Below are 72,089 nucleotides of genomic sequence, written 5' to 3'. Positions count from 1 at the left end.
CTTTAAGAAGCCCAAGAGTGTCTTAAGCAGAGGAGATGGCAGAAAAGACAGAGAGGAAGGAGAGATATTGTCCATATGTAGGATGACAATGAGACACTAACGCTACGGACTTGATTTAACCTGGTTAAATAAAGATTAAATAAAAATAAAATAAAAATCTATGCAATTATTTTATGTTCATTTACTGTCTTAATGAATTTATAAATGGTCTACGTTCTTGTTATTGTATACACACTATTAATATTATCATTATTTTATTATTAATATTATCAGTATTAATATTGTTATTTTCTGTTATTATTACTTCTATTTTGTCATTTGATTCTTTAATGGACCACAATGGAAATAAGTGTTTTCACTTTTAGTGTCATGCATGTATTTATAACATATTTACAATTATATTATGTACTTACAATGAACTTACTAAATAAACTCACTCATGCACGCATGCTTTTAATATATAGATATTCGGCATGTGAATGATGTACGTTCAAACATTTTCAAGCTGTGAAACAATTAATTTATGTTTGCTGAGTTTCATCATCATAACATTAAGTTATCCTCACGATTACACACATCTTAATACAGTTCAGGTTATATGATCAGTTGATTTTACTGTCCATTCATAACTAGCAGCGCAGAGCTCATTTAATTTTTTTAAATTTCTCCTCCCCTTTCAGTGACGCCAATCACAGCTCTTCAAGGACCTAGCAACAGGGTCAACCCTGCCTCCTCACAAACATAGGAGTTTCTGTCCCCTCCTTGCTCAGACTTGCTCTCAAACACCTGCTGGTTCACTCTTAGGCTACGATTCCTTGCCAGGAATTTTAGGCTAAGTTAGGAGCTCGTTGAGAGGGCTTTGAGTTGCTTTACGGATACGGGCCCTGGTCCTCATGTCATCTACAATGTAAAGTGGGAAAAACTGCATCAAAGCATTGTTTTAAATCATCACATTGAAAAAATATTTACAGGTAGGTCCGTAAGTAGATGAACAGTGGCACAATTTAAGTAATCTTCACAATAGAGTTGAAACAAAACAATCAAGATGCTCTTTCAGTATCAACCTTTGAAAGGCATTTAAAAATACATATTGTGTTTGAAATGTATTTCTATATTTTGAAATTAAGACCATTTACTATATATTCCGGAATATAAATTTGGTAGGGAGGGTGGGGGTCATAGTTTGGAATGTACTGAGACTTATACTCTGGGTGTGACTTATATACCGAAAAATCCTATGTTAATTAATAATAACAGTAATAATAAATATAACGCCATGCTAAAATGCCCTCAGCCATATGAGCATGTAATCAATTAAAGAGTGTGTAGAAAGAATGTGACTTTTTGACCCCTTAGAATAGGTCAAAGTTAGCTATCTTTGAACTTGTCCAAGCCCTGTGTCCCAAGAATGCTCCCTGTGAATTTGAAGACCCCGGCAGTAATAGAAACGGAGTTATGCTGAGGACAGACAGATGGAGACACAGATGGATGGATGCAAAGTCATTGCAATACCCAAAGGCAATATTTTGGCCTCAGGTAATAATAACTATTTATACAGGAGTTTCCCAGGAATCAAAGCATTAAACAAAATAATGTCCAACAAGAGCAAACATAGATTTCCGAAGTCTGCCAAACTGGATCCGAATCACCTCCAAAATTCAGTGGAGTCTTCCATGCCCTAATATGTATCTGTGGTGCTAATTTGGTGAGAATCCGTGAAGTAGTTTTGACGTAATCCTTAAAAACCTATAAAGAGAAACTTGATCAGAATCCAGATCCGAATCACATGTAAAATTGAATGGAGTCTTCCATGGTCTAATATGTATCTGTGACTAAAACTTCACTACAACAATGCACAAAAATCTCAAATTAAAGAGCTGATGATACAGGAAAAAGGTGTGACTTATACTCTGGTGTGACTTATATGTTGGTTTTTTTCTGGCTTTAAGAGGCATTTTTTGGCAGGTGCTACTATACCCCTGAAAATACAGTATACACACAGTCCCTCCTTTTTCAGACACCATAACTACGTAACTGAACAAAGTAAATATACTAATTATTGATAATACAGATCAACAGTCAAACAGCCACTTTTGTTTTAGACACATTGGGGGATGGATACATGAACATTTCAAAGTCACTCCATATGTCTTGGACCGATCATTAAGAAACACAAACAGTGAGGTAATATATGGCACATATGCCTGGAGTAGACAGTTATCTAAAAATGAGAGACTGTGCAAGAAGGAGACTAGCGAGGGAAGCCACCAAGAAACGCTGGAGTTGTACTAGATTGCTACTGTGATTGCAGAAACTGTGCATACTGCAACTTTTGGTGGTTGTACCACAGTAACAGCTCCATGCTGTAATGGGACAGAGAAGGCTTTTCCTGCCAGAAATTGCATTAAATCTAGGCTTAATTCTCCCAATGTACAGTAGTGTTCAGAATAATAGTAGTGCTATGTGACTAAAAAGATTAATCCAGGTTTTGAGTATATTTCTTATTGTTACATGGGAAACAAGGTACCAGTAGATTCGGTAGATTCTCACAAATCCAACAAGATCAAGCATTCATGATATGCACACTCTTAAGGCTATGAAATTGGGCTTTTAGTAAAAAAAAAAGTAGAAAAGGGGGTGTTCACAATAATAGTAGCACCTGCTGTTGATGCTACAAACTCAAAACTTTTATGTTCAAACTGCTTTTTTAGCAATCCTGTGAATCACTAAACTAGTATTTAGTTGTATAATCACAGTTTTTCATGATTTCGTCACATCTGCGAGGCATTAATTTTGTTGGTTTGGAACCAAGATTTTGCTTGTTTTCTAGTGTGCTTGGGGTCATTGTCTTGTTGAAACACCCATTTCAAGGGCATGACCTCTTCAGCATAAGGCAACATGAGCTCTTCAAGTATTTTGACATATCCAAACTGATCCATGATACCTGGTATGCGATATATAGGCCCAACACCATAGTAGGAGAAACATGCCCATATCATGATGCTTGCACCACCATGCTTCACTGTCTTCAGTGTCAACTGTGAGTTGGGGGTCGTCTCACAAACTGTCTGCGGCCCTTGGACCCAAAAAGAACAATTTTACTCTAATCAGTCCACAAAATATTCCTCCATTTCTCTTTAGGCCAGTTGATGTGTTCTTTGGCAAATTGTAACCTCTTCTGCACATGTCTTTTATTTAACAGAGGGACTTTGCGGGGGATTCTTGCAAATAAATTAGCTTCACACAGGCGTCTTCTAACTGTCACAGCATTTACAGGCAACTCCAGACTGTCTTTGATCATCCTGGAGCTGATCAATGGGTGAGCCTTTGCCATTCTGGTTATTCTTCTATCCATTTTGATGGTTGTTTTCCATTTTCTTCCACACGTCTCTGTTTTTTTTTGTTTTTTTTTTGTCCATTTTAAAGCATTGGAGATCATTGTAGATGAACAGCCTGTAATTTTTTGCACTTGCGTATAAGTTTTCCCCTCTCCAATCAACTTTTTAATCAAACTACGCTGTTCTTCTGAACAATGTCTTGAACGTCCCATTTTCCTCAGGCTTTCAAAGAGTAAAGCATGTTCAACAGGTGCTGGCTTCATCCTTAAATAGGGGACACCTTTTACACACCTGTTTGTTCCACAAAATTGATGAACTCACTGACTAAATGCTACACTACTATTATTGTGAACACCCCCTTTTCTACTTTTTTTTTACTAATAGCCCAATTTCATAGCCTTAAGAGTGTGCATATCATGAATGCTTGGTCTTGTTGGATTTGTGAGAATCTACTGAATCTACTGGTACCTTGTTTCCCATGTAACAATAAGAAATATACTCAAAACCTGGATTAATCTTTTTAGTCACATAGCACTACTATTATTCTGAACACTACTGTACCTTTGGTGAAACTGCAGTTGATGTTTCATGTCTGTTTTTCTGATACTACTAATTCTGATTGATCTAATCAAATGAAAGTGAATAGAATTAAATCCACATCATTCACAATTTTAATGAGCATTTCACCAACCATAATGTCTTATTCTTAATAGTACAGAAAAAGAAAGAGAATAATCAGCCTTAACATAATTATCAAAGCTCTTATCTCCCTCTTTGTTGTTGTTGTAATTCAGGATGGCATTCCACTTCTTGTCGTCGCTAGTACTCACAGCAATTTCGCAGTGCAGAGTCGCTATCAGGAGCTCATTCTTCTTTTTCTGCAGGCAGTCGAACACAAGAAGAAAATGTGTGTTTCAGTGAAGGCAGATTTGGAGGAAAAATGATCCCTCTCATTGGTCGTGAGTAAGGGAGGAGGCAATTCAGGGTCTTTCTTTCACGCTATTTGCACCAAGGCCATTTTGTCTTTTGGTCTTGAAGCATTTCTTATCTGAGAGAATACTGCAGTCATTTCTGGGACCAGCCGCTTCCCCGGTTCCTTTCAAGCACTCTGTCAACAGGTTTCCCGGCACTAACCTGCATGTTCAGGGCATAACTTATCCAGGTTTCAAGTGCTGCCCAGACGGTTTACTTGGAATATACTATTTAAATAGAGTGATTTACAACCCCAATTCCAATGAAGTTGGGACGTTGTGTAAAATGTAAATAGAAACAGAATACAATGATTTGAAAATCCTCTTCAACCTACATTCAATTGAATACACCACAAGATATTTAATGTTCACACTGATAGACTTTATTGTTTTTGTGCAAATATTTGCACCTCCCTTGGGAGGCTCCCAGGAAGCATCCTTACCAGATGCCTGAACCAACAAAAAATAAAAACCGGCTGGAACACGTGGAACCACATCATGCGCTGCTGTGGACAAACAAAAAATAAAAACTACACACCATAAAAAACACTGCAATGTCCAATATTTAATCCCTCTTATTAAGCGGACAATACAAGTATGATCCCTCTGTGCCTCTGTATATGACCCATGGTCACAGACGTACAGTACAGTCATGAAATGGCATGAATGAAGCAGTGCGCTCTCATTATGTCTTATTATGTCCAGCCATTTATATAAATAATTAGTACAATTACCAGACACTGATACACTAGATATTGGTGTATAATTAGTGAAAATCATTGGGTTGATATAAATAATAAATAAAAGGGGACCCAATACAGAACCCTGCAGTTAAATAACCCTGGTTAAATAAAAAATACATGCCACTTGTGGGATTCGAACCTGCAATTTACAAAAGCTCTGATTAACAGACAAAAACTTTAGCACTGCACTATAATCATTGTTTTAGGAGTGTAAAATGCTTAAAATCAACAAGAAGATAAACATTTTTTAAAAGGGAAATTAGACGATATAGACGAAGAGGAAGTTTTCATCGTCTTTAATTACAGTGAAAAAAGCGCCATAATAACTGACAAAATGGTATGTGTTACATGTTTTTGGTGATATGTGACTGAAAGTGGCATATTTGTTGCACTGTTGGCCGCTCACAGGACACACGTGTCCTGTCAGACAGACCTGACATTCAGATCACCTGCTGCGTGATCACATGATCTGATGGCCCATTTGAAATGGGGCAGCCTGTCAATGTGCATGCTGTGCGCTTGCTCGCTGCAGCCCATTGCAAAAGCGATATGTGTTTTTATGTATGTCCACATGAGGACAGCAAGCAGACACGCACATGTCACAGTGGACAGCTGTAAGGCCATGTCCATCAAAACACGGCACATGTTCCCCAGCCATGACGTCCAAAACCAGAGATCTCAACAGCTGCTGCTGTCAGTGGCCATGCCCCCAGTCTGTTCAGCGCAAAGACCAAGGTGTCACTCTCTGTTTCTGTGTTATGTGATCATTTTTTTTTTTAGTTATTTTGTTATGTAATTATGTGTAGTTATTGTCGTACTTATTTATATACCTGTCCTGACGGTGGTCTCTGTTTTTAATGTGACACATCGTGTGCACTGAGCCGTCATTTGCAGCTGTCAATGAATCTCTGGCTGGCGATCAGCTGGGAGGTAGCTCGTGTGCTGTATGCGCTCAGATGTGGCTGGCCAGTCTCCATCTGTACATACATATCAGCATTCCATGCAAGTGTACTCCCCCCCAACACGCCACATGTGTTGTGGAGGGGGGGAGGGGTGTGCGAAACACACGCATGCCACATGGGACACTTAGACATATTTCACATCCAGCTCAAAAGTGGTCATCTGCTCACTATTTTTGTGCTAACAGAGCGAATGGCCACACATTTTCTAAGTGTACATCAAGCGGTGTTGGATGTTTGTGTGTGTCACCTGGAATTTGGCCGATACCTGCCGCGATAGGGATCGAAGGGGCTCTCACAGAGCACTCTGTCTTTCGGCCGCTGGTGTGTGTGAATACTTGTAGCAACAGGTGTACGAGGCCTTAGAGGCAGCTCTGATTTTTCACGAATGGCATGCAATTCCTCCTTCGTGCACTAGTTGGCTACAATCTTGTTATGTGTGAAGGGGCCCTTAGAAACCTATTCAGATGCATTAAGTCACGAAATTGCATCACTGTTCCTATGTGGATTTTATTAAATATTAATTTTTAAAATATGGAACTGCACACAATGTTGAAAGAAATAGCATCACATTTGCATTGTGGGTTTTAGTGCGCATTCATATATATGAAGCCCTGACAGTATTCACTCATGCTGTTATGGTCGTGACCCAAAAATCAGAATTGGACTCCAAAGCAGGGAGGCTGAACGGATGAAGGAAACCAGATTTATTGTACAGGAGTGAGTACAAGGTAAAATACTGCAGAAATAGTGTATACTGATAAGGAGGTCTGGAGAGTGGCGACCCAGTCCGCATTGTGGTGGAAACAGGAGGCTGCAGCACGATGATACCAGGTGTGCAGGTGAAGATCCAAGGAGAGATGAGGTGGTGGTAGACCGAGGTCCAGGTGGCTCCCTGTGGAGCTGACGGAGGGTGGTGTCACTGCGGAGGATGAGAGACAGTATGAGTGAAGGCATATGAACCCCTGAGCATGACAGCTCACAGTCACTCAGTAACCAAACTGAAGAAATCGCTGGAAAAATGCAAGGCATCAGAACACAGCAAAAATGCAGTTTGCAAACAGTGAGTCAAAAAACACTGCGACGGAATGCATACAGAAAGGCTCTATGCAGAAATAGAGAGGCCAGGTTACCAGGTTGTGAACACTGAGTTTCTGGCGCTGATGAGCTGTTAAACAAGGGTTTATATGGAGACAGGTTGACTGCAGGCAGGTGTGCTCATCAGCTCCACAAGGAACGCCACCTGGAAAGAGAGAGAGAGAGAGCACAGAGGAGCAGGTACCAGGATGACACACAACACATGCATTTGAGGAGAACTCTTGGAGTGAGGATGACATTGATGGTTGACCTTTCAGACACAAAGCCAGACGGCTGTTATCACTGAGCAGCAGCAGCTGCCACTGAATGCCATTACACAGGTATTACTAATATTGCTGTAGTTGTTGCAATACAAATGCAATACAAAACCCTTTCTTATTCAAGAAAGAAAAATCAGCCCTTTCTTCCACTCTGATGGGATGATACCTGTCTTATAAATGGAAGCATAGATTTCTTTCAGTGCAGGAACAGCATCTTAATCCAACTGAGGAAGTTCAGCCCTGATATCACAGACTCACACAGAAATGCTACAGGGATTTATTTCTGTTTAAATTTATTTTAATTAGTTTGTTGAAAATGTAACCTCTTTCAGTTGTGACAAGCCAGGGAGTATAAAGTATTGAAGTAGTAAATATGATGTCCACATGACTGCCAAATCAGGAAATATGCAGGAATGAGAGCCAAAGCACGGGGGTTGAGTAGAGATGCTGCCAATTTGGATGGCGGTCAGATTGATGCTTTTGTGCCAGTGTTTAAAAAAATCAGAACACGAGCAAAGAATGTAAAGTATTAGACTCTCCACTAGTGAAAACATTAACTCCATGAAAGAGAACAATATCTCAGTCAGTAATTTCACCTTTAGTGTTATGATTACATTATATTATGTGGATTCAGTAATACAGTCAAAATGTTCACTTCTTAAATCAAAATTACGAAACATTAAGTCAGAGTTTTGAATGGCATTTAAGAAATAGCCCAAAATTTTACAACATTGCCATGTTCAACTTGGGACTCCGGCGAGGGCGGTCACATCTCCTCCTCTCTCCTCTCCCTCTGTGGTTTTCTATCTCTGCTTCAACCTTCAAATGTCCCAACTTCACCAGACTGTGAATTCTTCGAACTATATTTGGATTAACCATGGAATTGATCAGCTGGTCTCTGAACGCTATTGACACCATTTTTCAACAAGGAAATCAGGCTGGGGGACTCTGTGTACCCAGATGGAACCTACCCTGCGGGCTATGTTCTCGATGCCTGGGAGAAGTGGCGTGTTGCGTGCTTGGTACCACTCTCTGTGGAGGATGTCGAAGACTTATTTATATTTGGTTTTATTGTGGGAGGGCTGGTACTTATTGGTTTATGTGCTGCCCTGACCTACCAGAGAATTGGGAAGATGGCTGCTACCAGAACCACGATGCCTCACCTGTCCGTCATGATTAATGAGTTGGGCAAGGTGACACAGTCCCAGACTGCATTAACCCTTGAACTCAGACATAAGTTGGATAATATCTCGGAGCAAATGTATGCCTTGCAAAGGAAGCTGTCGGAGACCAGGGAATACTCATAAATTGGATTTGGTCGGTCAGAGGAGCTGCAAATGTGTTTCTCTGCTTAACCCTAAACATGGCAGGCTTATCAGCCTCCGAAGATCAAAACACCCCGCTGTTTTCTTTTAGAAGAATTTCTACGGCCTTGGTGAACCATTCAGCTGCCGTCTTATCTTCTGCCCTCCCCTACGGTCTGATGATGTCAAGACAACTCCAGACATTATGCACACACTGACAGAAACTAATACAAACTCATCTGACTGATACAAACTCATCTCATCTGCACACAAGATTATTTGTATTTTTGTCTGAGGTGATTGGGTGTGAAGAAATTTCGTTGCACTTGTAATGACAATAACTCTATCTATTTATCTAAATTAAAAATTTCAACTTTCCCTAGTTTTGATTTAGTATTCAAACATACGAGGTCTATTAGAAAAGTATCCGACCTTATTATTTAAAAAAAAAAACATATGGATTTGAATCACGTGTGATTGCGTCAGACAAGCTTGAACCCTCATGCGCATGCATGAGTTTTTCATGCATGTTGGTTGCGTCATTCACCTGTGAGCAGGCTTTGAGTGAAGTGTGGTCCACCCCTCTCGGCGGATTTTTATTGCGAATAAATGTCTGAACGATTTGGAGCTTTGCTGCATCAATTTTTTTCCAGAAACTGTGAGAGACCTCCAGGTGGACACCGTTCGAAAAATTAATATGGCTTTCAGGGGCGATTTGATGGGGATTAAACAGATTAAGGAGTGTTACTGCCACTTTAAGGATGGCCCACAACTCCTGAGAGAGCGGCGTGCGCCCAGCCCCCATCGACAGGCTGACACCCCGCTGAAACAACCAGATCATTTCCAACGTGAAGGCTTTGTTGATCCGGGACCTCGTCTGACTTTCACAAAAAGGCAGAAGATGTGGACATCAGCACTTTTTCCGGCACATTCCACCGTTACAGGAGTTTTTTTCATGGAAAGAAAAGCGGAGGGACGCGCCACGGAGCCGTTCATTACGCGGGACAAAACCACCTCGGTGTTGGTCTCACAGGACGGCTTTCAGGTGGATTTCAGACGGATTCCGGTTGCTTTCCAGTCGTGTGAATATCCGATTGTGATTGTGCATGAGCTGGACATGCCCCAACATGTCCTGTAAGCTTCATCACGGCATTTCTTTGCGCCATGCAGCTCCGCCATGACGCGCGGTGGAGCCGCTTCTCTTTCCATGACAAAAACTCCTGTAACAGTGAAATGTGCCGTTCATTTTTAAACTGGATGCTGTCTTGATCCGGTATGTCATCTGACTAGCACAGGAATTGTGTAAAGACGTGGACATCAGCACTTTTTCAGCAGATTAAGACAGACGTGTGGAGGAGTTCCGCACATCGCGATGCAGCCGCTTGGCGCAAAGAAACGCCGTGATGAAGCCTCACAGGACGTGTTCTGGCATGTCCAGCTCATGCACAATCACAATCGGATATTCACACGACTGGAAAGCAACCGGAATCCGTCTGAAATCCACCTGAAAGCTGTCCTGAGAGACCAACACCGAGGTGGTTTTGTCCCGCATAATGAACGGCTCCGTGGCGCGTCCCTCCGCTTTTCTTTCCATGAAAAAAACTCCTGTAACGGTGGAATGTGCTGGAAAAAGTGCTGATGTCCACATCTTCTGCCTTTTTGTGAAAGTCAGATAAGGTCCCGGATCAAGAAAGCCTTCACGTTGGAAAAGATCTGGTTGTTTCAGCAGGGTGTCAGCCTGTCGATGGGGGCTGGGAGCGCGCCGCGCTCTCAGGAGTTGTGGGCAGTCCTTAAAGCAGCAGTAATACTCCGTAATCTGTTTAATCCCCATAAAATCGTCCTTGAAAGCCATATTAATTTTTCGAAAGGTGTCCACCTGGAGGTCTCTCACAGTTTCTGGAAAAAAATTGATGCAGCAAAGCTCCAAATCGTTCAGACATTTATTCGCAATAAAAATCTGCCGAGAGAGTGGACCAGTGCTCACACAAAGCCTGCTCACAGGCGAATGACGCAACCGACAGGCGTGAAAAAACTCACGCATGCGCACAATGGTTCAAGCTTGTCTGACGCAATCACACGTATAACTGATTATGACCACAACAGTCATGCAAACATAGCTAAAGCAAAACCAGAATTAAAGAATAGATAGGACATGTGGCTGGGGACATGGGGACAGCATCAAAACCTTTTATCTGTATTAAAAATTAAGGATTGCTAACTCAGGGGTGGGACTGTGGCTTAGTGATTAGCACTGTTGTCTCACAGCAAGAAGGTCGTGGGATTGCTTCCTACCTGTGACCTTTCTGTGTGGAGTTTGCATGTTCTCCCTATGTCTATGTGGGTTCTCTCTGGGTGCTCCGGCTTCCTCCCACATCCAAAGACATGCAGGTTAGGTGGACTGGTGGCTCTAAATTGACCGTAGGTGTGCGTGCGGATGTGAATGTATTTGTTTGTCTATATGTGGCTCTGCAAACAACTTGTGTCCTCCAGGGTGTACCCTGCCTCATGCCCTATGACTGCTCGGATAGGCTCCAGCTCCCCACCCCCACCACCTGGGTACGTGGGTACAGAAATTAATGAATGAACGATTGCTAACTTCACATGCTGTTTCAATCTTCAAACCCTTTGAAATACCTATGTTTGAACATTGCTCTGGAGTGCACATGAAAAGGAACACAAGCGCTTTGCTGCCACCTAGTGAACAATGACATCTGAAGGACAGTTCAGGAATGTGCATACATATCAAATTATGGATTTTGCATTCATGATGTACACTCAGTATGTACTAGCATGTATGTTGCTTCTTTGCTGAGCCAAAATTTCAGTTTGGGTTTACAAATACTGAGAGGTTTTGTTGTTCTTATGATTATTATTAAATAATTTCTTGGCTGTCATTTCTAATTTCTTGGTAGAAATAGAATGCCATACGTCAGTGTGGAGTAACACTTTCCATAAACATTCTTAGGACAGACTCTGTACTGTGTTCAGGGTTTGAATATGAGGACTACAACCCCATAGTGTTGTGTGGGCCGCTGAAGAGGAGGTACTGCTGGCCCACCACCACCAGAGGGCGCCCTGCCTGGAGTGCGGGCTCCAGGCACTAGAGGGCGCTGCCACCTTATGGGAGCAGCCTGGGTGACAGCTGTCACCCATCACTGGACACAGCTGTGCCACTCAGCACGGAGGTATATCAGTAGGACGGCGTCTCCACCTCAGTGCCGAGATATCGCCTTAAGATAGAGGTACAATTCTCTGCTATATTATATTGCCTTTCTTGTTGAGCATTGCAGGACAGCTGTCTACTCAAAGATAAGTACTCACCTTCCTGCAGTATTGTGACGTGAGGTGGAGACGGCTTCTCCCCTCTCTGTGTTACTGGGTGCAGCCGCATCCACACCTGTGTGTTTGTTCTCTTGCCAGCAGTACCGGATCCGACGAGCGGAGGCAGTGGCCACCTGGGAATTCGGGACTTGGCGGTTCCAGTACTTCCAGGTTCGGTGGCAGAGTAAATCTGGGTGGTTCCGGTTCGACTTGGACGGACGTCTCCTACCTTCGAGCCTGCCCACACGACACCAGTGGAATTCGGCTTAACCCCAAATTGTCAATTGTTGTATTGGTTGTGCACGTTCCACAACAGTAAAACCTTGTTATTTACCTTCTCCATTGTCCGTTCATTTGCGCCCCCTGTTGTGGGTCCGTGTTCCTACACTTTCACAACAGGATATCTCGGCCATTAAATCCATCCGAGTGGTGAAAGCGGTGAGGATCCGCTGCAACTCACCGATTACCCCTCCCGAAGACGCCGACGCGCCCTGGAGACCGCGGACCTCTTGGTCCACCACGTCGTCCGTCTGCATGGGATACCATCAGACATCGTCTCCGATCGCGGTCCCCAGTTCACCTCGCATGTCTGGAGGAGCCTTCTGCCGGGAACTGGGGGCCACGGTCAGCCCTCTCGTCCGGGTACCACCCCCAGACCAACGGGCAGCAGAGCGGGCCAATCAGGAACTGGAGCAGACACTACGCTGTGTGACAGCCGCGCACCCGACGGCCTGGAGTACCCACCTGGCCTGGATCGAGTACGCCCACAACAGTCAAGTGTCGTCAGCCACCGGCCTCTCCCCTTTTGAGGTGTGCTTGGGGTATCAGCCCCCCCTGTTTCCGGTGGTTGAGGGAGAGGTCGGTGTGCCCTCGGTCCAGGCCCACCTACAGAAGTGCCGTCGGGTGTGGCGTGCCGCCCGCTCTGCTTTATTGAAGGCCCGGACGAGGGCGAAGAAACATGCAGACCGGCGGCGGGCCCCGGCCCCCAAGTATCGTCCTGGGCAGGAGGTATGGTTGTCCACCAAGGACATTCCTCTGCAGGTGGACTCCCCTAAACTCCAGGAGCGATACATCGGACCTTTCAAAATCCTCAAAGTCATCAACCCCGCCGCAGTGAGGCTCCAGCTTCCGGCCTCGCTGCGGATCCATCCAGTATTTCATGTTTCCTGGATAAAACCCATCACACCTCACCCCTCTGCACCCCGGGTCCGGCACCACCTCCTGCCCGGATCATCGACGGGGAACCGGCTTGGACTGTGCGCCGGCTCCTCGACGTCCGTCGGATGGGCCGGGGTTTTTAGTACCTGGTGGACTGGGAGGGGTACGGTCCCGAGGAGCGCTCCTGGGTGAAGAAGGGCTTCATCCTGGACCCGGCCCTCCTGGCCGACTTCTATCGTCGCCATCCGGACAAGCCCGGTCGTGCGCCAGGAGGCGCCCGTTGAGGTGGGGGTCCTGTTGTGTGGGCCGCTGAAGAGGAGGTACTGCTGGCCCCACCACCACCAGAGGGCGCCCGCCTGGATTGCGGGCTCCAGGCACTAGAGGGCGCTGCCACCTTATGGGAGCAGCCTGGGTGACAGCTGTCACCCATCACTGGACACAGCTGTTCCACTCAGCACGGAGGTATATCAGTAGGACGGCGTCTCCACCTCAGTGCCGAGATATCGCCTTAAGATAGAGGTACAATTCTCTGCTATATTATATTGCCTTTCTTGTTGAGCATTGCAGGACAGCTGTCTACTCAAAGATAAGTACTCACCTTCCTGCAGTATTGTGACGTGAGGTGGAGACGGCTTCTCCCCTCCTGTGTTACTGGGTGCAGCCGCCATCCACACCTGTGTGTTTGTTCTCTTGCCAGCAGTACCGGATCCGACGAGCGGAGGCAGTGGCCACCTGGGAATTCGGGGACTTGGCGGTTCCAGTACTTCCAGGGTTCGGTGGCAGAGTAAATCTGGGTGGTTCCGGTTCGACTTGGACGACGTCTCCTACCTTCGAGCCTGCCCACACGACACCAGTGGAATTTGGCTTAACCCCAAATTGGTCAATTGTTGTATTGGTTGTGCACGTTCCACAACAGTAAAACCTTGTTATTTACCTTCTCCATTGTCCGTTTATTTGCGCCCCCTGTTGTGGGTCTGTGTTCCTACACTTTCACAACACTAGTGTCACTTTACGGTGCATCCGGAAAGTATTCACAGCACTTCACTTTTTTCACATTTTGCTATGTTACACCCTTATCCCAAAATGGATGAAATTGCTTTTTTTTTTCCCCTCAAAATTCTACACACAGTACCCCATAATGACAATGTGAAAAAGATTTTTTTTTTTTTTGAAAATGTATTTTAAAAAACAAAACTAAGAAATCACATGTATGTATGTATTCACAGCCTTTGCCATGAAGCTCATAATTGAGCTCAGGTGTATCCTCTTTCCACTGCTCATCCTGGAGATGTTTCTACCGCTTAATTTGAGTCCACCTGGGGTAAATTCAATTGATTTGAAAAGGCACACACCTGTCTACATATAAGGTCCCACAGTTGACAGTCAGAGCACAAACCAAGCATGAAGTCAAACGAATTGTCTGTAGACCTCTGAGACAGAATAGTCTCACAGCACAAATCTGATTTCAAGCTCCCAATGTTCTCAGTGGCATCCATCACTGACAAATGGAAGAAGTTCAAATCCATCAGGATTCTTCCTAGAGCTGGCCACCTGTCTAAACTGAGCAATCAGGTGAGAAGGACCACTCTGTCAGAGCTCCAGCATTCCTCTGTGGAGAGAAGAGAACCTTCCAGAATGACAGCCATCAGCAATCCACCAATCAAGCCTGTATGATAGAGTGGCCAGACGGAAGCCACACCATAGGAAAAGGCACATGGCAGCCCACTTGGAGTTGCCAAAAGGCCCTGAAGGACTCTCAGACCATGAGAAACAAAATTCTGATGAGGGAAAGATTGAACTCTTTGGCGTGAATACCAGGCATCATGTTTGGAGGAAACCAGACACCATCCCTACAGTGAAGCACGGTGGTGGCAGCATCATGCTGTGGGGATATTTTTCAGCAGCAGGAACTGGGAGACTAGTCAGGATTGAGGGAAAGATTAACGCAGCAATGTACAGAGACATCCTGTCCATCCAGAGTCTTGACCTCAGACTGGGGTGACAGTTCATCTTTCAGCAGGACAGTGACCCTAAGCACACAAGATATCACAGGAGTGGCTTCAGGACAACTCTGTGAATGTCCTTGAGTGGCCCAGCCAGAGCCTAGACCTGAATCTGATTGAACATCTCTGGAGAGATCTGAAAATGGCTGTGCACCAACGCTCCCCATCCAACCTGATGGCGCTTGAGAGGTGCTGCAAAGACAAATGGGCAAAATTGCCCAAAGATCGGTGCACCAAACTTGTGGCATCATATTCAAGAAGACATGAGGCTGTATTTGCTGCCAAAGGTGCATCAACAAAGTATTGAGCAAAGGGAGTGAATGTGATTTCTTAGATTTTTATTTTTTATAAATTTGCAAAAAAAAAAAAAAATCATGTCATTATGGGGTGTTGTGAGTAGAATTTTGAGGGGAAAAAAATAATTTACTCAATTTTGGAATAAGGCTGTAACATAACAAAATGTGGAAAAAGTGAAACGCTGTGAATACTTTCCAGATGCACAGTATTTCTGAGGCAACATTAAACAAATAATTAACAAAAAACCCAACTTCATCTATTTATCCTGTACGTCATTGTCTTGTCTTTGACTACAGAAGCCCATTTGGGAGAGAAAGCCCTGGGGAAATGGATAAAATGTCAAATAATCTGGGTGAGATCAGCCCAGTCATAAACTATAATGCAGCATGAAGAACATCTCTTGCCTGGAGCTAAAAGCTATGAAAACTTTCTGGATGCACTTCAAATTCAAATAGAAATGGTTCTTGATGAATGCTCATCCTGCAACTTTTCCGCGGTCCCACTGAATAATGAAGGATGAAGAAGGAGCCACGCACCCTGTTTCTTTTTGTTTCGTGAGCTATCGCGGCATTATAGTGGCTCAGAGTGGCTCTTAGAGGCATTATCTTCAGTTAACGAGGCTCCTCTCTGAGCGTGGCACTAATTTCAAGATGTTCAAAATTTAGCAACAACAGCGTGGTGCAGTTTGTGTTTGAGTTACTGTGACGGCTTAGAGGCATTTGCGTGGTGCTTACGAGTCTGCAAAAAGTCCATTATCCGTGCGCCTGGCACCTTTGCAGGACCTGAGAGGCTATTTTTGGAACGGCTCTCCTCTTGCACACAATTCCACCTGCTCTGTGCGCGGACTCTATATAAAATAATTATTTTGTAGCGATTAGTCATTTTCTGCCAAACCTTGGATGCTCAAAACACCTCTAATCACTTCTGGCATCACAGAGGACTGTTTCATCTGGACACTTTTTTTCCTCTCTTTCCTTCTCCATGTGGAATGTATTTTGAACAGCTTAAGGTAATTATTTTTAATGTTTTTTATAGCTTAATAAAACAGTTCCTAGCTGTAAAAGTATGTCTGCATGTTGATGTCTGTTGTACGTAAAAGTATGTTGATTTAATCTTGTTAATGGATCACATGACCTCCGCTGTGTGTGCGCACTGAGGCAGGACCTGAGAGGCTATTTTTAGAGCGGCTCTCTTCTTGCCCACACAATTACACCTGCTCTGTGCGCTGGACTCTATATAAAATAATTGTTTTGTAGCGGATTAGTCATTTTCTGTCAAAGCTTGGATGCTGAAAACACCTCTAATCACTTCTGGAATGAATAGATCACATGAGCTCCAGTGTGTGTGCGCACTGAGGCAGTGACTCATCATCACACTTCAAACGAGCATTTAGGCAGAATTCCAGCTCACAAAAGAGTGATATTTCAGTCAATATTGGACGAACAAGTTAAAATTTGGGTGACTGTGTGAAAGTGGATGTGTGTTTAAAGCCATGGAAGATAATAACTCCAGTGGAGCAGCTAAGAGCAGGAGCTGTGCGGCAACACAGGTGGAGAGCGCGCAAAAGACCGATTTTGAAGACATAACACAAAGTTAAAAGTTGTATCATGGTGACTTGTAAGCTGCGGAAGAAATAAAGAAATAAAGATATATATATATATATATATATATATATATATATTATATATATATATATATATAAAATGATCCACAGGTGTATATAATAAAACGGCCACCTCATTCTGTATGCAGAACGGCACCGTGCGCAAAAGAGCGCTTTTGCAGAAATAAATGGACAAACACAAAGTTGAAAGTGGATTCACGTTGTAAAACGTTGTGATTGTGTTTAAAGCCAGGGAAAAAAAAAGCAAGCCACGGATGGAAAGGAAGCCACTTAGAAAGAGCACAGAGCCAGGCGGCTGTCCATGAAAGGACAACAGCAGTGCACGCAAAAGAGCGATTTTGCAGAAATAAACGGACAGACATAAAGTTTTGTGTGTTTAAAGCCGCAGAAGAAAAGCCAGAGAGCCGCGGAGCCAGCGAGGGGCACAGAGGCAGCTCTCCAGGAACCCGTGGTTTGGGTCTAGCTGGTCTGGTGCATTACAGCAGCCTGGCCCACAGCGCACAACTGCGGAACTGTGCTGGAGTGTCTATTTTTGGACTGCGTTTAAAAAAAAAAAGAAGGGACATCTTTAAATGCTGCTGTGAATCTGTGAAATGAAAACCCACACTTTGAAGGGACCAGGTGTGGGAGGGCTGGATGTTTGGACCAAACTCATGCCTAAACGTGCGCCAACATGGCGTTATCATGGCGCTATCATTGCGCTATCATGGCACTACGTGGCTTAGTGTGGCTGATGCGAGCCATTCGAGGCTGTAATGACAGGTTGGTTGTGGCTCACTAGAGGCTGCTATGCGGCACATGCGGGGTACAGAGAGGCACATAGTGGCACCTTCATAGTGGATATGTGATAGATGAAAACGTGGGTCATTCTTCCAATAATCACCCCACACCCATACGTGGCTCCTTCTTCAGCCTTCATTATTCGGTGGGACCGTGGGCTGGCATAGAGAAGGATTGCTACAGTTTGCCAGAAAGCACGTGGGAGATGCAAGCCGAGAGTCTATCGGTTTTGTTGAATGAAAACTCTTCCCTGTGCCGCTGTGAGTGGTGATGCAACAGATGAAAGTTGCATGACGGCTATACTAAAATACGAAATGGACGAAATGGAGCGAAATGGGGCAAAATGGAGCAGATTGACCCATTAATTGAAGTTTCATCTCTCGAACGCCAGATGGCGCACATGCTCCTACTACATGTACTGAGCGCATCTCACATAAAACAAAAGCTAAACAATTAAATAAAAGTAAATATTTGGAGTCAGTCTGGTTCACTTTGCTCCATTTCGTTACATTTTATCCCCATTTCGTGATTATCAGTCCCCATTTCGCCCATTTCGTATTTTAGTATGGCCCGTTGCACGATGCCCAATTTTTCCAGTCACAACCTCAGAAGCCTATAACTCCTCCAAAGTAGGCATCTTGGTGGCTTTCTTCACTTGTCTCCTTCTTCCAGGGTCACTCAGATGGTGAGATCTGTTTGTCTTAATGACTGCTGTAAATGAAGTCCAGAACATATCCGGGCCATCATTTTTAGAAAGTTTGAAATAAAGATGCCTATCTGTGTTTCTTAATGTTGTCATGAAAAAAATCAGACATGTCATAGTTCAAAGGGTTCACATTTTTGAGCACCATTGTTTGTTTTGTGTGTGTGTGTGTGTGTGTCAGTATTGTTCGTAAGTAAAGTTAAAAAAAGTCAGATTTTTAAGGTGACACTGTTTAATTGCGTTGTGCTCTATCGTTTAGAGTCTATGATTAAATCCAGTGCCACCTTCACAGTCCGAGAACCTCCCTACCTCCCTGTTCTGTACTTTGGTCAAACGTTATCGGGAAACAGACCAAAGTTTGTCGCAGTTATTCGCCGTTCAAGATGAGAAAGCGAGTGTTTGAGCAACCTGAATCTGCAGAAGCAGCTCCAGTCCAGAGGAAGAAGGAGACGCCGTGAGTCAAGCCAACATATGGTTTTTGAATAACGACGTAAATTGTAGCTCACAACAGTCAGCGTTTCTCCAACTGATTTTTTTTATATATAGAATTTTACAACTCAACATTTACACAAACATTTGACATTGGAATCTGTTAATAATTACACGTTCACCAGCACTGAAGTGCCTGCACAAACATAAATCAGTCTGTTACTACATATGCAAAAATTCTTCTGCAGCTGCAGGGGCGTAGCCAGTTTTTTTTGGGGGGGGGGGGGGCTGCCTGACTTTATTCGCTGTTGTTTAAGGCCATGTCACACCATGAGGGATAGTGCAAAAAGGTTAGTTATGTATTTAAATATTTTGTCCGTTGGCAAATTCGTCTGTCTCCTGTGGATTTGTGGCTCTGATGGACAGGTGATGTCACATTTCCACAAACAACACAAAGATCTGCATTTAGCAGAAGCATTTTCCTGGTGAAAGACACATACTCAATGGGTGGAGCTGGATTTGAATAGAGTTTGCCATGGTCTGAAATAGGGATGGGTATCGAAACAGGTTCCTATTAAGAATCGATAAGAAATAATTTGATCTACTGACAGGGGCGTAGTGCCAAAATCTGGGCCCTAGGTACTAGCCATACTGAAGACACCCCCTCCCCACTGTGTTATGTTCTTTTTTATTAATGCAAACACCAAATTTCTAATGTGTAGTCAAACCAGGTCTACATCATGTATACCTTAGATCACACCTGGGAGTCAGAGCCCTTTTTAAAGTTGGGGGAGCAATATTGAGATGGGGGGTCTGGGGGAACAAATTGCACCATTTTTTCTACAAAATTGTGCAATTTGGTGCATTCCCGTCTGTTAAAATGCACAGGAATGCACAGGTCCCCCAGACCCCCCAACTCAATATAGCTAGCTTTCAAACTCACCTCTCTTTTCAAAGAATTTGGTTAGCAGCTGCTTTCCCTCATTTAGTTTTCTTTCCCTGTCCTTTTTTTTTCTCTTCTTTTTTGAAATCCAGACTTTGATTTTTTAGGAAAGACATATTTATTTCAGCCTAAACACCGGGGCTGCAACTAACGATTATTTTACTAATCAGTTCATCGGTCGATTATTTTTTTTGATTAATTGTTTTTTTTTAACTTACAAGTGAGTTTTGCCATTATTTCTTTAAGTGAGTTATTATTAAAAGACCTTTATCACACAACATCAGCTTTTGAGCTTGTAACAAAGTTATGTTATATTCTCGTCAAAAACATACCTAGAGTGTGTTTGTTTTATTTTGCACATACATACATCACCGACACACCACAAAGAGATTTCTATCAGGTTTAGATGCCTACAGCAACTATCTCACCACTGACAACATATTACACCCAGAGTCCACAAAAGTATTTTAAAGGCCTGACGAAAGTGTAATATGTTATATTTAATAAGATATTTTCATGAAAAAAGACACAAATGCGCAGTTTACTGCATTTTAGTTTTTTTCTTGTGTAATAACACAGCTTAGATGTTTGACCAAAACAAATTGTCATTAAACTTAATAAAACAGGGATGAAGTGGACGTTTAAGAGTCACTAGGTGTTCACAGGAAACAGTTATTTCTATTTATTTATGTTCACTGTTAGTTGGTTTAGTCTTTTCTGTTTTGTTTTATCAGATTCTTTTTGTCCGTTTCTCTAAAACTGTATTGTGGTATTTGTTGGGAAAGTGTAGGTACACGGACCCACAACAGGGGGCGCAAATGAACGGACAATGGAGTAGGTCAAATAACAACACTTTACTGTTGTGAATGTGCACAACAAATACAACAGATTACAACAATAGACAAGAGTCAATTCACAAAGGTGTCGTGTGGGCAGGCTCGAAGATAGGAGACGCCTGTCCAAAGCAGAACCGGAACCACACGATTTCCTCCGCCACCAGACCCCGGGAATACTGGAGCCGCCAAGTCCCGAACTCCCAGGTGGCCACTGCCTCCGCGTGTCAGACCTGGTACTGCTGGCGAGGAACAAAAAAGCAATTAACTGAGGATGTGTTTGCACCCAGGAATCAGTACAGCAGGAAAGCTACCTCCACCTCTCGTTGGAAAAGCAGTCCACAATATAATGCACAAGGTCACAAAGGATACTGTCAAAACAGTCAGCTGAGGTACGTTACCTTCCAGGTAGAACGATATCTCGGCAAAGAGGTGGAGACGTCGTCCTGCTGATGTACCCCTGCTGATCAGGTGATTGGTAACAGCTGTTGCAGGTGATGTGTGACAGCTGTCACCCTGGCTGCTCCTGTGAGGCGGCTGCGCCCTCTGGTGCCTGGAGCCCGCACTCCAGACAGGGCGCCCTCTGGTGTGGGCCAGCAGTACCTCCTCTTCTGGCGGCCCACACAACAGGATTATAAGTTATTATTACTATTATTGTTGTTTCTATATTATTATTAATATATAATACAAATAAATGAATAAAATATTACAATTTGTAATACATTTGACTCACAGACATATGCTCTTTGGGGTTTTAGTGGGGAAAAATTAAGATTAAGCGAAATAAAATACTGAATCAACAAAGCACCAGATCGAAGCACTGCTCGATCTGTGAATCACTGCTTCGATTGGTTCAAGGTTCAAAGCAAAGCCACGCTGCAGAAACAGTTGATTTATATGGAAGAAACAAAACATTTGCGGTAAAACAAAGTTATTTAGCAACTAATTGATGACTTGATTAGTTGACAACTATTTTAATAATCGATTAAATAGATTAGTTGTTTCAGCAGTAGTAAACACCTCCTTTTTCTGTCAGATCCCGTTTGGGATGTGGGGGGGGGGGGGGGGGGGGGGGTGTGAGTGTCCCCTGTGTGCCTGGACTAAACCATTGTACAACTGTGCAGGGGTGGAAGGGTCCTCAGAGATCTTTCAATATTATTGTTAGAGCAGAATTATGTTTTGCAACATTTATGAATTCATTCTAATTATATTCTTTTACAACATGAATTGTATGAACATTAATAACATGCAACACAAAAATGTATTTAATGCCAGTTTTTTGTGGGCCCCCCGCCATGCTCTGGGCCTTGGGTACATAGTACCCTTTACCCCCCCAGTCCGACGCCCCTGTCTACCGACATCAGTAGCCTTTTTCCTTAACGATGACCTTATCGGTTCTTCAGTTCACATTACACCGGATCTGCTGTTGTTTTTGAGGGTGTATATCAGGAAAATGATTATTTCTCTACGTTGATTGAAGTAGCGGGTCGCAGCGCTGCTTTGCTGCTTAAGCTTCAAGCAGCCACCCGCTTCTTCGCTGCTTTTCAGAAGTAGCAGGTCTGTAATTTCTACATTAACCCTCCTCAAAGCCATTTAAAGATGTCAGTCGTGACTCACCTTTAGGGATGGGTACTGATAAGATTTTATCAATCGATTACGCTTATCGATCTGATTCCTTATCGATTCCCTTATCAATACCTCCTGTGAATTTTCTGTGTACTAAAAGTAGGCTTTACAGGTTTTCTATGTAAACAACATTTTATTGACTCTTAAAGTAAATTAATATGAAATTGGTCACTGGATCCTAGATCTCTGGGACAGGTTTATCCAGGAGTCTGCAAGACCTTATTTAGGACATTGTTTTGGTGATTTTTGGATGTTGTCATGTATTGTAATAAATATTCTAGAGAAAAGCAAGAGCTTCTCTTAGAATTTAGAAGAATAGGCCTGAAAGACATTTCTGTTAGAGGTATGTGCTGTTCTCACAGCGAGGACATCAAACAACTCCTCGTCAAGAGGTGAGAGAGAATTAAAAACCACACCATGCTGTCTTTTTTTCATTCTAACCTGGAACAGCTGTGCCCAGTCCTCTCTCCGCTCATGCAGAATTCACACCCTCTGAGCTTTGTTCAGTCAGAAGCCCAGAATGAGCCATTGGACATAAACTCATGAGTATCGTCAAAGTAAAAAACAAGGAGAGGACAGAATGATGAACTTGTAGGCAGTAGGAAGCTATCCGCTTGATGTGTGTTTAAATTTTTTTTTATTTATATAGCGCCAAATCACAACAAAGTTGCTTCAAGGTGCTTCACACAAATAAGGTCTACCCTTACCAACCCCCAGAGCAAACACACAGGTGACAGTGGTAAGGAAAAAACTCCCTCTGATGATTTGAGGAAGAAACTTCAAGCAGACCAGACTCAAAGGGGTGACCCTCTGCTTGGGCCATTCTACCGACACAATAGACAATACAGGAAATTATATAGGAAATTTTGGGAGTCCAGGCTGGTGCACAAGATGGGAGGCCTGCAGAGAAAAATACCACTCCCATCTCTGGATGGAGCTGCACCTTAAAACAAAGAGAAAAACAGAATCAGGTGGCAGAAAGACAACAAATACAGTGTAATTTTTCATTTAGCAACAAGAAAAAATAATAGGTGATTGCGGCCTCTAGCCCTAAGCTTCACTACAAGACCCAGACATTAGATAAAGTTGAGGCCGCGGCCCACTCTCTTTACTAATAAAATCAATTTAAAAGGGTAGAAAGCATATTACCATACTATGGCAGTATGTTAGCCATACGAAAGGGAAAATAAGTGCTTAAGTCTGGACTTGAAAGTCTCTACAGAATCTGACTGTTTTATTGATGCAGGGAGATCATTCCACAGAACAGGTGCACGATAAGAGACCCGCATACTTTTTATTCACCCTAGGGACACAAAGTAGTCCTGCACCCTGAGAATGCAGAGCCCAGGCCAGTACATAGGGTTTAAGTAGGTCAGCTAAGTAGGAAGGGGCCAGTCCGCGAATAATTTTATAGGTTAGTAACAGAACCTTAAAATCTGATCTCACAGGGACAGGAAGCCAGTGAAGAGGCGCCAAAATGGGTGTAATGTGGTCAAACTTTCTGCTTCCTGTCAGAAGTCTGGCAGCAGCATTTTGAACCAATTGGAGACCCCTAATGCTGGACTGCGGTAAACCAGAAAATATAATATTACAGCAGTCCAATCTAGAAGAAACAAATGCATGAATCAGGGTCTCAGCATCAGCCATAGACAGGATGGGACGAATCTTTGCTATATTTCGCAGGTGGAAGATAGCAGTCCTCGAAATATCTCTGATGTGGAGGTCAAAGTTCAACGTAGGATCAAAAATTACCCCAAGGTTCCTCACTTTGTCAGTGTGATGGGTGATGAACCGTTAGCTGGTCAAATTGATGCCAATGTCTCAATGGACCAAGAACCATCATTTCTTGTCATGGTTTAAAAGTAGGAAATTGATAGACATCCAGCTTTTCATTGATGCAAGGCAATTTTCTAAGGAGTTTATGTGGATGAGATCATCACATAGCAATGAAAGGTAATCCCAAAACACCACATATGTGCCCAAGGGGGTGCTATATAAAGGGAGAAGGCAGGTGGCCTAAGGCAGACCCCTGTGGAACCCCAAATTTCATGTCACTAAGGTTAGAGGTAGTGTTACTGTACAACACACAGTGAGACTGACTGGCCAGGTATGATGTCAACCATGCAAGGGCATTCTCAGGTACAGTGGTCCCTCTGTTTATCACGGTAGTTACGTTCTAAAAATAACCCGCGAAGTAGTCAGCGCTATTTTTTGCAATTGTTATAGATGTTTTAAGGCTGTAAAACCCCTCACTACACACTTTATACACTTTTCTCAACAGGCATTAACATTTTCTCACTTTTCTTCCCCTGTGTAAACACTCTCTTTTTTCTTCTGGCGAGAAGATTATAAACAGACACACGCAGAACTCTCCCTTCGCTCACTGCCTCCGGAGGTACGGATGCAGGACCTGCAAAGAATCCAAGTCCTCTCTCGGTGGCCACGGAGCTCTGCGGCTGCGGTCAACATCCACATCAAAACAGCGAGTGTAGTCTCTGGACCTGTTGCCACATTTGGCGCCGCTCTGCAGAGCAGACGGGGGCGGTGTGAGTGGCCCGCTGCTGCGTTTACCGAGCCCGCAGACTCAGTAAGCGCATCGGAGGCAGACCGCAGAACACAATGCGCTGTTAAAAAAAAAAAAGCATGCAAAATTGCACTAAAAAAAAATCAGCGAGGTCGCGAAAGGTGAACCGCATTATAGTGAGGGACCACTGTAATCCTAAAATGATTCTCCAGCCTATCGAGTAGAATATGATGGTCCACAGTATCAAACGCAGCACTAAGATCTAACAGCACGAGAACCGTAGTGGTGTCCGAATCCATTGCAAGCAGAATATCATTCACCACTTTAGTGAGAGCTGTCTCTATGGAATGATATTTTCTAAAAGCAGACTTAAAATTTTGAGCAAGCACAAAACTTTCTGATGTCCTCAGTGAATAACAGCTGACAAGGAACTCATTTTGCAGATGGGAAAAGGACTTTTGTCCGATAAAAACGAGCTCAGACTAATAGTATCGGCTCCTCATACGTTTCCTATGGTGTGATACGGGCTTAAACACCAGTCTGTCATCTAACAGAAATACTTGCATTTCTGCAAATATGGGGCTTCATCACAACCAGCTATTCATATACACTTAAAACTAACAGTTTGCTGCTGCCAAACAAAGACAGCAAACCATGCAGCTCGGACATGGTTGAGTCTCTGCTCAATCCATAAACCACCATACTCACCTGTGAGTGGCTGTGATGACGATAACAAGCATAAGCATAAAGAATTCAATATATCAGTAGTGCAAAATTTAAACATAAGTAGTGAGCTGCTGTATTCATGAAATAAATACTCTAATCTTGCCAACAGTGTAGATAACACTGATAATTAGCAATCTTATCGACACTAGGTGGGTTTCAGTAGCCTCCAAATTGCACCTATTTGAAAAAGTGAATTGAAAATACATTTAATGGAAACGTGTATTTCAAAAAGAAGAAAAAAATGAAGTATTGCAAAAAGTTTTTATGCTTGCATGAGGTGGTTTTTCAGGCAGTTTGAAAAAGCCATATTTCACAAAACTGCAGTGGAAACACAATGAAATGTGGCAATATTACTCTTCTGTCACCACACAGTTGAAATGCTGTCATTTTCTTCCTGTGTTTTGTCAGCATTGTGAAAATATCACTTAACTTTTGCACAAATCTGTAATGAAAACCAGCTTGCGAGTGTTAGTAACAAAAATAACAAAATGTATTACAGTTTTAATCATGAAAGAGCTGTCTTTCCTGCTGCAAGAAAATTGTTTCTGTTCAATGTGCAGCGGTGAAGTTTGAAAAAATATATCAAAAAGCATAGAGGGTTTTTCTGCAGGTTTACGTGGTTTAACAAATATGTGATTTTAATGATCTTTCAGTATTCAGTGAGGTTCAGTGAGCTTTACCTAGAGAGGTGTTTGCTGTTTCAGAGCAAAAGCTCTGTGGTTCAGACAGAATCACTTTTTAGACGTTATTTCAATCAGACGTAACTCTTGTTTCCATATGAAAATAACTTTAAACTGATATGATTCCAAACAACTTGGAGCTACAGTGGCTTGCAAAAGTATTCAGCCCTTTGGTATTTCACGCATTTTAAATTGTTTATGGCATTTCAAATACAAAAAGTAAATCAGGCTTCTCAATATAAAAATTTCTAAAATGATCTTCCTTAAGCACAGGTTACACATAGACGGTTTTGTCGGCGGGTAGTACATAGACCGAAGTTCACGGTAGTTCCGGCTGTTTTCGCGGTGGAAAGGGGCGGAGCATTTCGCCGGCGTTTTGAGCGCCGTACTAGCTGCAAATACGCGGATAAAACGCCGCTAAATCCGCCGAATAAAGCGGCATTTTGACGCTGTAGCATCCAGCACACATCAGGCAACAGGGGTTAATACCCAGTTCTATCCTTTACAATCGCAGGTTAAGATGCACGTGAGAATGGCGGTGTTCTGCTGCCACCGATAATGCCCTGTGTACCGCTGGATTTATCCAGGCAAATCCTGCTTTACTCCAGGAACTTTTGCATATAGGCACCGCCCCCAGAGTATAATAAGCTGAAGCAGCTGTCACTGCAGGGGGAGGGAGCTCATCTCTCAGCCTTTTCTTCTCCTTTCCTTTTCCCCTCTCAACGTGTTGCTCGTCTCCACTACAGGGCTCTCCTCTGCTTCTGAACCAGACCTCTTGTAAGTCCTTGCCGCTGCCAATTTCTTTTAGGAGGTATACTGGAGCTTATCTGCAAAAATATCTGGAGTTGGCCGCGAGTGAGAGGCCTGCAAGCAGCGCGCTAGCATTTTTATATTGACCGCCGCCTATCGGGCGTTTGGAACGCCGTTAACTGGGAGGTGGCGTTTAGAACGGCGTACTGTCCAACTAGCGCCGCCGTTTTGTCTGCCTCTGTCGCCGGTTAAAACGCCTTTGAGGACGCCGATGTGAGCTCTATCGCCGTTTTACACACCGTTGGTTAGGGATACAACGCCGACCACCAATTACGGTGGTGTAAACTGCGGCACTACAGGAAGGGGCAGGATGAAACGGCAATTAAAAAGTATCAAACGCAGTTGTTTGCGTTGTCTCCGTCGTCACACGAATTCTCCGGGAGCGCTCCCGGAATTATTTGACATGTTGAATAATTTTTTCAACGATTCCCGGTAAAGCCGGAAACTAAGCCATGCCCCTAGTGCCGGCGTTGACTACGGCGGTTTGATCCTTAAGACGGCCAAAAACTCTTTCCGGACGCTTCCGGCAGCTCTTACCGTCTATGTGTAAATGGGGCTTTAGACTCAAACTGAATATAAATATCTACAACTTGATATAAATTAATTAAAAATATAAAGCCAAGAAGATGGGCTGCATAAGTAATCAGCTCCTTTGGTATAATACCTGTACATAATCTGTTTAATTGCCAGTTTTCTTCAGATAAGTCAGGGGATGGATACATGAACATTTCCAAGTCACTGAATATTTCTTGAACTTTAATTACATCAGTTATGAAGAAATACAAAAACTATAGCACTCTATGCTAAATCTGTGTGGAGTAGACAGTTCTGAAAAACTGAGTGACTGTGCAAGAAGAAGGGTGAGGAAAGCCACCAAGACACCCAGACAACCTCAGAAGAAGTTCCAGGCTTCTGTGGCTGTGATTGGAGAAATGTGCACAGTGCATGTTTGCATTTTGTATCCCCAGTTATACAGCTTTGTGATGAAGTGGCACAGAGGAGGGTTTTATTAAAAAGAAGACCTGAAAGTTCAGCTACAATTTGCCAGAAGGTACATCTGAGATGTAAGCCTAGATTTGATGTTTCAGTGAAAGAAGACCCTCCTCTGTCCCATTTCATCATGAAGCTGTATAACTGGGGATACAAAATGCAAAACATACACTATGCACAATTTCTCCAATCACAGCCACAGAAGCCTATAACCGCTTCTGGGTTGTCTGGGTGTTTTGGTGGCTTTCCTCACCGTTCTCCTTCTTGCACAGTCACTCAGTTTTTTGAGAACTGTCTATTCCACACAGATTTACCATAGAGTGCCATACTGTTTGTATTTCTCATAACTGATGGAAATAAAGTTCAAGACATATTCAGTGACTTGGAAATGTTCATGTATCCATCCCCTGACTTGTCTGAAGAAAACTGGCAATACAACTGATTATTTACAGGTATTATACCAAGGGGGCTGATTACTTATGCAACCCATCGTCTTGGCTTTTATATTTGTAATTAATTTATATCGCGTTGTAGAGATTTATTTTCAGTTTGAGTGTTAAGGAAGATAATTTAAAAATTATTTATATTGAGAAGCCTGATTTAACTTTTGTATTTGAAATGCCATAAACAATTAAAATGAGTGAAATGCCAAGGAGCTGAATACTTTTGCAAGCCACCGTATGAGCCTTCCTTGTTCACATTTTAAAAAAAGGTAGTAATCTCAGTGAGTGGCAGGTTTGAGGCCAAGTGTGAAGACACTAGGATGAGAATCAGCACCTTCAAATCTGAGACCATGGTACTCTGTCGGAAAAGGGTGGATTGTCCCCTTTGGGTCTCAGAAAAATTATTGCCCCATGTGGAGAAGTTTAAGTGTCTCAGGTCTTGTTTACAAGTGGGCTTAAGTTGGATTGGGATGGCGTCTGATGTTTTACAGATGCTGTACCAGGACTGTGGTGGTGAAGAAAGAGCTTAGCCAGAAGGAGGCTATCCTCCGCTATGTTTATGAACTTTGGGTCATGTCCGAAAGAATAAGGTTGCAGATATCTTCTGTCGGGTATCTGGGCTTGCACTCCTGGACGGGGTGAGAAGCGTGACTATCCAGGAGGGACTCGGCCTAGAGCCGCTGCTGCTTCACATCGAAGAAGGCAGCTGAGGCGGTTTCAGGCATCTGGTGAGGATGCAGACATGTCCAACTGGGAGGAAGCCCCTGGGAAGACATGCTGGAAGGATTATATTTCCAGCTATGATGGGGACACATCAAGATCCCCCAGGAACAGTTAGAAGACTTGGCCGAGGATATGATGTGTGGGATGAACTGATTGGTCTGCTCCCACTGCAACCTGGACAGTAAGTGGCAGCAAATGAATGAATGAATGACCAATAAACTCTGCACTGATACATTCATCATTCTTCACTAAATGTATAAAATTGCACAGCATCCATTTAATATTGCTAAAATGAATCCCTTCTTTGGCTACATTAAACAGCCTTCGATTTTTTGATAATGATCTGACTCCTCATTGCTGTGTTTGCTGTTTCCTGCAGTTGAAATGCTGCCAGGAGGGGGGCCCGTTTGCCAACCAAACACACCTGTCATGACACATTACATGTCTCTTGGAGACTTTCTGCTTTTTTAATGTTTCATTTCAGAAAATAAATGTCCCAATAGCTAAAGCACTGTTCCCAGCAATGCTTTGGCAATACTATTTGCAATAAATGCAATGCATAATGTTGGCTGTTTTAAATCAGCCACAGAAACTGGACAAGCCATTCTTTGTGGAAGGCACATAATTTGGCCTGTTTATATGTGGTAGGTTCTTGCTCTGGTTGAGAAGGCTTAAGATGTTGAATCAGGATTTGAAGTGGGTCAGGGAAGCCAAGATATGGAGTGTTTATAATTGATGTTGAGTCTGGGCCTTTCAGGGCTGTGGATAGGTTTCACGGTATCATAGTGTATTTCTGCACACAAAAAGCAATCAGTACTTACCTGCATTTTGAATGATTAGTATTTTAAAAGTTTTGGTGTTGACTGAGGAAGGGTACAGGGTCTGCTTCCACACATACACGCACAAAGACCTCATCTTTCAATTTAATTAATTTATATAGCACCAAATCACGAGAACGTCACCCAAAGGCGGTCTGACCTTACTAACTCTTTCAGCTTTTCTCACTCTCATCTTCCTCTATCACACCAACAACTCACATGTCTTTCCTCACCACATCCATAATCTTTCTCTTTGGCCTTCATCTTCTCCTCTTGGCTGCCAGCCTCTCCCGATATACCGTGCATTTTCCTCTACACGCCCAACCCATGTCAACAGCCTTCTCTCATTTGTAACCTGCACTCTCTCTGCTTGTTCCTAATTCTGTCCATCCTTTCCGAGGAAAACTGCAGCTTCTTCAGCACTCCACCTCCTGTCTTTTTGCTAATCCTCTAAGACTTGGTCTTAGACTTTCACTTTCTTTCTTGCGGATAACTTTCATAACAAATTACTCCTACCACTCTTCTTCACCAACTCCATCTTACCTGCACTCTTTTTTTTTTTTTACTTCTGTCACACTCTTTGTTACTTTGAATAATTGACTCTAAATATTTTAACTCATCCATTTTGACCATCTCTATTATTTGTAAAATCACCGTTCCAGTATCCTCCCTCTCATGCACCCATATGTACTTCACATTGCTTCATTTGATTTTCATTCCCTTTCTTTCCAGTGTGTACCTTCACTCCTCCAGGCTGGCATCCATACTATCACTATACAGTTGCATATCTAAAAATTAGAATATGATGAAAAAGTTCAATAGTTTTGTCTGACATTACAGAATGTGAACATACATTTTATATATTTTAAACTCATTACATATAAAATAAATATTTCATGCTTTTTTATTTTAATTTTAACAATTGCACACAGCAATGGACGCAGCCGTAAAGGACACAGTTATAACGCAGGCATGGAGTCAGGGGCCCATTCTCTTTCAAGGCAAGCAAATCTACTTTGATCAGGACTACTCCCTCGATCTACAACAGAAACAGATGAGGGTCCACGAAGTTATCAGACAGCTTTAAAAGAAAGATATGCAGGCAAGGTGTCTGCATCCAGCGCGACTGAGAATTAAGCTGAACACCGGAGAGAAGACCTTTGCATCATTAAAGAGCGCCGCAACCTTGCTGAAGGAGCTCGGGATCAATGTGAGATGTGGGGAGAGGGAGCGCATTGAAGAGGAGCTTAAGGATAGATGGAGGAACCAAGAGAGGGGAAGAAGGGAGCATGTCTGTCACCAACTGATCTTGGGGTTATTTTGCAGGGGGAGAACTAAACTAAACCAGTGGTAAGGTTGATAATCCCACACTATTTATTGGACTTGTAGAAATACCATAGGTGTCACTAAATGTTATTATTCAAATAGACATTGTTGTCAAAGGTTATGTGTTAGAGAGTCCAAAGGAGGCTACACCACAGTAAATGAGTGGAACTCACTCACTGGGACCTTTTCTGCACGTTATGCTGTGTTCACACCGGGCGCAACGTGAGCGACAGTGGTGACAGGTTGCCATGTAATCCCTATGGAATGATGCGTTGTGGCGCCAAGCCACGCTACGTGACGCGATGGAATGAAGTGACGTGAATGAAGCGATTTTGAGCGATTGGCGCAATATCGCGTCGCGTTGCCCTCCTCCCCAAGTTGAAAAAACGGAACTTTTTCGTCTTGTCGCACTGCGATGACCAATCAGGGACTGGATGTGTAGTGACATGGAGATGTCTGTAGTTTGATTGAGTTGGATGTGAACATGTCCTGTCTCTGGTAGCCAGCCTGTGAGCAGGACTTATGTCCCTTTTGTCCTTTATTTCACAATTATGACAGAGTTTTTGGGGGAAGAGCAAGCAGCAGCGGACAGTTTTTGTTTTTTATCCACATGCGCGCGCGAGCGAATCGTCAGTGAAGAATATTTTATTATTAACTACACAGATGTATAATAAAACAAATGGTGACTGGTTTATAAACAGTTATGATATAGTTTGGGGGAAGAGCGAGCAGCAGCCCTGCAGCAGCAGCAGCTGACAGTTTTTTTTTTTTATCCTTTACACATGCGCGCGAGCGAATCGTCCTTGAAGATTATTTTATTTATTAACTACATAGATGTATAATAAAACAAATGGTGACTGGTTTATAAACACAATTATGACAGAGAGCGAGCAGCAGCACCGCAGGAGCGGCAGTGGAGGTTTTTTTTTTTTTTTTTTTTTTTTTTTAATTGTTTACATGTGCGCGTGTGAACGGGACAGGAGGTCCTCAAACTGGGTCCTGGAGAGGCAGAAGGACCGCTGAAAGCGGCCGTCATCCAGACGCAGCTCCTGCAGCAAATAATGATACCCCCCCCGAATTGGGAACGTCTCATGAGGATGCTGTGAACCCAGGGACGGTGCCGCTGGCGATGTTTGTCAGCTTTCCACAGCAATTAAGAGCACAGCAACTCGCTCCGTGTGATCAAGGTCTGCATGTTAACTTGACTGACACAGGAGCCGGCGAGCAGAATGGAAGCTCCTCCTATTTGATGACGCACTGGGGCGAATCCGTCGTGTGGCGACAGACGCGCCACCATAGCCTGGTGTGAACGCGGCTTAGTGTAATAGGGGTCGAACTTGCACTGTGTGCTTTTTTTTCCACAGAGAGGGCGGGTCACACCTCTCTGCCCCAGCATCATCGTGGACCTGACGCAGTTGGAGTTCAGCTACTGTGTCAATTGATGATGTGGAAGTTCGGGTTCTGTGTTATGTTTCTTTATGTTCTTTGTGTTTTGATTCTCCTGACATATTTATCAGAAATCACTTTGTTAGTGATTAGATACCTCTAAACATTCGAGTATAACAGGTAGAGGATTATATTGTAAAACCTTAAGGGACCATGGCTAAGTTAAATTTTATAAATTGTAATATAAGAGGAATTAATAATCCAATCAAAAGGAAAAAAATTCTGGACAGTTAACGAAATTGCATTGTTCTGTTGCTTTGATTCAGGAAACACACCTGTCAGAAACTGAGCATATAAAACTGAAGAGGGAATGGGTTGATCAGGTTTACAGTTCATCCCATGGGAGGATAAAGAAGAGAGGCATTGCTATTCTATTTAATAAATCTGTGTATTATAATAACGAAGAAATCTTTCAAGATGATGAAGGTCGATATGTTATGGTAATAGGAACAATTGGAGGAATAAAAATAACCATAGTTTAATGTGTATGCCCCAAATGAGATTGTCCACAGTTTATCAAAAAGGTTGCAACTTTATTAGCAGATAAAGCGAGGGGATCCTACTTACGGGGGTGATTCAACTGCACTCTGGACTCAAAGCTGGATAGGTTTACCTACAATAAGACAATCCCATCTAAAATGTCTAAGGGGCTGTCACATATGATGAAGGAACTGGGCCTAGTAGATATCTGGCAACAACTCCACCCTAAAGAGAGAGACTTCACTTTTATGTCTCAAGTACATGGAAGCTATTCGAGGATAGACCTTTCTGTTTATCAAAAACTGAATTGTATAGAGTAAAAGAAAGTACAGTTGAGCCAATCACAATCTCAGATCATGGCCCTGTGCCCATGAAAATTAATTTGAGAGTAGACAATCATTTTAGACACTGGAGACTTAATGTCTCATTACTACAGATACAAACATTAGGCGTGAAATTCAAGAGGCCTTGACTGAAGACTTCACTATAAATGACAATGGTAGTGTATCCCCCTCAGTTGTATGGATGCCAGTAAAGCCACAATGAGAGGGAAGTTTATTTCTATAGGATCTAAAATAAAGAAACAAAGGATCATAAAACAACAGGAATTGGAAGCTGAAATAAAAAGATTAACAAGGGAACACAAGCAATTAGAAAAGAAGACACTTTTAAAAAGTTAAGGGAAGTTAGACAACAACGAGATGAAGCTCTGACATATAGACAGAGGGGGCTCTTAGACATACTAATAGAAATCTTATGAAATGGGTAATAGAGCTAGCCGGTTATTAGCTTTTCAAAAGCCCAATCAAACCGTGCAATCCCAAAATCAGGAAACCCAGAAACCAGCCAGATTGAGACCCATCCATCTAAAATATCAGACTCATTTGCAACATATTAAACATTTGTATAGGGCTGAGGAACTAGAACTCAAGGAAGAAAAAAATTACAGAGTTTCTGAGTCCCCTTAAACTGAATAACTATCTGGTGAGGAAGCAGGATTATTAATCAGACCCATTACAGAAGTGAAATCAAAAAAAATCATTACCAAATTAAAAAATAATAAATCACCAGGACCAGACGTTTTTCTGGAGAATCTACAAAATATTTATGAATGAACTTTGTTGGGAAGGTGTCGTAGCACGGACCCACAACAGGGGGCGCAAATGAACGGACAATGAGTAAGCCAAAGGTAACAATTTAATGTGTGACAACACACAACTAAACACACAAAAATTTGTAAAGTCAATTAACACCAGGTGACGTGTGGGCAGGCTCGAAGATAGGAGACCCCACGAGAGAGAGGCTGCGTCCCACACGGCTTCCACCACCAACGGTCTGAAGAACACCGGAGCCGCCAAGTCCCGTATCCCCAGGTGACCTCTGTCTTCGGCTGTCGACCTCGGTACTGCTGGCAAAAAGCAGAGACAAGATGAATGAGTGTAAGTCCGTACACTCAGTGGTCCACGGTCTGTACACAGTCAGGAGGGGGAACCTCCACCTCCGAATCACACACTCGTGCAGCTCTTGATTAACCACTTATCTGTTCAGAGAGTGAGGCGCAGTCGTCGTCACGCCAAACGCCGAAGTCCCAGATAAGGCAACGTCCACAAGAATATGGCTGCAAATGAGATCTGGATTAGTACACAACGTGTCAGTTAGCAGAAAAAGTACCTCTCGGTAGTCGATTTCTCGGCGGGGAGGTGGAGTTGCAGTCCGGCTTAAGTAGTGGTGTAGATGAGTGACAGCTGGTGTGATGAGTGACAGCTGTCACTTCCTCTGGGTCTGGCGCCCTCTCGTGCTTGGAGCCCGCACTCCAAGCAGGGCGCCCTCTGGTGGTAGTGGGCCAGCAGTACCTCCTCTTCAGCGGCCCACACAACAGAACTTGCTTCCATATTGTGCAAATTATATAACTATGTACTAAAATCAGGAGATCCCCAAATTCAATGGTTGGAACCCATATTAACAGTCATACATAAGGAGGGAAAGGACCCCCGTCAATGTACCAGTTATCGCCCAATAAGTTTACTCTATGTGGATTATAAAATGCTGACTTCTGTAATAGCTACCAGAATTCAAAACAATATTACGAAATGAATACAACCAGATCAAACTGGATTCATACTTGGATGCCAAGGAACAAACAACATGAGAGCCATGAACCTGCAGACGATAGCAGTAAGAGACAAACAACCATCAATGTTTCTCAGCTTAGATGCTGAGAAGGCATTTGATTGAGTCGACTGGGTATTTCTGAGGCAGACTCTGATGGAAATGGGTTTTGGGATAGAATTTGTGACCTGGATCAATCTACTGCACAAGGAACCTACTCCAAAGTTAGAGTTAATGGTCACTGCTCTAGTTGTTTCAGGATTGAGCGAGGTGTGAGACAGGGGGACTCGCTGTCTCCCATATTATTTACCCTAAGCATTGACTTCTGGCAGAGGTAATATGCCAAAATCTACAAATTCAAGGGATAGCAGATGAAGGGGGGGTCAGTTAATAAGATAGCTCTATTTGCAGACGATGTTTTACTATTGTAAAAAACAAACAAAAAAAACACTTAGTTCCAATTCCTGCACTTATGAAATGCCTACATGAATAAGGGGTCAGTGTCTCGATACAAAATTAATGAGACTAAATCAGAAGCCATGATGAATTTCGGGTACCTGACCCACACAATTAAATACAGTGTCTCTTTTTGCTGGTCCAACAAGGATTTAGGTATTTGGGAATTATTATTACACCTGATCCCACTCAATTCTTTGAAGTCAATGACAGCAAATTAATTAGACAAATAAAAAATGATGTGGCACATTGGTAGTTCCTTCCTCTTTCTTAATTGGTAAGACTGTAAAAATGAACCTATTGCCTAGACTACTTTTCTTGTTTCAGTCCCTTCCAGTAAGAGTACCTGTTTCCGCTTTAACATGCTAGACAAACTAATCTTAACATTTATCTGGCAAAAGAAGAGGCCGAGGGTAAGGTTGAAATGCCTCCATCTACCTAAGGACAAGAGAAGATTGAGTCTGCCGAACCTTAAAAATTATTATTGGGCGGCACAAATAAATGCAATAGTGGCATGGATCGGAAATGACCAGGAGACAGTATGGACTCAGATATAACAGGATTCAGTTAAAGGTGTCCCTTTATCAGTACTGCCCTTTTTTGATACAAAGACAATAAAATTAAAGAAGAATGGATAAAACACACACTAAAAGTCTGGACAACAGTTAGAAAAAGGCTAGGGGGACCACAGTCGAGCTCAAGGGCCATGCTGATAGTAGGAAATATAGAATTCTCCCCTCGGTGTGGGATAGGGGGTTTAGAAGGTGGGTGGACAAGGGTCTCCGCACAGTTAATCAACTTTTTAAAGGAACAGTATTCAAATCATTCTCTCAGCTTCAAGAAATTCGACCTCCCATCAAAAGATTTGTATAGATACCTTCAGATTAGACATTGTATCAAAAGCCATAAAGAAAGGGAGATGGTCAACAAAATCCCAAATAAAATGGAACAGTATTTGATCTGTGTTATAGAGAAAAACTTCCCAACGAAAAAACACATATCTAATATATACAAAAGGTTGATGTCTGACACTTTACAAAACATGAACCACATCAAGGAAAAATGGGAATTAGAATTAAATGTTAGAATTGAAGATTCTACATGGACAGACATACTATGTATAGGTTGTCATAAGGGAATTAGCAGCCAAATGTGGAAGGAATTTTATTGGAAAGTGAAGATTAGTTACTTTTAATACTCCCCTGATCATCTCTTCATTTGTGAAAAACCCTAATGGGTGCATTATGCTGGTGAAATTGTGGAAATATTGGAGATACCACACCTTTTTTGGGATTGTCCAGTAATACAAGGGTTTTGGGACAGTGTTAAGAGGAAATAGGTATTATCTTAGGAGTAGAGGTCACTCCAGAGTCTGTGTTGTTTTTCTTGGGAGCCATACCTAAAGACCTATATAATGCAGATCAGTGATATATATATTGAGGTCCTATTACTAGTAGCATAAACAGTGATTACGATGAACTGGAGAGATGTAAAACCACCTACTATAGGTCAATGGGCCAGAGACTGGAAAATGTCTATATGATGGAATGAATGACTGCAGGTTTGCAGCTAACTATGGATATTTTTGTGCAAAGAATGGACTTGTATTTCACGATACCTGGGTGTTTGATGGGATGGGATTGATGTGGTAGAACACTGTTGAAAAGAGATACCTACTTGAATTCCTCTTTGAAAATCTTGCTTAGCCACCATCTATAGATAGCATGTCCTCTACCTGGCATTGTTACCAGTGTTACTGTTATTTTGCCATTGTTGCTGATATTGTGATTGTGTTGCTGTTGTTTTTATGTTTATTATGATGTACTTCCAAGTCCTGTGTCAGAAAATGTTTTGTAAAACGATTAAAATGCTAAAATAAAAGTTTGTAAAACAAGAGGTATTGATAAGGGAATGCTAAAGAATCATATCAATAGCAGAATCGATATCGATAAAATCTTATCAATACCCATCTATAATCATATCTCACCAAATCGCATTGTGAGGAATTGAATCGCCATCAAATACATATCAGATCGCATGAATTGGGAACAGGAGCAGGGGTGGTGGCCAAGTGGTTAATGCGCTTGGTTTCAGTTCAGAAGGCTCCGGGTTCAAATCCCACCCTGCCACATTTCTCCATGTAATGTGGAGTTGCGTCAGGAAGGGCATCCGGCGTAAAACCTGTGCCATATTCAACATGCAGATCCAACTTGGATTGCTGTGGCGACCCCGAGTGCAAACAAGGGAGCAGCCGAAGGGACTTACTATTGAATTGGGAACAGGGGTGAATCGTATCGCTACTAGTATCATTATGTCGGTACTATATCGGGTGCATACCAAATGTCAGTGATGAGATTCACACTGCCTAGTCGACAGCTGTCTGCCTTCCAAATCATCTCCAGTCAATGGGATTACCCCATGGAGACTCCAGTTAAGCTGTAGAAACATCTCAAGGATGATCAGTGGAAACAGGATACACTTGAGCTCAATTTTGAGCTTCATGGCAAAGACTGGAAATACTTATGTATATGTGATTTCTTAGTGGGTTTTTTTTTGTTTTTTTTTTATAAATTTTTTTTTTTAAAGAATTTCATCCATTGTGGAATAAGGCTGTAACATAACGATGTGGAAAAAGTGAAGCACTGTGAATACTTTCTGGATGCACTGTACATGAAAATACCGTGCTTTAATTGAGAACGCACCAGTAAGTGGGTAATGCATGTCATGTCGGGCGGCAGTCCGACCCCAGGAGCGGGTGGACCCACAATACAAGCTCCTGAACCAGGCTTTGAGGTACAAGTCATCATGTTTATTTCGGGCAGAGGTTCGGTACACAGGTTGTCAGAAAACGGAGCAGAGGCACAAGCAGGTGAGGCAAAAACGCAGTCATCTCCAGGCAGGGGTCTGATGCACGGGCAAACACTGGCATATAGGCTGAGGCAAAAAGGCGACCAAAAAACACAAAGCAAGGAACTGGTACACGGCAAGACTAATCAGGACAGAGAACAAAAGGCTGGAGAGTGTGCTGGAAGTGACAACAATCTGGCGAGGGACTGTGAGACTGTGAGGGTTTATATGCATGTGGACAAATTAGGAACAGGTGGTGTTAACAAGATGCACGTGAGAGGAAGGATCCAGAAAGGGGGCGTGGCTAATGGAGAAAGATACTATGTTGTGCAAGACAGTGAGGGAAGAGAACACAAGGTGGAGAGAAGCAAAGACAAAGATGTGTGAACAGGTGTCAAGAATGTGACTAAATGAAAACACAAAGCAGACTGGGAGAAAGTGTGAGAGGAGGGCACAGAACTAGTGGAGTGACATGACGTGACAACACAGACAGAGATGCCAGAGGGATGAAAACAAAAAGCAGGTGCAGCTTGTAGTGAAACACAAAACTAAGAACAGCGCTACTATGGAATATAATATTACTATGAACAAAAGTAACAATGAAAACTTAGGGCCGAAAAACATAGCTAGGAACCAGGCATGACATAACTGATCAGGAGACATGAAACAGAATACTAAAGCAAAACTAAACAAGTGATAACATAATGAAAACACAACTGACTGAAGAATACCAAATGAAAACCAGATGACAAAATCAACAAGCCATGACAAAAATACCAATACTAAAGATAAGCAGGAAATAATAGATGACACTGAATGATAAACAATGAAAACACAATCTGGCAGAACAAGAAAAGAACTAGACAATAGCTAAAGAATGCAAAGTAAAAGAGAACCAAAGTAAAATAGAACAGGGAATAAATACATGATAAATAGCTAATAAACAGAACAGAGCAGAAAGTGGGTCAAGAAAGGGGAAGCAAGTAGACAAAACCTGATCCGGGCCAAGCATGACGAACCCCCCTCCAAGGCAGGCCGACCCCCCGAAGGCTGCCAAAACAACTCCCCCCCCCCCCCCCACAACCCCGCACACACCCCGAAAATTGGGCGGGCAGGTGGGGGAACGGAGGTGGGCCACAAGGCCATGAAAACCAGGCAGAACACCACAAAAACTGTCCATGAGCCGGACGGTGGTACGCGGAAGCCCAACAACAATAATTCGGAAACTCGAAGGCATGGGCCCGAACGGGTGACAACTAGGGCGGAAAACAGGACAGGCAACACGAGCAGGAGCGCAGCCATGAGGTCTATCAAAGCACCTGACCGGCTTGGGGTGACCGGACATCGCGGTGGAGTCAGCGGAGCCCTGCAGAGCTGGGTCAAGGTCGGTGCCCCTGGGAACACATACAGGAAGACCAAGCCACCCAAAGGGGAGGAGGAACAAACGGGGAGTCCACAGAACCAGACAAAGCAGCAGAGCCCCGAACATCGCGGACAGTCCACAAGTGGAAAAATTCCAATCAGCGTTCAAAAACCAATGCCAGAAATTCGACCAATCCAACGAGTTTGGGAACCAGAGATTCAGCATACACAGTAGGGGCTTAACAGAGTCAATAAGAGCATCAAGGCGTGTCAAAAAAAAAGTTCCCATGTGGCATATAGGTGCCCTATCTAAAACCTGAAATTGGTCCACGACACCGTTCCCAACCAAAGAGGAGGAACCTCACCAGAGATCGAGCTTGCCATGAAAATTTTTCATTCAAAAAAGAACTAATGTCATGAGAAAAATCCAAAACACAATCAGAACAGAAAAAACAATTCGGGAACCAAGGAATGGAGGCTGCAGTGGTATTGGTGGAATTAAATTTTACAACATGACAATCAATGTTTGAAGAGGGCCTGAAGGATAGACGAACGTATGTCAACAATAAGCACAAGATCATCATATTTTAAGAATAATTTTACATGAAGCCCTTAGATGCTTAAGTGAAAAACATAGCAAGTCTCCTCCCAAGTACATGATTGTTACTTGGCCATGGAAAGGAAATCCTATTGACCAACGAAGCTAAACCTGAGAGCTACATTTCCCAAAAGAAGTGAAGAATAGCGGACGTGCCCAGGAAAATTCAAACAACGTCCGGAAAGAGAAACCAAAACAGGGACTTAGTTGCTGCATATATAGAGTCAACACTCACAAGACTACAACTCCTTTCTGGGGAGGACCCGTAACAGGAATACAATTGCAGCTCCTCATAACACAAATAGCACAGTTTAGCTTCGTAAAGAGCATACATGAAATTGTCTCAGATTCTGATATAGAGCTTTTAAGAAACATTCCACAGCATCACAAGCAAGAACACAGATTGCATAACCCAGAAAAAACTGGTGAAGTTACTACCTGACCCACAGTCACAGTTTTCTGTGGTTGCATGCACAACGGACACTGGAGCAGGCTGCTGAAGCACTGAGACAGCTGCACTGTGCATGCAAGGACCCCCCTCTGGAGCCGCCGCTGTTGTATCTACTGCAGAGCGTGCAGAGGTGGAACTGGCAGATGTCAATAAAGGAGCTGATCCAGGTGATTTGCTCTTCATTGATTGTGAGGCAGGCGTCATGGACGTGGCTTGAGGGAAAAGCTTCAGGGAGGGCTGAGGAAGTGGTTCTGATGACATCATCATTGTTGTACGCCGTGGAGCGTTCTCACCCAATGCCTCCACCGGCGTGTGCGCTGGGGCAGAAACGGCGGCTGTGCTCGTCGTCATGGTACTACTGATACCTGGTCGGTGGAACGGAATGGAACTGTGCCGTCTGACTGAGTGATGACAGCCTAACTGCTGGCTCCACAGGTGCCATTGCTGGGTCTCCGAGCTCGCGCACTGCTATTTGCGGCAACGACATGGACCTTCCTGATGGCTCGGCGATGTGGTACAGGAACTGGACATGGAGTCGACGGTCCCAAAGAACTTTTCACCACCAAGGTTTTCCAGCAAATTGGAGCTTCGGTCTTTCGGGGCGCAGAGCTGATCGGAGCCGGCAGCAGCTGGCGGAGGAAGACGGTGCGCTGATTTCTGCGTGGAACTCTGCTGGGAAATCGGTTCTGGTACTGTGGAACGCCGAGGAGCAGAACTGGAGGTACCTGGGGCTGGATCGGTCTCAGAGGCTGCACATCTGGAATTGCAGGTAGGAGAGCTGAGGCTGGTTTCTGTGTTACTGCATGCCCATTGAAAGTGATGGCGGCGTCAGAGAGCGTGATTATGCGCGGTTCCTCCCTGCAGGCAGTAGTTATCTCGGACTCAAACAGAAAATCCATTGGGTCTTCTATACAAGGAGGGACCCAACCCTGCTTAAAATGCGTCTTTATGTCTCTTAACTCTGGAAATGTGGATAATAGTTCAGGCTCAGCAAAAAAGATCTGATCCAACTCTGAGAAAATAAGCTATCTGCTCCGCTGACTGGGGCAGTCCTGATATTCAAAATATAAGTCTTGAATTTTGAACAGGAGAGTAGGCGTGTCCTGAAGCGCCTGACCTTCAGCCTCAGAAGACACATCGTCATCAATGTCCTCCCACTCAGATTCACTGTCAGTGTGTGGGAGGCTTGACGCCAGGTGGTCTTCAGGCTGTCCTATCCAGGCTGGTAGTTTCTCGACAGCAAAAAACTCATCCAGATTTTCCAGGTCAGGGAAAAAGTCATACAGCCAAGCGTTGGTCTTGACCAGGTCAAGGGCTTGGTTGAGATAATCGAATTTCTTCTTATTTACCATCTACCTAAAGGCAAAAACACACACAAAACATTTTTTTATATACAGCTATATAAATTCAGGCGTTAAGGGGTTTTAAGGGAGAGATATTTTTCCCTGCCATCTGTGAGCAATGTATCTTAATGTCATTTGTTTGATGTGTGCTTTTTCCACTTTGTTTTGCATAAGCATAGCTTTGACACTCATGCTGGGGTCTGTAACTTTTCTGAAAGGGTATCTGAATTTAATTTTGTCTATTTTCTGTCACCGTAGTCTGATTACAGAGGTCACTGAGGTCAGGTTTATCTGACCAGAAGCAGGAGACTGTAACATATGCATTCAAGTTTGACACATACTCAGACATACAAGCAGTGTTTGAAAACAAAGGATAATCCTCACATACTGAATGAGTCATATCAATTGCAGGAAAATGGGCAGGAAGATATCTGCTGTGGAAAACACACCAAGGAGGAAGAATGGCAAATAGAACAGTAGGGAAAGGCATTTACATTGGAGGAGGGATCTTAAGAACTGGAACAGGGAGAGGGAAAGAATTTGAGGGTAGTGAAGGTTAGAGATCAGGCAAGGAAGGATTTGAGTCAGATTAGGCAGATGAAAGATGAGCAAGGTGTTAATAGTAATTCTGATAAGATCAAAAGTAGATGGAATGAGTACTCTGAAAAGTTGTTGAATGAAGAAACTCCAAAGGTAGTACTTGAGGATAGAGTCTCAAATGGATTGACAAGAGAAATAACATGAAGTGAAGTATAAAGTACGATATGTGCGTGACTTCCAGGGGAGACAAGCTGACAGTCTTATTACAGTGGGAAGAAATGACCTCTTGTACGTTATCTGTGATCAAGTCGAAATCAGCTTTGACTAAAAGCACTCTTCTGGCTGATTAGAGCCTTAATGGAGGGGGCGGGATTCATTATCCATAACTGCTAATAGTGTGAATGATCTCTTTTCTGCTATTGTCTCTAGGGAGTCAACAGTGACTCAAGTAATGACAGAACCTGTTTTCTTGACGAGATTATTCATCCTGCTCTCCTCTCTCATATCTGTGCTTCCATGGTAATGCTGCAGCTGTGCATGCCAATGGCGCAGTATCTGAAAAACACACTCTGATCTGGCCTGCAGTGTGTGTTCAAGTTGCTGCCACATCAGTACTTTAGTGGCAGAAACTGCCACACATGCACCTGTTTGTTTGTTTTTTAAGCTGACAGGCACCTTATCACTTTTCCTTAAATTGACATGGAAATAGGCTTCCTTTTCTTTTTTCTTTTTTTTTTAAACCACTTGTTTTGTGTTTCATGTAACTTGTAGTTGGCCTGGAAATATTTTGGGCAAAATTTTCTTGTATGAAAAAACTGCACAGAGGAATTTCCGAGGAGCAGCTGAATGGTTTCTGCCTCCAATGCAATGGGGCAGCACCAGTGTCGTTTGAACCTCTGCGTGATATTGCGGGATTTGACCACATCCTGCCATTGTGCAAGACAAACACAGCATCACTTCACATGGAAAGATGGTGTACTGTTTTGTTCTTAGCTGCAGTCACTGAAGCAGTGTGAAAAGTGCAGGTTTTTTTTTTTTTTTTGGTTCCCAGTGGAGAATGGAAGACGAGGCAAATGGGAGAGGTTGTGTCGGTAAGTTTTAGCGAGGTTTAATGTGAATAATGATTATGGGGCTGTCAGTGGAGGTACAATTTTTGTGTCATATGCCCTTTCATTTAACCACTTTATCGCCGACCCTTAAACGAGACTACAGTGCCCAATTACGAGGTCTGTTAGAAAAGTATCCGACCTTATTATTTTTTAAAAAACCATATGGATTTGAATCACGTGTGATTGCGTCAGACAAGCTTGAACCCTTGTGCGCATGCGTGAGTTTTTTCATGCCTGTCGGTTGCGTCATTCGCCTGTGAGCAGGCTTTGAGTGAGGTGTGGTCCACCCTCTCGTCTATTTTTTATTGCGAAAAAATGTCTGAATGATTTGGAGCTTTGCTGCATCAATTTTTTTCCAGAAACTGTGAGAGACCTCCAGGTGGACACCGTTTGAAAAATTAATATGGCTTTCAGGGACGATTTTATTGGGGATTAAACAGATTACGGGGTGTTACTGCCGCTTTAAGGATGGCCCACAACTGCTGAGAGCGCGGCGCCGCTCCCAGCCCCCATCGACAGGCTGACACCCCGCTGGAACAACCAGATCATTTCCAACGTGAAAGCTGTGGTGATCCGGGACCTCGTCTGACTTTCACAAAAAGGCAGAAGATGTGGACATCAGCACTTTTTCCGGCACATTCCACCGTTACAGGAGTTTTTTTCATGGAAGAAAAGCGGAGGGACGTGCCACGGAGCCGTTCATTACGCGGGACAAAACCACCTCGGTGTTGGTCCTCTCAGGACGGCTTTCAGGTGGATTTCAGACGGATTCCGGTTGCTTTCCAGTCGTGTGAATATTCGATTGTGATTGTGCATGAGCTGGACATGCCAGAACATGTCCCGTGAGGCTTCATCACAGCGTTGCTTTGCGCCGAGCGGCCTGCACCGCGACGCGCGGAACTCCTCCGCGCGTCTGTCTTAATGTGCCGGAAAAGTGCTGATGTCCACGTCTTTTCACAATTCCTGTGCTAGTCAGATGACATACCGGATCAAGACAGCGTCCAGTTTAAAAATGAACGGCACATTCACTGTTACAAGAGTTTTTGTCATGGAAAAAGAAGCCGCTCGGCGCAAAGCAATGCCGTGATGAGCCTCACGGGACATGTTCTGGCATGTCCAGCTCATGCACAATCACAATCGGATATTCACACGACTGGAAAGCAACCGGAATCCGTCTGAAATCCACCTGAAAGCCGTCCTGAGAGACCAACACGAAGGTGGTTTTGTCCCGCGTAATGAACGGAGCCATGGCGCATCCCTCCGCTTTTCTTTCCATGAAAAAAACTCCTGTAACAGTGGAATGTGCCGGAAAAAGTGCTGATGTCCACATCTTCTGCCTTTTTGTGAAAGTCAGATGAGGGTCCCAGATCAACAAAGCTTTCACGTTGGAAATGATCTGGTTGTTCCAGCGGGGTGTCAGCCTGTCCATGGGGGCTGGGAGCGTGCCGCGCTCTCAGCAGTTGTGGGTCGTCCTTAAAGCGACAGTAACACCCCGTAATCTGTTTAATTCCCATAAAATCGTCCCTGAAAGCCATATTAATTTTTCGAACGGTGTCCACCTGGAGGTCTCTCACAGTTTCTGGAAAAAAATTGATGCAGCAAAGCTCCAAATCGTTCAGACATTTATTCGCAATAAAAAATAGACGAGAGGGGTGGACCACACCTCACTCAAAGCCTGCTCACAGGCGAATGACGCAACCGACAGGCATGAAAAAAACTCACGCATGCACACAAGGGTTCAAGCTTGTCTGACGCAATCACACGTGATTCAAATCCATATGGTTTTTTTTAAAAAATAATAAGGTCAGATACTTTTTCTAACAGACCTCATATTTCAATAAAAAAAGATATGAAAGTGAAATAGATAAACAACAAAGGTTTTTGCCTGCGATTTCAGGCATGCATAGAATTGCCTTCGATGTAACGTGCACAGTTAATGGTGATGTACAAAAAAACGTCAATGTACATGAAATTGCATTTGAAACAATTTGTCGTTATTGAATTCACCATGGTGGAGAGTTGTGCACCTGTGGACATTCATCGATGAATGAGTGTTGTCTGTGGAGACACCTGTGTACAGTAGTGTTCAGAATAATAGTAGTGTTATGTGACTAAAAAGATTAATCCAGGTTTTGAATATTTTTCTTATTGTTACATGGGAAACAAGGTACCAGTAGATTCTCACAAATCCAACAAGACCAAGCATTCATGATATGCACACTCTTAAGGCTATGAAACTGGGCTATAGTAAAAAAAAAGTTGAAAAGGGGGTGTTCACAATAATAGTAGTGTGGCATTCAGTCAGTGAGTTCGTCAATTTTGTGGAACAAACAGGTGTGAATCAGGTGTCCCCTATTTAAGGATGAAGCCAGCACCTGTTGAACATGCTTTTCTCTTTGAAAGCCTGAGGAAAATGGGACGTTCAAGACATTGTTCAGAAGAACAGTGTAGTTTGATTAAAAAAGTTGACTGGAGAGGGGAAAACCTATACGCAGGTGCAAAAAATTATAGGCTGTTCATCTACAATGATCTCCAATGCTTTAAAATGGACAAAAAAACCAGACATGCGTGGAAGAAAATGGAAAACAACCATCAAACTGGATAGAAGAATAACCAGAATGGCAAAGGCTCACCCATTGATCATCTCCAGGATGATCAAAGACAGTCTGGAGTTACCTGGAAGTGCTGTAACAGAAGATGCCTGTGTGAAGCTAATTTATTTGCAAGAATCCCCCGCAAAGTCCCTCTGTTAAATAAAAGATATGTGCAGAAGAGGTTACAATTTGCCAAAGAACACATCAACTGGACTAAAGAGAAATGGAGGACTATTTTGTGGACTCATGAGAGTAAAATTGTTCTTTTTGTGTCCAAGGGCTGCAGACAGTTTGTGAGACGACCCCCAAACTCTGAATTCAAGCCACAGTTCACAGTGAAGACAGTGAAGCATGGTGGTGCAAGCTGTGAACGAGGTTGGCAACGGGGAGGGTTGGTTTGCGGCTACCGGACCTGTGGTGGTGGAGGCTACTGGTGAGAATTGTTTTTGTAATCAATAGTGGCCATACTGAGCCACGATAGTCGGCATGGCACCACCCAGGAAAACAGATAAACTCGAGGAAGATATAGAGGAGATGAAGACCTCATTAAACCGTATATCAAAAGACATGTCTAATTTAGACAAACTGATGGTGGAGATTAAAGAACTCCAAAATCTGGTTAAAGAGAAGGACAAGATCATTAAGAAACTTGAGCAACGTGTAGATGAACTTGAACAATTCACTAGAAAAGATGATGTTATAATATCTGGACTAGAAACAAAACATTGGACATATGCAAGGGTGGTGGATTCTGGTGGGGCTAGTGGGGAGGACGCACCACCTGAAGAACGACAATCATTGGAACAACAAGTTACAAACTTTTTATATCAAAAAGGTGTTGTCATCCATCAAGACACGATATCAGACTGTTATACTATTCCAACTAAAGATAGAAAAAATAAACTATCTAACATTGTTATACGATTTACAAGCAGAAAATATAAAAATGAGTTATTAAGACAGGCAAAGAATTTGAAAGGAACGAGTGTCTATATAAATGAGCATCTAACGAAAAAAAATGCAGATATTGCTAGGGAAGCAAGACTACTAAGGAAAACAGAAACATATTGTTGCTACATGGGTCTGGAATTGTAGGGTGTGGATTAGAGTAAAAGAAGGAACAAACGGTATACAAATCAAAAACATGGAGGACCTTACGAAATACAGACCTGAATAGACAATCAAATATGACGTCTGTTGGTAATTGGACCAACGAAAAATCAGATCAGACATGGAAACAGATGATAAAATATATGACATAGACACTAATATTGATGAAAGTATATTTGAGTTAAAAACAATTGGTTGTGAGTATTATACAGTAGAACAGCTGAATAGTGAAAAAATTGCAGAAGATACCCTGTCACTCATACATATAAACAGCCGAAGCTTGTATTGTAAAATGTCACAAATAAAAGATTATTTAAATCAGTTTAAAAATAGATTTAGTATTGTTGCAATCACTGAATCTTGGCTTAAAGATGATCTCATGGATGAAGTTCAAATGGAGGGATATGAGCTGTATTTTGTAAACAGAAGATATACAAAAGGCGGTGGTATTGCTCTGCATACAAAAACAGATCTGATGTGTACAATTGTTGAAGAAATGACAAGTATGAGTGATGTCATAGAAATTGTAACAGTGGAACTTGTACATGAAACATCTAAGAATATTCTAATCAGTTGTGTATACAGAGCACCAGATTCTTGTGTTGTGAAATTTACAGATAAAATAATCAAATTATTCCATCAAATTAAAAACAAAACGCTTTTTATGTGTGGGGACTTTAACATTAACATAGAAAGCTCAAGTTGCCAAAGATTAAGTGATTTTGTGAATTCAATGTATAGTTTGGGGTTATTCCCCTTGATAACAAAACCAACCAGAATTACACGGTAATCGATAATATATTTACAAACAGAGCAGATGAAATGATCAAGAATGGGATCTTCATGACAGATATTAGTGATCATTTACCAATTTTTTCAATATTTAAATATAAAAATAGGTACAACAAAAAAACTGTTATAAACTTTAAAAGAGATAAGTCAGTAAAAGCCTTAGAGGCATTAAAATATGACCTTAAAAATCAAAATTGGGAAGAAGTTTGTCAGTGATGTTAATGTAGTATATAACTCATTTATGAAAATATTGATGAAATCATACAATAAAAATTGTAAATTAATTGAAATTAGTAAGAGAGGAGTAAATAAACCATGGCTGACAAAGGGAATAAAAATGCTTGTGCAAAGAAAAACTATTTATACAGGTGCTTTTTAAAATTGCAAACAAAGGAATCAGAACATAAATACAAAAAATATAAAAATAAACTATTAACAATAATTAGGAAACAAAAAAAGATTATTACAGTGAACAACTAAATAAGAGTAAAGATAATATGAGGGTAACATGGGGAATTATAAAAAGTGTGATTGATAGTGATGGAGCGAAAGCAACTATTCCAAATTACTTTAAGGAAAATAAAGAGATATATGATATAAAAGAAGTTGCAAATGGGTTTAATGATTATTTTTCAAATGTAGGATCAAGTCTGGTGGGAAATAAACTAATAATAGAAGATAAAATACGTACATTGGTAAATACGGTCAATAGTATTTTCCTGGACAATGTAGAAATAAGAAATATTGTAAAAAACTGTAAGCAAAAGATCAACTGACCATGAAGATTTAGACATGACTGTAAAAAGCATAATAGAAATTGTTATTGAACCATTTACTTATATTTGTAATCTGTCTCTGTCAACTGGGATTTTTCCATATGAAATGAAAATTGCTAAGGTAGTCCCATTATATAAAAATGGAGACAAACATAATTTTTCTAATTACAGTGTTGTGTGGGCCGCTGAAGAGGAGGTACTGCTGGCCCACCACCACCAGAGGGCACCCTGCCTGGAGTGCGGGCTCCAGGCACCAGAGGGCGCTGCCGCCTCACAGGAGCAGCCGGGGTGACAGCTGTCACTTATCACCTACGACAGCTGTCACCAATCATCTGATCTTCAGTGGTATATCAGCAAGACGACATCTCCACCTCTTTGCCGAGATATCGCTCTACCAAGGAGGTAACGTTCTCAGCTGACTGTGAATATCTGTTGCTTGTGTGTGTTGGACAGCAGATATTCTGTTTCTTTTTTCGACGAGAGGTGGAGGTGGTTTTCCCCACCATACGTGTTGCTGGGTGCACACGCACCCACATCTAACTGTTTTTGTTCCTCGCCAGCAGTACCAGATCTGACAAGCGGAGGCAGTGGCCACCTGGGTGTTCGGGACTTGGCGGCTCCAGTATTCCCGGGGTTCGGTGGCGGAGGAAATCGTGTGGTTCCGGTTCTGCTTTGGACGGACGTCTCTTATCTTCGAGCCTGCCCACGTGACACATTTTTTGTGAATTGACTACTTGTCTACAATTGTAATTCGCCGTGTTGGTTGTGCTTCTTCACAACAGTAAAGTGTTGTTATTTGACTTCCTCCATTGTCCGTTCATTTGCGCCCCCTGTTGTGGGTCCGTGTTCCTACACTTTCACAACAGGATATCTCGGCCAACGTCATGGACCCCGAGGGGCGTCAACCGGCTGTTGAACGGCCAATGGAAGAACAGGGCGCACAGGCGTCTGCAGGAGGAATGATCGGTGAGTTGCAGCGAATCCTCACTGCCTTTACGGCTCGGTTGGATCTAATGACCGAGCAGAATGTCCTCCTTAACCGCAGGGTGGAGGCTCTCGCCGCTCAGGTGGAAGCGCGCCCTCAGGGCGCTGCTGCGGCTCTCCCTCCTGTCGATCCTGTGCGCAACGTTGACATTCCACAGGTCGTTCAACGACCCCTCCCACCTTCCCCTGAAGCATACATAAGCCCTCCAGAGCCGTACGGGGGTTGTGTGGAGATGTGCGCGGACTTTCTTATGCAGTGTTCACTCGTCTTCGCACAATGTCCCGTCATGTACGCGACTGATGCTAGCAAGATAGCTTATGTTATAACACTGCTTCGCGGTGAGGCACGCGCTTGGGCTACAGCGCTCTGGGAGCAAAATTCACGGCTCCTTCAGACATATGATGGGTTTGTGAGGGAGTTCAGAACAGTGTTCGATCACCCAAATAGAGGAGAGACCGCTTCAGCCGTGCTGCTGTCAATGAGACAGGGGCGCCGGAGCGCAGCTGCTTATGCAGTCGACTTCCGCATCGCGGCGGCGAGGTCCGGTTGGAATAGCACTGCCCTCCGTGCCGCCTTCGTAAACGGACTGTTGTTGGTCCTGAAGGAGCACCTGGTGGCTAAGGACGAACCGCGGGATTTATACGGGCTTATTGATCTGGTTATACGATTAGACAATCGGTTAGAAGAACGCCGTCGGGAACGAGACGAAGGTCGTGGCCGGGCACGCGCCGTCCCTCTCCCTTCCGGTTCCAACCGAGCTCCGCCCTCCCCACGCTCCACGGCCTCTTCGCTCCGTGTGGTTACAGCTCCTCCTGCTGATGAAGCTATGGACACGAGCAGGGCCACATTCAGACCACCGGATAGACAGAGGAGGCTGGTCCGCGGAGCGTGCTTTGTTTGTGGCTCGATAGAGCATCAAGTGAGGGACTGCCCCGAGCGGTTAAACACCAACGCCCGCCCCTAGAAACTGGGCTAGGGGCGGGCCAAGACATTCACGTGGGACACACCCATATTGCCACACGACTCCCGGTTACAATCCTTTATGAGGATTTAACCCTTCAGGCCCCAGCACTGGTGGACACGGGCTCTGAAGGGAATTTGCTAGACAGCAAATGGGCCAGGGAGGCAGGGCTCCCTCTGGTGGCACTTACTTCACCTGTGCAAGTACGGGCACTAGATGGCTCCCTACTCCCTTTAATCACACATAAGACACCTCCAGTAACTCTGGTGGTGTCAGGTCACCACCGGGAGGAAATCGAGTTTTTTGTGACTCCTGCCACCTCCCGCGTGATTCTAGGGTTCCCCTGGATGTTAAAACACAATCCCCGGATCGATTGGCCGTCCGGGGTAGTGGTTCAGTGGAGCGAGACCTGCCATCGGGTATGTTTAGGTTCCTTGGTTCCTCCCGGTTCCCAGGCTAAGGAGGAGGTCAGAGCCCCGCCCAATCTCGGGACAGTGCCGGTGCAGTACCATGACCTTGTGGACGTGTTCAGCAAGGATCTGGCGCTCACCCTTCCCCCGCATCGCCCGTACGATTGTGCCATTGATTTGGTTCCAGGCGTTGAGTTTCCGTCCAGCAGGCTGTACAACCTCTCATGACCTGAGCGCGAATCAATGGAGACCTACATCCGGGACTCTTTAGCTGCCAGGTTGATCCGGAATTCCACCTCCCCGATGGGTGCAGGTTTCTTTTTTGTGGGGAAAAAGGATGGCGGACTACGTCCATGCATTGATTACAGGGGGCTGAACGAAATCACGGTTCGTAACCGATACCCATTGCCCTTGTTGGATTCAGTGTTCACGCCCCTGCATGGAGCCCAAATGTTCACTAAGCTGGATCTTAGAAATGCGTATCACCTGGTTCGGATCCGGAAGGGAGACGAGTGGAAGACGGCATTTAACACCCTCTTAGGTCACTTTGAGTACCGGGTCATGCCGTTCGGTCTTACAAACGCCCCCGCGACGTTCCAAGCATTGGTTAATGATGTCTTGCGGGATTTCCTGCACCGATTCGTCTTCGTATATCTGGACGATATACTCATCTTTTCTCCGGATCCTGAGACCCATGTCCGGCATGTACGTCAGGTCCTGCAGCGGTTGTTAGAGAACCGGCTGTTTGTGAAGGGCGAGAAGTGCGAGTTCCACCGCACTTCTTTGTCCTTCCTGGGGTTTATCATCTCCCCTAACTCCGTCGCTCCTGATCCGGCCAAGGTCGCGGCGGTGAGAGACTGGCCCCAACCCACCAGCCGTAGGAAGCTGCAACAGTTCCTCGGCTTTGCTAATTTCTACAGGAGGTTCATTAAGGGCTACAGTCAGGTAGTTAGCCCCCTGACAGCCCTGACCTCACCAAAAGTCCCCTTCACCTGGTCGGATCGTTGCGATGCCGCGTTCAAGGAGTTGAAACAGCGCTTCTCGTCTGCACCCGTTCTGGTGCAGCCCGATCCTAGTCGCCAGTTAGTGGTTGAAGTGGACGCCTCGGACTCAGGGATAGGAGCTGTGCTTTCCCAGAGCGGGAAGATCGATAAGGTCCTTCACCCGTGTGCCTATTTTTCCCGCAGGTTGACCCCGGCCGAACGGAACTATGACGTCGGCAATCGAGAACTCCTTGCGGTGAAAGAGGCTCTTGAAGAGTGGAGACATCTGTTGGAGGGAACGTCCGTGCCATTCACGGTTTTCACTGACCACCGGAACCTGGAGTATATCAGGACCGCCAAGCGGCTGAACCCCAGGCAAGCCCGCTGGTCACTGTTCTTCGGCCGTTTTGACTTCCGGATCACCTACCGTCCCGGGACCAAAAACCAGAGATCGGATGCCTTGTCCCGGGTACATGAAGATGAAGACAAAGCGGAGTTGTCGGATCCACCGGAACCCATCATCCCGGAGTCCACTATCGTGGCCACCCTCACCTGGGACGTAGAGAGAACCGTCCGGGAGGCCCTGGCACGAAGCCCGGACCCCGGAACTCGGCCGAAGAACAGACTCTACGTCCCACCAGAGGCTAGGGCTGCAGTCCTGGACTTCTGTCACGGCTCCAAGCTCTCCTGTCATCCAGGGGTGCGAAGAACCGTGGCAGTTGTCCGGCAGCGCTTCTGGTGGGCGTCCCTAGAGGCCGACGTCCGGGATTATATCCAGGCCTGCACCACCTGCGCCAGGGGCAAGGCTGATCATCGCAGGGCGTCGGGACTGCTCCAGCCGCTACCCGTGCCTCATCGCCCCTGGTCCCACATCGGCCTGGATTTTGTCACGGGCCTCCCACCGTCCCAGGGCAACACCACCATCCTCACGATAGTGGACCGGTTCTCCAAGGCGGCCCACTTCGTGGCCCTCCCGAAGCTCCCGACTGCCCAGGAGACAGCGGACCTCCTGGTCCACCACGTCGTCCGGCTGCATGGGATTCCAACAGACATCGTCTCCGATCGCGGTCCCCAGTTCTCCTCGCAAGTCTGGAGGAGCTTCTGCCGGGAACTGGGGGCCACGGTGAGTCTCTCATCCGGGTATCATCCCCAGACCAACGGGCAAGCAGAACGGGCCAATCAGGAGGTGGAACAGGCCCTGCGTTGCGTGACGGCCGCGCACCCGGCGGCCTGGAGTACCCATTTGGCCTGGATCGAGTATGCCCATAACAGCCAGGTGTCGTCAGCCACCGGCCTCTCCCCTTTTGAGGTGTGTCTGGGGTACCAGCCTCCTTTGTTTCCAGTGGTTGAGGGAGAGGTCGGTGTGCCCTCGGTCCAGGCCCACCTGCGGAAGTGCCGTCGGGTGTGGCGTGCCGCCCGTTCTGCTTTGCTGAGGGCCCGGATGAGGACGAAAGCCCATGCAGACCGTCGGCGGACCCCGGCCCCTACGTATCGGCCAGGGCAGGAAGTGTGGTTGTCAACAAAGGACATTCCCCTCCAAGTGATCTCACCTAAACTGCAGGATCGGTACATCGGTCCATTTAAAATCCTCAAGGTCATCAGTCCAGCCGCGGTGAGGCTTCAGCTTCTGGCCTCACTGCGGATCCATCCCGTTTTCCATGTGTCCCGGATTAAGCCACATCACACCTCACCCCTCTGTACTCCGGGTCCGGCACCACCTCCTGCCCGGATCATCGATGGCGAGCCGGCTTGGACTGTGCGCCGGCTCTTGGATGTCCGAAGGATGGGCCGGAGCTTCCAGTATTTGGTGGACTGGGAGGGGTACGGCCCCGAAGAACGCTCCTGGGTGAAGAGGAGCTTCATCCTGGACCCGGCCCTCCTGGCCGATTTCTACCGCCGCCACCCGGACAAGCCTGGTCATACAGGCCAGTATCATTGCTTCCACAGTTTTCTAAAATTATGGAAAAAGTTTTTGTGACAAGATTGGATAACTTTATTGAGAAACATCATATTTTAAATAATGCTCAGTATGGATTTAGAACAAAACATTCAACAGCTATGGCAATTATGGAACTAATAGAGAAAATATCAACAACAATAGATAATAATTATTATTTTGTAAGTATTTTTATCGACCTGAAAAAGTCTTTTGATGTTATAGACCACTCAAGATTGCTTCACAAGTTACAACAATATGGAATAAGAGGTGTTGCACATCAGTGGGTAAAAAGCTACTTAGAAAATAGAAAACAGTTTGTTCAGATAAATAATACCAAATCAGAATTGTGTAACATTATTTATGGAGTACCACAAGGATCGGTACTTGGACCCAAACTGTTTGTTTTGTATATCAATGATTTTGTGAATGTATCCAATGTGCTTGGCAGCATTTTATTTGCTGATGATACAACGCTGTTTTACTCTGGATCAGATATACAGGAAGTAGCACAAGTGATAAATACAGAGTTGGAAAAAGTTAAACATTGGTTTGATATAAACAGATTGTCACTAAATATTAATAAGACAAATGTTATATTGTTTAATGATAGAGAGAAAAAAAATAATGTGTCATTACAAATACATGGAATGGATATACAAAGGGTAAAAGAAACGATCTTACATGGAAGTCACACATAAATTACATAAAAGGAAAAATAGCGAAAGCCATTGCTGTTTTGCATAAAGTAAAATATTCATTAAATAGTTATGGTTTATTAACATTGTACAATTCATTGATTGTCCCATATTTAACTTATTGTGTAGAAATCTGGGGATCACCATATACAACCTATATACAACCTTTATTTATTTTGCAGAAAAGAGCTTTAAAAGTGATTAGTAACAGTGGTTTTAGAGATCCATCTAATCCATTGTTTATTAAGTATAGGGTACTTAAATTTCATGATTTAGTCGATTTGAGAATATTACAAACAATGTACCAAGTTAATAAAAATACTTTACCAACAAACATTCAAAATATGTTTGAAAAAAAGAGTAAGTAGTTATAAATTGAAAGGAATAGAAGTCTTTAAAAAAAAACAAGATTTAGAACCAAAGTAAAGGAAAGGAGTATTGCAGTAAATGGTGTCAAATTATGGAACAATCTTAATAAAGAAATTAAAGAATTAAGGTCGCTTAAATTATTTTAAAAACGTATTAAATTAGATGTATTAAATAAGTATGAAACTATGAAATAAGTCAGTGGGCTGCAAGAAAGTAAAAAAAAAGGTAATCTGTTAATAATGTTTGGAGTGTCTTAAGTTTAAATGTAACCTGTCAGAGATGTAATCTATTAATTAATTGTCATAATTATGAAATGGGTCAGTGGTATGTGACAAGTTAAAGAAATGAAATCTGTTAAATAATGTTGAGTATGATGTTGGATATTGAAAGATTGTATTGTTAAAAGGGGCAGAAATCATAAGACTTGTTCTTTCTGATCCTTTTCATTCTGGTATTGTGGTGCTTTGTTTTGCTTTTCTGTTTTTCTTTTAAATGAATGAAATAAATATTAAAGAAAAAAAAAGCATGATATGGGCATGTTTCTCCTACTATGGTGTTGGTCCTATATATCGCATACCAGGTATCATGGATCAGTTTGGATATGTCAGAATACTTGAAGAGGTCTTGTTGCCTTATGCTGAAGAGGATATGCCCTTGAAATGGGTGTTTCAACAAGACAATAACCCCAAGCACACTATAAAACATGCAAAATCTTGGTTCCGCACCAACAAAATTAATGCCTCGCAGATGTGAAGACATCATGAAAAACTGTGGTTATACAACTAAATACTAGTTTAGTGATTCACAGGATTGCTAAAAAAGCAGTTTGAACATAATAGTCTTGAGTTTGTAGTGTCAACAGCACATGCTACAATTATTGTGAACACCCCCTTTTCTACTTTTTTTTACTAATAGCCCATTTTCATAGCCTTAAGAGTGTGCATATCATGAATGCTTGGTCTTGTTCGATTTGTGAGAATCTACTGAATCTACTGGTACCTTGTTTCCCATGTAACAATAGGAAATATACTCAAAACCTGGATTAATCTTTTTAGTCACATAGCACTGCTATTATTCTGGACACTATTGTAAATTCCAAACCAACAAGCAGTTAATGTAATTAAGACACAAGTATGTAAGCATACCTTTCCTAATGTAACTGTCAGGTTTTTGCACATGAAGCAAATTTTAATAATTTTATAATAAAATAATTTCCCAGCAGGAAACTGATGGATTGCCTACTCTGCGTATGGAATATGGTCTTGCCCCAAGTGAAGGAGTTCAAGTACCTCGGGGTCTTGTTCACAAGTGAGAGGACAAAGGGGTGTGAGGTTGGCCGGAGAATTGGTGCAGCAGGGGCGGTATTGCATTTGCTCTACCGTACTGTTGTGACAAAAAGGGAGCTGAGCCAAAAGGTGAAGCTCTTGAGCTACTGGTCAATCTTCATTCCTACTCTCACCTATGGTCATGAGGGTTGGCTCATGACTGAAAGAACTACATTACGGATACAAGCGGCTGAAATGGGTTTCCTCAGGTGGAAAGTGCAGCTGTCAGAAGCTGTTAGTCCAAGTCACCCACAGGAGCAAGCGTGGCTGCACAGCTATGACACACGCTGCCTTGCATTGCACTGCCCCCCCAGAGCTCTCTTCTCCAGCTCGCAGTTTACTCCATAAGCGAGCTCACCTCCAACAGCACCTGAATGTTAATTATTGAAAAAATTTGTACATTATCACTTACATCAGGGGTTTTCAAAGTGTGGGAGAGTGAGCCCCCCCTCAGAGAACAAATGAATAGGTGCCCTCCCACGACACACATACATACAATTTCAATATCTTTGTGTGTTTTCTTTTTATTTTACACGTCTTAAACACATTGTAAAAGTATTTGTGCAGTTTTCATCAAGCTTTAGCTATATTTGTAAACTGTTGTGTTATAGTCTATACATGCTCTGACAGGATGGCACAACATGCATTCAAAAGCCACATGTTGTGCCATTATGCAGGAGATCACAAGAGAAATTTAACTGCTGTTTCAGGTCCAAATGTAGTCCAAAGAATGCACCAGAATGCACCACAGGGCACTTATATTCTTAGAATTTCATGGGGGGGGGGTGATCTCCCCCCCCCCCCCTTAGTTTTCCAGACGCCTATGGCATTCGGGGTAACTGCTGTCTTGAATATTATAGATGAATCACATTGCTGGCTTTTTTTTTCCCTAAGCATCCATGTGTTCTGTAATTTATGTCTGTAGCATGGCCCAAGCAGAGGGTCACCCCTTTGAGTCTGGTCTGCTTGAGGTTTCTTCCTCAGAGGGAGGTTTTTTCCTTACCACTGCTGCTCTGGGGGTTAGTAAGTTTAGACCTTACTTGTGTGAAGTGCCTTGAGGCAACTCTTGTGATTTGGCGCTATATAAATGAAAATAAATTGAAATTGAGGGTGGCTGGTGTCTCCCTTAGAGATGAGGTGAGAAGTTTGGTTATCCATGAGGAGCTTAGAGTAGAGTCGCTGCTCCTTCGTGTTGAAAGGAGCCAGCTGAGGTGGTTCGGGCATCTGGTAAGGATGCCTCCTGGGTGCCTCCCTAGGGAGGTGTTCCAGGCACGTCCATCTGGGAGGAGACCCCGGGGAAGACACAGGACTAGGTGGAGAGATTATATCTCCACACTGGCCTGGGAACGCCTCAGGATCCCCCATTCAGATGTGGTCAATGTGCCACGGGAAAGGGAAGTCTGGGGTCCCCTGCTGGAGCTGTTGCCCCAGCGACCCGAACCCGGAAATGCAGGTGAAGATGAGTGATGAGTGATAATGTCATGTCTTCTTTCCCTTTGTTCTCTCTCTGTCTCTTTACTGCTCTCAGGTTCCAATGGTGGCGTTGGCTGAAAATAGGCTTATTGGTCCTGTTGACCATTTTCATGCTGAGAATACTCTCACAATTAATCCAGCAACTTGTATATACTCACAGACGTAAGTAGAAGAACAAGTAAGTGCTACAAAATCTCATTGATGCTTATCCCCAGAAACCGTAGCATGAAGCGGATGACAGTTGACGATCCCCCGGATGGAAAGCCAGTCCATAACGGCTTACTTCTCCAGCCAACATTGGTGCCCATTTACAGCTGGGTGGACTGAGACAATGCAGCTGAAGTGTCTTGTCCAAGGACACAAATCGTAGCATGACCAGGAATGAACCCCAGGTCTGCGAATTGACAGCCCAAACCCTTATCCCACTGAGCAGGCAACTCAGTCAATGGGCCTGCAAGAATTTTTGACTGAGCAAAAGACACCTTTAGGTTTTTGATGAAATTGTAGCATTAGAAGTTTCTTCACTGTGTCAGCAAAAGTCATGTTTGAAACATTCGTATTCCAGCAAAAATCAAAAGACCTGTTTTCTTTTTTAGTGAACAAACAAATCATTAATGAAGTTAACCCTCATTTTGTAATGGCAAAAAACAAAACAAACAAAAAATTAAAAATGGATTTCTCCATAGATGATATGCATATACATGACACAAGGACAGTTGGTAGTGATCACACAAAAAACCTTTATTAAATACAACATGACTTCTTATAAGTTGCAGGAGAACACACTGATCAGCCATAACATTGTGACCATCTGCCTAATACGGTGTCAGTGCCAACAAAATAGTTTGGGGCCCGTCAAGGCCATGGACTCTGAAGGTGTGCTATGCTATCTGTGACCAAGACATTAGCAACAGATCATTCTGTTGAATCGAACCACACAGGCCAGCCTTCGCTCCTCACGAACATCAATCAGCCTTAGCCACCCATGACCTTGCAACCGCTTCACCAGTTTTCTGACCTTGCTGAGTCACCTAAATGTAAATTTGTTGAGTCAACATGATGAATTTGTGTTAGTGTTACTTAATTACCATGGGTCAGGCCAACTAGGTTTGTAAGGGTAAATGTAACAAAAACAACAGTAAGTCCCTTTGGCTGTTCGCTTGTTTGTGCTTGAGGTCGCCACAGCAAATCTGCGGTGGATCTGCATAAATTGTGTTGATCCAACACAGCAAAGTTAAGTTGACATGTAACTGTACTATTTTAAAAGTAGTTCTAACTATTTACAGGGCAGGGGTTGTGGCGAAGTGGTTTGTGCACTTAGTTTCAGTACGAAAGGTCCCCGGTTCAAACCCCACCCCTGCCACATTTCTCCATGTAATGTGGAGTTGCAACATGAAGAGCATCTGATGTAAAATCTGTGCCAATTCAACATACAGATTCACCTCAGATTTGCTGTGGCGACCCTGAGCACAAACACGGAAGCAGCCGAAGGGACTTCCTCTTCACCCTCTACACCTCAGACTTCACCTACAACACGGACAGCTGCCATCTCCAGAAGTTCTCTGATGACTCCGCCATTGTGGGTCATGTTGCCTCCACCTCCTGAGGAGACTGAGATCCTTTGGAGTGAGCAGGCCTCTGCTTAAGAGCTTCTATGACTCTTTTGTAGCCTCTGCTCTCCTCTATGCTGTCATCTGTTGGGCCCTGGGCAGCACAGAGCAGGAGAGAAAGAGACTGACTAAGCTCGTCAGGAAGTCCAGCTCTGTCCTGGGCTGTCCTCTGGACTCTCTGGAGGAGGTGGCTGAGAGGAGGGTGTTAGCCAAGTTCAAATCCATCATAAACAACTCCTCTCACCCTCTGCACCGGACTGTAGTGGAGCTGAGCAGCTCGTTCAGTGACAGGCTGAGGCACCCTCAGTGCAAGAAGGCACGATACCGCAGGTCGTTCCTCCCTGCTGCTGACAGACTGTACAATAACACTGTGAAATAACCACATGCAATATGTCCACAAATCATGTGCAATATTAATATGTCCACAAATCATGTGCAATAACAACTCGTTTACAAATCCATTCACTAATGTCACCTTTTCACATCTAAATTCCACTTGTAAATAAGATGCTCCTATCTCTTTTTCAATCCCAGTCATGTTTATACGAGTATATATATGCATATGTACTTATATATGTACGTACATATATGTGTATGTGTATAGGTATGTGTGTACGTGTGTGCATATGTGTATGTGTGCATGTATGTGTGTGTGTGTATGTGTGTGTGTATATATATATGTATATATATGTATGTATGTATATATATATGTATATATATATTGTGTGTGTGTGTGTGTATATATACGAGGTCTGTTAGAAAAGTATCCGACCTTATTATTTTTTTCAAAAACCATATGGATTTGAATCACGTGTGATTGCATCAGCCAAGCTTGAACCCTCATGCGCATGCGTGAGTTTTTTCATGCTTGTCGGTTGCTTCATTCACCTGTGAGCAGGCTTTGAGTGAGGTATGGTCTACCCCTCTCGTCTATTTTTTATTGCGAATAAATGTCTGAACGATTTGGATCTTTGCTGCATCAATTGTTTTCCAGAAACTGTAAGAGACCTCCAGATGGACACCGTTCGAAAAATTAATATGGCTTTCAGGGACGATTTTATGGGGATTAAACAGATTACGGGGTGTTACTGCCCCTTTAAGGACGGCCCACAACTGCTGAGAGCGCAGCGTGCTCTCAGCCCCCATCGACAGGCTGACACCCCGCACAAACAACCAGATCATTTCCAACATGAAAGCTTTGTTGATCCGGGACCTCGTCTGACTTTCACAAAAAGGCAGATGATGTGGACATCTGCACTTTTTCCGGCACATTCCACCGTTACAGGAGTTTTTTTTCATGGAAAAAGAAGCCGAGGGACGCGCCACGGAGCCGTTCATTACGCGGGACAAAACCACCTCGGTGTTGGTCTCACAGGACGGCTTAAAGGTGGATTTCAGACGGATTCCGGTTGCTTTCCAGTCGTGTGAATATCCGATTGTGATTGTGCATGAGCAGAACATGTCCTGTGAGGCTTCATCACGGCATTTCTTTTCGTCATGTAGCTCCGCCGCGACGCGCGGAATTCCTCCGCCTTTGTTCCTCTTTCCATGACAAAAACTCCTGTAACAGTGAAATGTGCCGTTCATTTCTAAACTGGACGCTGTCTTGATCCGGTATGTCCTCTGACTAGCACAGGAATTGTGAAAAGACGTGGACATAGCACTTTTTTGGCACAATTAAGACAGACGTGCGGAGGAGTTCGGCGCGTCGTGGTGCAGCCGCTCGGCGCAAAGAAACGCCGTGATGAAGCCTCACAGGACATGTTGGGGCTTGTCCAGCTCAAGCTCAATTTCTCGGATATTCACACGACAGAAAAGCAACCGGAATCCGTCTGAAAGCCGTCCTGAGAGACCAACACAGAGGTGGTTTTGTGCCGCGTCAAGAGTGGCACGGTGGCGCGTCCCTCGGCTTCTTTTTCCATGAAAAAAAAACTCCTATAACGGTGGAATGTGCCGGAAAAAGTTCACAATTCCTGTGCTAGTCAGAGGACATAACGGATCAAGACAGCGTCCAGTTTAGAAATGAACGGCACGTTCCACTGTTACAGGAGTCTTTGCCATGGAAAGAGGAACAAAGGCGAAGGAATTCCGCGCGTCGCGGCGGAGCTGCATGGTGAAAAGAAACGCCATGATGAAGCCTCACAGGACATGTTCTGACATGTCCAGCTCATGCACAATCACAATCGGATATTCACACGACTGGAAAGCAACCGGAATCCGTCTGAAATCCACCTTTAAGCCGTCCTGTGAGACCAACACCGAGGTGGTTTTGTCCCGCATAATGAACGGCTCCGTGGTGCGTCCCTCGGCTTCTTTTTCCATGAAAAAAAAACTCCTGTAACGGTGGAATGTGCTGGAAAAAGTGCTGATGTCCACATCTTCTGGCTTTTTGTGAAAGTCAGACGAGGTCCCGGATCAACAAAGCTTTCACGTTGGAAATGATCTGGTTGTTTGTGCGGGGTGTCAGCCTGTCCATCTGCGCTGGGAGCGCGCCGCGCTCTCAGCAGTTGTGGGCCGTCCTTAAAGCAGCAGTAACACCCCGTAATCTGTTTAATCCCCATAAAATCGTCCCTGAAAGCCATATTAATTTTTCGAACGGTGTCCACCTGGAGGTCTCTCTCAGTTTCTGGAAAAAAATTGATGCAGCAAAGCTCCAAATCGTTCAGACATTTATTCGCAATAAAAAATAGACGAGAGGGGTGGACCACACCTCACTCAAAGCCTGCTCACAGGCGAATGACGCAACCGACAAGCATGAAAAAACTCAAGCATGCGCACGAGGGTTCAAGCTTGTCTGACGCAATCACACGTGATTCAAATCCATATGGTTTTTGAAAAAAATAATGTCAGATACTTTTCTAACAGACCTCGTATATAATGATACATATTCTATTTTTACCTAATTTTCTTATTTTATTGTACTGTTACAAGTATTATTATTGCTTATCCTTGCACACGCTGTTTGATAAACATTTTCCTCTACTTGCACCCATCTTGTGTGTTTTTTAAGAGCTGACATAACGTGAATTTCTCCTCTTGTTACATTTACCCTTACAAATCTAGTTGGCCTAAACCATGGTATTTGAATTAACAGTAACTCAAATTCACCTTGTTGTCCCAACAAATTTACATTTAGGTCTACATTTACCTTTTCAAATCTAGTTGGCCTGAACCATGGCAATTAGGTAACAGTAACACAAATTCATCATGTTGACCCAACAAATTTAAATATAGGTCATTCTGCAAAATTGTTTCTGGCTAAGTTAACGCATTTTAGTTGGGTGGAAATACATAATTTTATGTTCACTGAGCAAGTGATTTTTTTGAGCCATCACAATTTGGTCGTTCTCAGAGTGACTCAAATCTTTATGCATCCACTGTTGTGTGGGCCGCTGAAGAGGAGGTACTGCTGGCCCACCACCACCAGAGGGCGCCCTGCCTGGAGTGCGGGCTCCAGGCACCAGAGGGCGCCGCCGCCTCACGGGAGCAGCCTCGGTGACAGCTGTCACCCATCACCTGAGACAGCTGACGGCAATCATCAGTGGGGTATATCAGCAGGACGGCATCTCCACCTCATTGCCGAGATATCGTTTCTACCGGAGAGGTAACGTTCTCAGCTGACTGTGAATATCTGTTGCTTGTGTGTGTTGGACAGCAGATATTCTGTTTCTTTTTTCGACGAGAGGTGGAGGTAACTTTCCTGCTGTTCGGAGTCCTGGGTGCAAACGCGCCCCCATCTAACTGTTCTTTGTTCCTCGCCAGCAGTACCAGGTCCGACACGCGGAGGCAGTGGCCACCTGGGAGTTCGGGACTTGGCGGCTCCAGTATTCCCGGGGTCCTGTGGCGGAGGAAGCCGTGTGGTTCCGGTCTTACCTTGGAGAGGCGTCTCCTATCTTCGAGCCTGCCCACACGACACTTTTGTGAATTGACTGTTGTCCATTTCTGTGATTGGTTGTATTCGTTGTGCACATTCACAACAGTAAAGCGTTGTTATTTTGACTTACTCCATTGTCCGTTCATTTGCGCCCCCTGTTGTGGGTCCGTGTTCCTACACTTTCCCAACATCCACGTTTTGTTCTGGTTCAACACATCAACTTTGATGACAAAATCTTAACTCGCTGACTAATATATCTCACCCACTGACAGGTGCCATTATAATGAGATAATCACTGTTATTCATTGGGCACAAGGGTGTGTGTGTGTGTGTGTGTGTGTGTGTGTGTGTGTGTGTGTGTGTGTGTGTGTGTGTGTGTGTGTGTGCCAACATTTACAAAATGTATCTGACTGCCTCAGATTCTTTTACTATGCTGCCATTGATTTTTTATTTTTTATTTTTTTTTACTTTCATTCTTAACAAGCTAGACACTCATTGTTTTCGCTTAATGCCCGATGGCCAAATATGTCCTATCCTGTTACTGCCAGGGTCTTCAAATTCACAGGGAGCAGTCTTGGGACACAGACCTTGACCTATTCTAAGGGGACAAAAGGTCACATTATTTCTATACACTCTTTCTTTGATAGTGTTCTCATTTGCCCAGGGTAGTTTAGCATTGTGTTATTTTTTTTAATTCTGCTTAGCCTTATCCTTAAAGAGCACCAGATTTTTTTTGTTGTTGTTATTTATTTATTTTTTTATATGATCAACTTTCACTTTTTTGACCCAGTGCAGCACTCCCTCTTTTTTATTGACTGGTCATACATAAAGCTAGAGTCTTGTCAAGATAACGCTTAAAATTAGCTTTTACATGTGTGGCTTCAGAAAATGGTGATGGTGGAGCTGCACTTTTTAGACTGAAAACACATGATCTCCTCTAACCATATCCCAAACAACCAATTAACAAAAATAAATGAATAACAAGCCCGACCTTCAGTCATGCTCTTGAGTGTTGTGCGAGTGGAGGTCATGTGTTTCTCGTCCAGTCAGCAGCTTTTTCTTTCTACACTGTAGTCTTCTGGAATAATCTACTAGGGGATGCAAGAAACACAAATCTTTTAAATCTCATCTAAAAACATACCTTTTTTTCTGTTGGTCATAGTTAATATTTTTTAAATGGAATATAACATTTGCATTGTGTATATATGAGACTTGATTACTTTTTGCCCCCCAGCCATGAAATAAGGGAGACCATTGAAATGGACTCAGTCTGTCCGTCCATCCATCTGTATGGGCGTGTCGCATTTTGAGGGTCCTAGATTTCCCTGGTACTCCTTTCTGAGACATTACTTACCTTTATCGTCTGTTGGTAGCCTCATGAAGTTAGATCTTAACTTCAGTAGCAGTTACTGGTAGTTTAAAGATGTTACGTCACATTAATACACAATTACCCACTCACTCACTCACGCATCTTCAACCGCTTATCCAGGATCGGGCTGCGGGGGCAACACGTCCAGCATGGGACCCCAGACTTCCCTTTCCTGGGCCACATTGACCACCTCTGACTGAGGGATCCTGAAGCATCCCCAGGCCAGTGTGGAGATGCACAATTACTTAGGAAATGAGCAGGTCCTAATTTTCAATGACCACATCAATCATTATAAGAACCACTGCTCATTCCCCCAAAATATGATTTGACAAACACCCAAACTGAGGTTAGCCTGTTAGCTGAGCTTGTCGATGTTCAAGTTTTATTTGTGTTGTCCAGGTTGTAGGGTCTCACCCACACTCCTCCTCATTACCCATATTACACAGATACTACTTTTTGATAAGACAAAATTCTATGTAATTTGTCCGGTTACTGGAGGGGAAAACTCACATCCCACATACAGACACGGTATCATACTTAAGACTTTTGCACAGCACCATATGCACAGTTTTTGTATGTATAAGGTTACTTATGGTTAATTTCCCTTCTTTGTGTGTTTGCAGTCAAGTTGCCATTCTTTGTGGACCTCAGCCGACCTGCTGATTTCTCCCTTAATCACACCACCAACATGTACTTAACACCAGAGGAAGGGATCTCCCTCGGTGTATGGTCAGTTCAAGATTTCATTTCTTGAAGTTAGTTGTGAAAGGCTAAGATAAAGGTCAGTATCTATCCTTTTTAATTATCACTTATGTCTCCAAGTGGCTGTGTTGTTATGAACTGTTTAAGGCACACCGTCCCTGAAAGCCGGTGGAAAGAGGCACAAGGGAAGGACTTGGCATGGTACCAGAAATCTTTAGGAGATGGAAGTCCAGTTTTCATATATCTTCATGGGAATACGAACTCAAGGTATGATAAATAATGCATGTGTATTGGCTGTAGAAGGAGCAGAATGTAGAACTTGCACACCTGTCGCACATCTGTCGCTTTTTAGTATTGGTAGCTCTGTTATTTGTGAATCTTTCAAACAGGGCAGCTCCTCATCGAGTGGGAGTGGCAAAAGTGAGTAAAAGCATGTTAATTTTTTTGAATGCCTAATAGCAATATCAACATCTTCATAGCCATATTAATGACAATTAAATATAATGTGTCAACAGGTATTAAGTGCAATTGGTTGTCATGTGTTGGTGCCAGACTACAGAGGTTGGTGCAAATGAGGATTTATTGAATGTGTTTGCCTCGTGTCTACATTTCACATTCATTAGCAGATGCAATAAGAATATTTTACGTTGCTTTAATATTTGCAGCCGTGCAGTCGCACACAAGTGTAATTGTGCTTGTTTGGTTGTTAATAATGCAGTCAAAAAGACAGTGGTTCAGTGGAATTCTGGTCAGTCTTTTCTTCTGAGACACTGCCACCTTGTGGCCGTGAGGATTGTTGCACTATGTCAGTGAGCAGGAGTTAACATGAGAAACTCTGGCAGGGTTTGGAGATTCCTCTGGGCAGCCCACTGAAGCTGGACTGAACACAGATGCCCTCTACTTGTACAACTGGGTCAAAGCACGCAGTGGAAGCAGCCTGATTGTCATCTGGGGTCACTCCCTTGGTACAGGGTTAGTAAGCAGCTTTATTTACTGCCAATATACTCGAGTGAAATATATATTAACACCATCAGGCTCCAATAAAGCATGTGGTAGATTTATATATGCTTGAGTGAAGGCCGTCAGTGCTGCGCTCTTATCAAAACGCTTTCACGGGCATCTTGCTTAGCCTGTGTTATGATTACTATGGATGGTAAAGGATGACAGTATGTCAAAGAGGAAGTTTCTTAGCCCTCATCTGTATCTATCAGAGCCCAAAATTTCAGAGTTTCATATGCAGTAGCTGGAGTAGAGTTTATTTAGATATTTGGTAGATTCAGTGACTAGTTCTTATCAATTCTCCTGATCACACAGAAGTTTGGATATTATTAAACTTTTGACTCAACTGCTGTAACCGCAGAAATTTGGATTTTTTTTTTTTAACTTTGTCAGTTTTTCTGACTTGGATGATGATGACTATTATTATTTATAGAAGTAGTAGTAGTATTCCATTAAAAAAAACTGTAATAATCTGAAATTGTTTTAAAAAATTTTTTAAATCATTATATTCGGTCCCTTCAGCGTCTCCTTTGTTTCACTCGGGTTCACCACAGCAGAATCAAAGTGGATCTCCATGTTGCTTTTGCACAGGTTTTATGCTGAATGTCCTTCCTGACACAACTCCGTTACACGGACAACAGGCAGGGATGACCTTGAACAGGTGTCGCCGACCAAACGGCCCCCCTAAAAATCAGTCTGCCCTGCCTTCAGTGCATATGCGTCAACATCGATTCACCAATTATAACCTTGTTTCTGCTTCAAACTGCACTCCAGTCATCATCTATCTCAGCGACGGATATCTGAAGCTTTTGTGCAACAATCATTTCCACATAAATTCAGCATTATTTCATAATAAAGACAGAGGACCAATCAGAACGCAGCAGCAGCACGTCTGAGTCTGACAGACGTGCTGCTGCTGCTGCTGCGCCTACGTCATTTCAGAGTCTCACGAATTATTGCGTTGTTTCTGCTTAAAACTGACTTTACAATGATTTAAGAGATTTTAATTTATCATCTGATGGTTAATAATCACGTTATTCCCTTTGATCGCTTTGGGTGTAGCAAATGACGCATGCACAGTGGGGACGGGGTGGACCAATTTTTAGGGGGACCGTTCGGTCTGCGACACCGGGAACCTGAAAAAAAATTGGAAATCTATAAATGTTTGCATGGAATATGGAAATATACACGGAATAAATCATAGCAGGATAAATTTGATCAAATAAAAACAGTTATACTCAACTGATGTTCCTGAAATAAAAACTACATAGATTTTGTTACAATTGATCGTTAACATATGTACTGAAATTAGTTTTTTGTCAATTACTCTTAAAAAACACCAGATAGGCTTATTGTTACTATAGAAGTTGAATATAAACTTGGGGGCAAGCAACATTTGGTGCCAAATTTCAAGTCTCTAGGTGCAGCGGTTCTCAAGATATGACATTTTTGTCAATATTTTTGGTGATTTTTGAGCCCAATATCTTCACTGGGTCCGTCCATATGGGCTTTTGGAACCAAATGACCCAACATTTATCCTGCTATGGTTTATTCCATGTATATTTTCATATTCTATGCAAACATTTATAGATTTCAAATTTTTTTGAAATAACACCCCTCCCTAATAAAATAAGGTTGCATGCTGTTTGCATACACCTCATATGTTTCAGTTACCTGTGATATTTTATACTCATTAGGATATAGGAGTGCGTGCATGCATTTGTTTGTTTGTCTTCCTGTAGCATAATCAATCTGATCAAAAGAGGTCTGGTCTGTAGAGTATGGTCTGGAATAGAAATGTTTACATTTTTGGGACATATCCAGATAAAAGCACAGAGTCTGAAGACAGGCTAAAGACTAAAAATCATTGTCAGACTGGGCAGGGTGTATTTTGTTGTTGTTGTTGTCTTGGAGTTGCAGTTTGTGTCCCAATGACTGCTTATCTACTTGTATTTTTGTTGTTATCATTATTAATGAAACATCCAGCTACAATGAGCATTACTCATTGACTACACTCAGAATATGTGGTCTGTAGGAAGAGATTCTACATGATTTTTTTTTTTTTTTCAATCTCTTTACAGAGTAGCGACTAACACTGCAGCCAAACTGATAGAACAAGGTAAGTTTTCCTTGTAAGGATTTTTGGTTGAAATGTATTATTGTATAGTAGAACAAACCCTGGAGGAGTATCATCTCATTTTTGTGGCACTCTGTTTAGAAAAGAGGAAGGATTCTTTGCATGATACCATGTTTACATTGTAAACACAACAGTGTAATGTTTCCTGTCTAAGGTGTGGTTGTTGATGGTGTGATTCTGGAGGGCGCTTTCATTAATCTTGGAAATTTTAAATTGGAGTACAGTGGATATCATCCCTATCATCCCTTTTCTTGGGTACAGTCAGTGTATTTCTGATCATTTATTTAGATATTTTTTTGTATAGCTGCAAATATGTTCCACATAAGCCGTGTTTTCCTGTCTTAAAGTTTTACTGGAGGTTTTTTGGCTTGGACTACTTCTTCACAAAGGCCCAAGCAGAGAACAAGCTCGTCTTTCCTACTGATGAAAAGTAAGTTTGAATGAAACAGCAACATGTACATAATGCATAGCTGATTGTGAAGTCATGAAAAGTGAAATCCAAAGACTTCACACTGGGTCATGTTTTTATTATTCTGCAGTGTGAAGAAAATGAGAAGCCCACTTTTACTCCTATATTCAGAGGATGATCACTTAACACCTCTCCACATGGCCCACAAGGTGGTATTACTTTGAAAAATGTAGCAGCTTTTCTTTTTATACTTCATTGTAACTGAAGAGGGCGCTTTCCCCCAGAGGCAGGTTCAAGGGGTGGCTTTGGGTGACACTGGCCACCCCTGGGATCTGTGTGGCTGCCATACGTAGGTGCCACCCTATTATTATAAACCATTATAGCTGCCCGGTCCGAGGCAGCACTTGCATTCAACTCATTATTTATATGTGTAGAGGTGCAGTAGTCTTGTCATTTTACCATCATTATACCACTTTGCCTACTTGGAAAAAAGGCTGATTTTATTATTTCTCTGATTACTATTTTAGATCATCAGCTTTAAATCTTAATAAATGTTTTTAGTTAAGTAAACTAATGAGATGTGCTTGTGTCCACCCCCTGCAGTCAGATAGGTCTGGAAACATCACTGCTTATCTTGTTTCTACAGTGACTCTGTGATGTATTTTCTTATCTCATTTGTTGTAAACTGAGCTGCTTCTTTCTCAGCTATATGAGATAGCACAGACTGCCCAGAATTCAGAGCGAGTCAAGTTGGTGACCTTTGAGGGCTCCTTGGGGTATCTGCACAATGGCTTATACAGAGACCCCCGTCTGCCTGAAATCCTGAAGTAAGAAAACAGTTTGCCTGTTTTAAGTGATTTGATTTTTACTTTGCAAACTTGTTGATGTTGAACGGTCTCTTTTATTTCTTAAGCATGCATCCATCATGTCTCCTCTGCAGGCAGTTTGTGGCATCATTATAATGCAGGAAAGACGTATTGAGCAGCAAGGCCTTGTCAGACTTCAACAAGGTCACAGAGCAATAATTTCACTCAATCAAGCTGATTCTAGAGGCCTTGACTTTTTTCCCCCCAGAATATATGACATCATGTGAAACATTTTCTGTATTTTTAGCCAAGTGACAGTGGATTTTATGATGTTTTTATCAGATCTACATATATCTTTTCTGTGTCAATGGGTAATTTATTTGGAATTGACAGAGATGCTAATAGTTCCCATTTTAATACATACAGTCATACAGTTTGCATATAATAGGGCTGTGTGAGAATTTTCTGGTGCTAAATGTACATGTAGTAATAGTAATGCCACATTACATTCAACAAAATGTGTACTCTGCCTTGAACTCACTCTAATTACAGTGAGCCACAACTCAAGTACTAGGACCAGTGTCAATCAGAGTCCAGTCACTGAGGAGCAAGTCTTTAGTGTTTGGATCCCATTGCAGCTTTTGATTACAGGATGGAATACCTTTTTAGTATTTCTGCACTCGATATCATATTTATCAAATAGAACATTAGGACTTCATTTTTTTACACATTTTGTAATGTTACAGCCTGATTCCAAAATCGATTAAATTCTTTTTTTTTTTTCTTCTCAAAATTATACACATAATACCCTATAATGACCATGTGAAAAAGTTTTTTTAGATGTTTGCAAATTTATTAAAAATACAAAAACTCAGAAAGCACCTGTACAAAAGTATTCACAGCCTTTGCCATGAAGCTCAAAATTGAGCTCAGGTGCATCCTGTTTCCAGTGATCATCCTTGAGATGTTTCTCAAAATGGCTGTGCACCGACACTCCCCATCCAACCTGATGGAGCTTGTGCAGTGCTGCAAAGAGGAATGGGCAAAACTACCCAAAGATAGGTGTGCCAAGCTTGTGACATCACATTCAAGAAGACTTAAGGCTGTAATTGTTGCCAAAGGTGCAGCAACAAAGCATTGAGCAAAGGGTGTAAATACTTATGTACACATGATTTCTTTTTCTTTTTTTTTTTATTTTCAAAATAACTTTATTCATGTTATCATTATGGGATGTTGTGAGTACAAATTTGAGGGAAAAATGAATGTACTCCATTTTGTAATTAGGCTGTAACAGAACAAAATGTGGAATAAGTGAAGTGCTGTGAATACTTTCTAGATGCACCGTATTATATAAACAGACATAAATATACAGTGAGTTACCATCTGAACCAACAACTTTTTCTTTTTATAATATCTTTTGTCATTTGGATCTTATGGGTCACCAAAGTCTTTGTGAGTTTCACTATAGAATTTTTGGAAAAGAAAAGTGACTTCTTGCAACCAGATTACAGTCCTGTGTTTTGTTTTGTTTTGTTTTTTTAGTATCTGACATGGTTTGAAAAGATATTTAGGTTTTTCATGTCTGTGACCTCAACACTAG

At 43.2% G+C, this 72,089-nt stretch overlaps 1 protein-coding gene across 1 annotated transcript; it reads left to right on the top strand.

Moving 5' to 3' along the window:
* The first annotated feature begins 18,900 nt into the window (after positions 1–18,900).
* Positions 18,901–71,305, top strand: si:ch211-117n7.7 (uncharacterized protein LOC751622 homolog). The gene is made up of 13 exons (XM_034185505.1): positions 18,901–19,013; positions 58,639–58,745; positions 66,060–66,165; positions 66,286–66,405; positions 66,528–66,558; positions 66,654–66,699; positions 66,981–67,110; positions 69,219–69,256; positions 69,429–69,529; positions 69,622–69,704; positions 69,814–69,892; positions 70,389–70,510; positions 70,624–71,305. The coding sequence occupies exons 1-13, from the start codon at positions 18,943–18,945 to the stop codon at positions 70,643–70,645; spliced, it is 1,056 nt and encodes a 351-aa protein (XP_034041396.1). The 5' UTR covers positions 18,901–18,942; the 3' UTR covers positions 70,646–71,305.
* Positions 71,306–72,089: the final 784 nt, after the last annotated feature.

Source organism: Thalassophryne amazonica, chromosome 13 (assembly GCF_902500255.1).
Source record: "Thalassophryne amazonica chromosome 13, fThaAma1.1, whole genome shotgun sequence".
NCBI lineage: Eukaryota > Metazoa > Chordata > Actinopteri > Batrachoidiformes > Batrachoididae > Thalassophryne > Thalassophryne amazonica.
Note: the sequence above shows the minus strand (reverse complement) of the source record. Positions and strands in the feature narration are given on the sequence as shown.

Bases quoted from the DNA above. Each gene is read 5' to 3' on its own strand.
- si:ch211-117n7.7 (XM_034185505.1), top strand. From the start codon at position 18,943: ATGAGAAAGCGAGTGTTTGAGCAACCTGAATCTGCAGAAGCAGCTCCA. The intron at 19,014-58,638 runs GTGAGTCAAGCC...TACTGCTCTCAG, and splicing joins CAGAGGAAGAAGGAGACGCC to GTTCCAATGGTGGCGTTGGC. The intron at 58,746-66,059 runs GTAAGTAGAAGA...GTGTGTTTGCAG, and splicing joins ACTTGTATATACTCACAGAC to TCAAGTTGCCATTCTTTGTG.